General features: G+C 39.7%; 3 protein-coding genes across 7 annotated transcripts in view; 1 reads left to right on the top strand and 2 right to left on the bottom strand.

Annotated features, from left to right (window-relative positions):
* The window catches only part of LOC139445258 (N-alpha-acetyltransferase 10-like), an 8780-nt gene extending 4040 nt beyond the window's left edge, over positions 1-4740 (top strand). For both annotated transcript variants that reach the window (XM_071226400.1, XM_071226399.1), the window contains exons 5-7: positions 1586-1746; positions 2928-3012; positions 4631-4740. In XM_071226400.1, coding sequence (XP_071082501.1) covers positions 1586-1746; positions 2928-3012; positions 4631-4669 — 285 coding nt within the window. In that variant the 3' untranslated portion in view covers positions 4670-4740. The remainder of the gene's footprint in view (positions 1-1585; positions 1747-2927; positions 3013-4630) is intronic.
* Positions 4741-15247: 10507 nt separating this feature from the next.
* Positions 15248-16360, bottom strand: LOC139446507 (mucin-13-like). The gene has a single exon (XM_071227813.1). The coding sequence runs from the start codon at positions 16358-16360 to the stop codon at positions 15248-15250; it is 1113 nt and encodes a 370-aa protein (XP_071083914.1).
* A 177-nt stretch (positions 16361-16537) lies between these two features.
* Positions 16538-69896, bottom strand: LOC139446691 (protein bicaudal D-like). 4 transcript variants are annotated; one of them, XM_071227961.1, is made up of 4 exons: positions 69411-69896; positions 31725-33896; positions 29493-29523; positions 16538-18318 (listed from the first exon to the last, which is right to left on the bottom strand). In XM_071227961.1, the coding sequence occupies exons 1-4, from the start codon at positions 69624-69626 to the stop codon at positions 18227-18229; spliced, it is 2511 nt and encodes an 836-aa protein (XP_071084062.1). In that variant the 5' UTR covers positions 69627-69896; the 3' UTR covers positions 16538-18226. The 4 variants fall into 4 exon arrangements, 3 of the variants coding, with proteins under 3 accessions (XP_071084062.1, XP_071084064.1, XP_071084063.1); XR_011651925.1 differs by having other exon boundaries at positions 18260-18318; positions 31606-33896; positions 69411-69894; XM_071227963.1 differs by lacking the exon at positions 29493-29523 and having other exon boundaries at positions 18226-18318; positions 69411-69894.
* Between the last annotated feature and the right edge of the window lie 2193 nt (positions 69897-72089).

The raw sequence follows: 72089 nt of genomic DNA, 5'->3' as shown, positions 1-72089 counted from the left end.
TTAAGTATTTAACTGACCTGTTGAATCCTACTGCCACCTTGCTGTTGCCTGTGCGGTGCTGTGATTGTGAGTTGGTTAGATTGGTGCAAAGAAGACTATCTTAGTTTTTTAAATTAGCCAATGAGAAGTTAAGAATTAGGGTCAGGTGATAAACAACTTTCATCCTGGATCCAGAATGAGGCAATACTCTTGATCCAGCATTATACTTTACATAACTGACGTCATAACCATTCAGATGAATGAAATTCATAGGAACTAATGATAAACAAAATCAAATGTCAATCTAATTGACATTTCGCTTAAAACCACAAACATTAGAATACTGCCACCAACCATCAATATTTTTAACAACCTTTTTATGACTTATACATTATTTTTATTCATATTTTACCTTTAAACCATAAAATATGAAACACCATGTTACATCCAATACTTGTAAAATAGATATATACAAAGACACCAAATTATGACATTAAAATACCCTCAAAATGTCACTGCTACATGAGGATGTCAACTTCTTTATTATGAGGAACACAATGTTTCAGAGTATATGCTTCATCTGATGAAGGAGTAGGCATATACTTCGAAACGTTGTGTTCCTCATAATAAAGAAGTTGACATCCATAAATTCTTTTCCTTATGTGTATCACTTCTAAATGTCTCCAAGACTTGACCTTATTCCATGACATTAACAGTTGGAAAAAGAAATCTATGGCCTGAGCAGTAAAAATGTGTTCAGTTTCTTTGAGACATGTTTGTATGCAATTTTAATGGTAATATTGCACTTATTTTTTATGAAAATTTATTTTACAAGTACAAGTATCATTTTCACAAACAATTAAGGAATTTTTATTTGGTGATCTTTCTTATAATTCCTGCACAAAAACCTACTGTAAACATGGTAAACATTGCAGTCTGTATTGTTAATATTTGTAACCCATGAAACATATATCATTCTACCACTTCAACATGTTCAAGTACAGTCAAGTCCCGTTAATCCGACATTGTTGGTTGCATATGATTATGTCGGATTAACAAGTATGTCAGATAAACGAAATTGAGATTGAGGTAATCTAGCCATGTGATTAAACCTGTTTTGTTTGTTTAAAGCAGTAACTGTTTATTGTTAAGCAAGTTTATCTCTGCAGCCGGTGAATTATGCAGCTACTTGCCGATTCGTCTCGCATCAACACACGGGGTTGTGTACTCGCGGGCAGATGACCACGGAGTACACTGATCACTGTGTCGGATTAACAAGACTGATTAATGAGTTATTTCAGCATTTTGTTGCAAATTAGGTGTGTCGGAGTCGGAGTGAGACTGTCGGATTAACGGGTCTAAATAGCACTGATTTAATCGGTTCCCATCATTTGTGTCGGATAAAGCTGATTGTTGGATTAACGAGACTTGACTGTATGTCAAATGTATCGTTTGCGATGCAATTACTAGCCAGACTGGGAGTATTTACATGCAAATGCTCACGGTATCATGTCTGAAGTATTTTCAATGAACCCGTATCTTGGAAAGATGTTATACTGTTACCATGGTTACAGCAAGTGGTATTAATGTTCCTGTGTCCCTGTAGGCTGTGAAGCGGTCACACAGACGACTCGGCCTGGCCCAGAAACTGATGGACCAGGCATCCCGTGCAATGGTGGAATGTTTCAATGCTCAGTATGTCTCCCTCCACGTCCGGAAAAGCAACAGAGCTGCTCTACATCTCTACACAAACACTCTCAAGTTTACGTAAGTCAATGGGTTAACACTGTTAGACATCATTTTCAGATTTTGGGGTAATTGTAATTCCAGTTTGAAACAATTGTTTGATTTCAGTCTGGTTTATAACCATCTTCCCAGGGCAAGAGAGTAAACGGACTTTAAAAGTCCAGTTTCCACCCTTGCCGAACTAGGCTGGTATTACAGTTATATGAGTTATATTTTGGCGGGACAAACGAGTCCAATCAAAATCGCGCAAAAAAATTGAAATCTGGTTCGTAAACCATGTAAACTGTCATGCAGATTTCGGTCGATTGCAGGATTTGCAAAGCATGTACCCTGCCAACTTGTCAACAGATATTTTCCAAATCTTTTCCTGTTTATAATCAAGGTTTGATGACTTCACTATGTAAGACCCGTTTTATTGCAATATACATCTTTATAATTGATCATATCGTCTTGACTTGGCACCACCATTTTGTTTGAAGCGAATGCAAGTGATACGAGAGATGGAATCTGATTGGTCAATAGGAGAGGCTTAGAAAAAGAAGGGACATAACTTGAAATAGACACTGGTGGCGCTACGGTCAAGCCCAGTAATTCCAGCCTAGTTCGGCACGGGTGGAAACTGGACTTTTAAAGTCAGTTAACTCTCTTGCCTCGGGAAGATGGTTCATAACATGGTATCTTTGTCTCCATGTTTGGATTATGTAAAAACCTAGGGATCAGTCATTTTTTAATTGGGGGGGGCGGGGAGGATTGATTGGGGTGTCAGAAGATTTTGTACTGCAAATAATGTCTCTCCTCTAATGCTTGTATTCAAAATAATGTTTGTATTCATTTTTACGGTCTAGCTTTAGTCAATATGTTTGACATTGGAGTATATTGAGCATGTTGAGACCAGTTTTCTTATGGGACTGTGTAACACCCTACTTACTCACTGGCCCCATGAAGATTCTGGGGTAAAATAGGTCTTTAGCAACCCATGCTTGCCGTAAGAAGCAACTGTGCAACGGGATCAGGTGGTCAGGCTCGCTTACTTGGTTGATGGATGTCATCGATCCCAATTGCATTGATCGATGCTCATGATGTCAATCACTGGATTGTCTGGTCCAGACTCGATTATTTACAGACTGCCGTCATATAGATCAAATATTGCTGAGTGGGTGTTAAACAACAAACTTACTGACTGACACTCATGCCTGTTGCAGGATCAGCGAGATCGAGCCCAAATACTATGCAGATGGAGAGGATGCCTATGCCATGAGACGAGATCTGTCAGAGTTTAGAGAAAGAGTAAGTCATCCATGTCTGTCTGGACTTCAGTCTGGACGTAATCCTTGAGTCAATGACTTAAGATTGTGTTGAAAAGCCTTGAAAATGTTTTCAAAGTTAAACTCTCTTGAAGTCTGTAAAAAATATAGTGAAGAAAACCCCTTGTATACAATATGCTTAAAGTCAGTTATCTGCTTGCTAAGGGGACCGATATTCCAGTAAAATTCACAGAGAACATGAAGCATACCATGTTTTCTTTTGCAAATGGCATAATAGTGTTTGCTGGGTGAAGTGTGACAAGATTTGGGGCAGTCAGCATGGTGGGAAGGTTCCTTTACAGGGCCAGTATCATCGCCGCCACCAGTGTGCAAGCAGCCCTTACAAGAATCGGGAGAATTGCCCCTCAACATTTATATTTTTCTATATGTTCTTCAGAATGCCATTCTAGCCATTTGGGAAAAGCTTTATGACTGATTCACCTTGTCTCAGATGAATTTACGTTTGTTTGTTTGTTTGTTTAGTCAGATTGGTTTGGTATTGCAGGCTAAAGAAATAGCTGCCAACTTCTCCCTTAAATGATCACCAAATTAATGACATGGTAGTTGAAATGGAACAGAAATTCAAGTTGACGAACAAACAAAACAATTTTGCTGGGGGAAGAGTATTCAGTGTCACAACATCCCCTGTTTGTAAACGACCGCCTCCGTGGTCCAGTGGTAGTGCGTCCACCCGGAGAGCGAAAGGTCCGGGGTTCGCACCCCAGGCGTCATAGCAAAATATGTTAAAAGAGGGTACTTGTTGTTACCCTGTCTGGCGCTCAGCATTAAGGAGCTAAAACAAGGACTGGTCGGTTCGGAGTCAGTATACTGTGTCTTGGTGCGGCATTCATGTTAAACTGTGGCATGGTATCTCAGTGATCTAGCACTATAAATCGGCATCAGTCCAGAGTAGTATACGCACGCACGCACGCACGCACGCACGCAAACACACACACACACACGCACACACACACACACACACACACGTGCATGCACACGTGCATGCACATTGCTATACAAGTGCATTAATGTTGGACGTGACGTAAAACCCAATTTCACCACACCTCACCTGTTTGTAAACATAACGGTCATGCAGTTGTGAGGTCAACTCCATGCATGGCTGTAAGCCACCTAGCACAGTAGGGTTTCACCGAAGCTCGTGGGTTTCACCGAAGTGGTAAACGTCTGAGACCTGCATCGCTTCGGGCTTTCCTCCCACATTAAGCTGACACGCCGTGATATAACTGGAATACTGTTAAAAGCGGCGTTAAACTCACTCACCCACTCACTCCAAAGGCATAAACAAAAATAAAAAACTTTACATTTGGGGTTAGAGGGGCAGATTTCAAGAGTCTTGTTATGGCCGCTTCCACACTGATGGCAGTGGTGAGTGTAACGAAGGTGTCATGCTGAGAAGGAGCTTGGTTTAATTCATGGGAAGGAGCCTTGAACTTTCTATACATACCCTGTGTTCAAAGCAATGTTAACTTTAACCCACTCATTATAACAAAGTATAAGGGCACGCCTAGGTATTTCCCAATGTTATTGAACAGCTTGGAGTATTTATGTCATTTCTATATATTTGTATATTTATTTTTCAGTATGGAGTCAAACAAGAAATAGAAGGAAACACATCATAGAATTTCTGCGTCATCTAGAATATGTGTTTGTGTGTGTATGTAAAAACGAAAAACCATCAAAATAAACTGTATATAGATCTGTATGTGTTTTGTTGTCTGTGTACACGAGGGGAAGTTAAGGATGTCACCGTGAATAACACTAGAGTTGTCTCCCCCTGGACCATGTTGCACTTTGTCAATTATGCCTTGTACATATTGTCAGAAATGTGTGCAACACAAGAATTATCTCCCCTTGAACATTGTAGCCAGCCATTCATGCCTCATACATATTTTTACATATGCCCAGATGCGATGATGGAAATGAGAAGTCTCTGGACTTGCAAGTTACTGATGGTTAGGTTCTATCCCCTTCACATCTAGTGGTAGAGCGTCTGAGGAGAGCGGAAGGTTGGGGTTGACGTTAAAAGATGATACTTGTTGATACCCTGTCTGGCGCTCAGCATTATGGGGCTAAAGCAAGGACTGGTCAGGTCGGAGTCAGTATACTGTGTCTGAGTGGCGTATTCGTGTTAAACTGCGGCATGGTATCTCAGTGGGCTAGCACTATAAAATCGGCATCAGTCCAGAATAGTACAAGTAGCCACACACACACGTGCATGCACATTGCTATAATCTTGAACGTGACCGACATTAAACCCTATTTCACCTCACCTCTGTCCCTTTCACATGGCGCCTTGAACCAAGTTTATGTCAAAAACTAGAAGCATCATCCATCATTGCCCACATTCTCAATGTAAATGCAGAAAATATATTATGACATCTTGGGCATAAACAATGACATATGACCACATGAAAAAGATGTGTGATTTACCATTTGTACCAAGAAGACGTCTAGGTTTTCTTACAGGAGAGCATGGTTTCCATCTGTTGAACAATATTATTCAATGTGCTGATGATTTACTGCAAATATATCACATTGCGGGACATGCAGTATATTTGTGGTGCAATATTCAAATTATCAAATCAGTATCAATATTATAAACATGGTAAAAGAAGCGCAAATACTGTAAACAGATGGTTCAAGGAGTATCGCTACTGTAAACAGGTGGTACAAGGAGTAGTGCTACTGTAAACAGATGGTACAAGGAGTACCGCTACCGTAAACAGATGGTAAAAGGAGTATTGCCACTGTAAACATATGGTACAAGGAGTATCGCTACTGTAAACAGATGGTACAAGGAGTATCGCTACTGTAAACAGATGGTTCAAGGAGTATTGCTACTGTAAACAGATGGTTCAAGGTGTATCGCTACCGTAAACAGATGGTACAAGGAGTATTGCTGCTGTAAACAGATGGTACAAGGAGTATCGCTACTGTAAACAGATGGTACAAGGAGCTGCTTCTGTAAACAGACGGTACAAGGAGTATTGCCACTGTAAACAGATGGTACAAGGAGTATCGCTACTGTAAACAGATGGTACAAGGAGTATTGCCACTGTAAACATATGGTACAAGGAGTATTGCTACTGTAAACAGATGGTACAAGGAGTATTGCTACTGTAAACAGATGGTACAAGGAGTATCGCTACTGTAAACAGATGGTTCAAGGTGTATCACTACCGTAAACAGATGGTACAAGGAGTATTGCTGCTGTTAACAGATGGTACAAGGAGTATCGCTACTGTAAACAGATGGTACAAGGAGTATCGCTACTGTAAACAGATGGTACAAGGAGTATTGCCACTGTAAACAGATGGTTCAAGGAGTATCGCTACTGCAAAAAGATGGTACAAGGAGTATCGCTACTGTAAACAGATGGTTCAAGGAGTATCGCTACTGTAAACATGTTACAAGGAGTATCGTTCTTGTAAACAGATAGTTCAAGGTGTATCGCTACCGCAAACAGATGGTACAAGGAGTATCGCTACCATAAACAGATGGTACAAGGAGTATCGCTATCCTGACAGGCAATATCTCGGCATCTGATATTTGATGATATGCAAAGATCTAAAACATCCATCTTTTGGGTGATAGGTTCCAGACAGCAGCATCAGATGTCTTTGCATGCCCCTGCCTCATCACTTCCATTGCCCCCGTGGACACACATGATTGTGTTCAAGTCATCAATGATCAGTGATGTCCACCATTGTTACATGTGGCATCATGGTTCCAACTGAAGACCGCCTCCGTGGTCTAGTGGTAGAGCGTCCGCCCGGAGAGTAAATGGTCTGGGGTTCGATCCACGGCCACGTCATACCAAAAGATGTTAAAAGATGGTACTTGTTGTTACCCTGTCTTGCGCTCGGCATTTAGGGGCTTAAACAAGGACTGGTCGGCTCGGAGTCAGTATACTGTGTCTGAGTGGGGTATTCATGTTAAACTGTGGCATGGTATCTCAGTGGGGTAGAATTATAAATCGGGATCAGTCCGGACTAGGACAAGCAGATGCACACACGTTGCTATATAAGTGCTATAATCTTGAACGCGATGGTTAAAACCTATTTCACCTAACCTCACCTTCTTGTTTTGATAATGTATTTATCATCTGTATTGCCATTTTATCCAAATAGTTAAAAAAAGGAGATTTATTAGAAATATGGAATACATCTTAATGGTTTTACAGACTCAACAGTACCGACAGATGTCATTGTGGTCCTGGTATTTAATGATGTCGCAGCGAACACAAAATTTAAATAATGGAACAACAACTGCATGACTACAGCTGATCCTAAAGTCAGTATACTATACAGTATATTACATGTGTGTGCCTAGCATACTAATTCTAAGACCCGTGAAAATCCAGGGTAAAACAGGTCTTCGGCAACCCATGCTTGCCGTAAAAGACGACTATGCTTGTCGTAAAAGGCGACTATGCTTGTCGTAAAAGGCGACTAACGGGATCGGGTGGTCAGGCTCGCTGACTTGGTTGATGCATGTCATCGTATCCAAATTGCGTGGATCGATGCAGACGATGTCAATCACTGGATTGTCTGATCCAGACTCGATTATTTACAGACTGCCGTCCTATAGTTGGAATATTGCTGAGTGCAGCGTTAAACAACAAACAAACAAACAACTAGTCCAGACTAATGCTCGCCCACTGAGATGTGTAACACGACTGTCCCACTCAGACACAGTATTCTGACTCCGAGCCAACCAGTCCCATTTACCCCAATAATACTGGGCGCCAAGCAGGGTAAAAACAAGCGCCATCTTTTAACATCTTTAGGCAACGAACCACCGACCTTCCACCCTCCAGACAGATGCTCCCATCAACTAGACCATAGAGAAAAGATGACAAGACAGGAGTACCAGTAACGGGATGTCATCTCGTCATCTAGAGATCACCCCGGTATATTAAATGCAATCAAACACAAAAACGAGTGCACTATATTTATGAGTTAATTTATTTATAAATCTGTCGCCTTTGAAAGCTGAATAAACTGACATTCTCTGGACTTCACACTCCTGTCATGTTCATTGACGCGTTCACTGCATGTACCTGCACAAAGCTGACATTCCGAGGTACCCCCTTGTATTTACACTCCGTTTTAATGGGATTCAGAGTTCAAATTGCTTTCTGACGGTTTTTTTCTCTCCTTCAACAGGAGGTTCCTTCATTTGAAATTACTTATAGCAGAAAACTGCTGATTTAATTTTGAGTTTGTTATATACAGCAGCCTCTGTCTAGTCATTGTGTGTACCTGTGTACTGGTTTGTTATATACAGCAGCCTCGGTCTAGTCATTGTGTCTACCTGTGTACTGGTTTGTTATATACAGCAGCCTCTGTCTTGTCATTGTGTCTACCTGTGTACTGGTTTGTTATATACAACAGCCACTGTCTAGTCATTGTGTCTACCCGTGTACTGGTTTGTTATATACAGCAGCCTCTGTCTAGTCACTGTGTCTAACTGTGTACTGGTTTGTTATATACCGCATCCTCGGTCTAGTCACTGTGTCTACATGTGTACTGGTTTGTTACATACAACAGCCTCGGTCTAGTCACTGTGTCTACCTGTGTACTGGTTTGTTATATACAACAGCCACTGTCTAGTCATTGTGTCTACCTGTGTACTGGTTTGTTATATACAGCAGTCACTGTGTCTACCTGTGTACTGGTTTGTTATATACAACAGCCTCTGTCTAGTCATTGTGTCTACCTGTGTACTGGTTTGTTACATACAGCAGTCACTGTGTCTACATGTGTACTGGTTTGTTATATACAACAGCCACTGTCTAGTCATTGTGTCTACCTGTGTACTGGTTTGTTACATACAGCAGTCACTGTGTCTACATGTGTACTGGTTTGTTATATACAGCAGCCACTGTCTAGTCATTGTGTCTACCTGTGTACTGGTTTGTTACATACAGCAGTCACTGTGTCTACCTGTGTACTGGTTTGTTATATACAACAGCCACTGTCTAGTCATTGTGTCTACCTGTGTACTGGTTTGTTATATACAGCAGTCACTGTGTCTAACTGTGTACTGGTTTGTTATATACAACAGCCTCTGTCTAGTTATTGTGTCTACCTGTGTACTGGTTTGTTATATACAGCAGTCACTGTGTCTAACTGTGTACTGGTTTGTTATATACAACAGCCTCTGTCTAGTTATTGTGTCTACCTGTGTACTGGTTTGTTATATACAACAGCCTCTGTCTAGTCATTGTGTCTACCTGTGTACTGATTTGTTATATACAACAGCCACTGTCTAGTCATTGTGTCTACCTGTGTACTGGTTTGTTATATACAGCAGTCACTGTGTCTACCTGTGTACTGGTTTGTTGTGTACAGCAGCCTCTGTCTAGTCATTGTGTCTACCTGTGTACTGGTTTGTTATATACAGCAGTCATTGTGTCTAACTGTGTACTGGTTTGTTATATACAGCAGTCATTGTGTCTACCTGTGTACTGGTTTGTTATATACAACAGCCTCTGTCTAGTCATTGTGTCTACCTGTGTACTGATTTGTTATATACAGCAGTCACTGTGTCTACCTGTGTACTGTTTTGTTATATACAGCAGCCACTGTCTAGTCATTGTGTCTACCTGTGTACTGGTTTGTTACATACAGCAGTCACTGTGTCTACATGTGTACTGGTTTGTTATATACAACAGCCACTGTCTAGTCATTGTGTCTACCTGTGTACTGGTTTGTTATATACAGCAGCCTCTGTCTAGTCATTGTGTCTACCTGTGTACTGGTTTGTTATATACAGCAGTCACTGTGTCTAACTGTGTACTGGTTTGTTATATACAGCAGTCATTGTGTCTAACTGTGTACTGGTTTGTTATATACCGCAGTCATTGTGTCTACCTGTGTACTGGTTTGTTATATACAACAGCCTCTGTCTAGTCATTGTGTCTACCTGTGTACTGATTTGTTATATACAACAGCCACTGTCTAGTCATTGTGTCTACCTGTGTACTGGTTTGTTATATACAGCAGTCACTGTGTCTACCTGTGTACTGGTTTGTTATATACAACAGCCTCTGTCTAGTTATTGTGTCTACCTGTGTACTGGTTTGTTATATACAACAGCCACTGTCTAGTCATTGTGTCTACCTGTGTACTGGTTTGTTATATACAGCAGTCACTGTGTCTACCTGTGTACTGTTTTGTTATATACAACAGCCTCTGTCTAGTCATTGTGTCTACCTGTGTACTGGTTTGTTATATACAGCAGTCATTGTGTCTACCTGTGTACTGGTTTGTTATATACAGCAGTCATTGTGTCTACCTGTGTACTGGTTTGTTATATACAACAGCCTCTGTCTAGTCATTGTGTCTACCTGTGTACTGATTTGTTATATACAACAGCCACTGTCTAGTCATTGTGTCTACCTGTGTACTGGTTTGTTATATACAGCAGTCACTGTGTCTACCTGTGTACTGTTTTGTTATATACAACAGCCTCTGTCTAGTTATTGTGTCTACCTGTGTACTGGTTTGTTATATACAACAGCCTCTGTCTAGTCATTGTGTCTACCTGTGTACTGGTTTGTTATATACAGCAGCCACTGTCTAGTCATTGTGTCTACCTGTGTACTGGTTTGTTACATACAGCAGTCACTGTGTCTACATGTGTACTGGTTTGTTATATACAACAGCCACTGTCTAGTCATTGTGTCTACCTGTGTACTGGTTTGTTATATACAGCAGTCACTGTGTCTAACTGTGTACTGGTTTGTTATATACAACAGCCTCTGTCTAGTTATTGTGTCTACCCGTGTACTGGTTTGTTATATACAACAGTCACTGTCTAGTCACTGTGTCTACCTGTGTACTGGTTTGTTATATACAGCAGCCTCTGTCTAGTCATTGTGTCTACCTGTGTACTGATTTGTTACATACAACAGCCACTATCTAGTCATTGTGTCTACCTGTGTACTGGTTTGTTATATACAGCAGTCACTGTGTCTAACTGTGTACTGGTTTGTTATATACAACAGCCTCTGTCTAGTTATTGTGTCTACCTGTGTACTGGTTTGTTATATACAACAGCCTCTGTCTAGTCATTGTGTCTACATGTGTACTGGTTTGTTATATACAGCAGTCACTGTCTAGTTATTGTGTCTACCTGTGTACTGGTTTGTTATATACAACAGCCTCTGTCTAGTCATTGTGTCTACATGTGTACTGGTTTGTTATATACAGCAGCCACTGTCTAGTTATTGTGTCTACCTGTGTACTGGTTTGTTATATACAGCAGCCACTGTCTAGTTATTGTGTCTACCTGTGTACTGGTTTGTTATATACAGCAGTCACTGTGTCTACCTGTGTACTGGTTTGTTATATACAACAGTCACTGTCTAGTCACTGTGTCTACCTGTGTACTGGTTTGTTATGTACAGCAGCCTCTGTCTAGTCATTGTGTCTACCTGTGTACTGGTTTGTTATATACAGCAGCCACTGTCTAGTTATTGTGTCTACCTGTGTACTGGTTTGTTATATACAACAGCCTCTGTCTAGTCATTGTGTCTACCTGTGTACTGGTTTGTTATATACAACAGCCACTGTCTAGTCATTGTGTCTACCTGTGTACTGGTTTGTTCTATACAGCAGTCACTGTGTCTACCTGTGTACTGTTTTGTTATATACAGCAGTCACTGTCTAGTCATTGTGTCTACCTGTGTACTGTTTTGTTATATACAGCAGTCACTGTCTAGTCATTGTGTCTACCTGTGTACTGTTTTGTTATATACAGCAGTCACTGTCTAGTCATTGTGTCTACCTGTGTACTGGTTTGTTATATACAGCAGTCACTGTGTCTAACTGTGTACTGGTTTGTTATATACAGCAGTCACTGTGTCTACCTGTGTACTGGTTTGTTATATACAGCAGTCACTGTGTCTAACTGTGTACTGGTTTGTTATATACAGCAGTCACTGTGTCTACCTGTGTACTGGTTTGTTATATACAGCAGTCACTGTGTCTACCTGTGTACTGGTTTGTTATATACAGCAGTCACTGTCTAGTCACTGTGTCTACCTGTGTACTGGTTTGTTATATACAGCAGTCACTGTCTAGTCATTGTGTCTACCTGTGTACTGGTTTGTTATATACAGCAGCCACTGTCTAGTCATTGTGTCTACCTGTGTACTGGTTTGTTATATACAGCAGCCACTATCTAGTCATTGTGTCTACCTGTGTACTGGTTTGTTATATACAGCAGTCACTGTGTCTACCTGTGTACTGGTTTGTTATATACAACAGCCTCTGTCTAGTCACTGTGTCTACCTGTGTACTGGTTTGTTATATACAACAGCCACTGTCTAGTCATTGTGTCTACCTGTGTACTGGTTTGTTATATACAGCAGTCACTGTCTACCTGTGTACTGGTTTGTTATATACAGCAGCCACTGTCTAGTCATTGTGTCTACCTGTGTACTGGTTTGTTATATACAGCAGCCACTGTCTAGTTATTGTGTCTACCTGTGTACTGGTTTGTTATGTACAACAGTAACTGTTTAGTCATGTGACACTCAATTACGTTGGCCCATTTAGTTACACATTCTATTCCACTGTTTAAATTAGAGGTGGTTATGGTGAATTGAAACCCCTGATTGACCTGTCAGCATTGTGTACTTTCCAAATTCATGGAAAAAGTCCTGTTCAGCAGGCCTTGTGACCAGTATCACTGTGGCAGGTTCTCACTCAGCATCCAAGCTGTGTGACGGAGTAATCTGGATGCAGACACTGGAGTGTGGTGACATTATAAATAACACTCAACCCTTCACATAACTGTTTCTACTTAGATGCACCCATGAAGATCTGGTTTAGAATTAGTATCAGCAACCCATGCTTATCGTAAGAGGCGACAATGCTTGTCATATAAGGCGACTAACGGGATCGGATGATCAGGCTCATGGACTTGGTTGATACATGTCATATCCCAAAAGATTGATGCTCATGATGTCAATCACTAGATTGTCTGGTCAAGACTATTTACAGGCTGCCATCATGGCGCTGGAATATTGCTGTGCGAGGCCTGCAACACACTTAGATGCCTGCTTATATCCCCAGGTCGCAGAAACCTGTTGTTCCTGAAATACCCCAGTAACCGGTGAGATGGGCAGTCATCGCACCAGTGTGCGCCTCCGTTGCACTGCCAGTGATCTACCTACCGGTGTTATTCCTACCTTGTTTCACACACTCTTAGCAGGGAATATACTCCAGTAAAAACAGAGGACAGGCAGTCATCACGCCACCACTGAATGAGTCTGGCTTAGCATCGCTTTCTACAGTATTTCATTTACATACCAGCATGTAGTCTCTCTCCCAGACCCCAGAGAATAGATTTAAAAAGGAGTCCAAATCAAGTCTAGAATGATTTGGCAAGTCTAGATTTCCTCAGCTACTGAAATTTAAGGATTGTTCTGGGCTTCATTTGGATTTGATTTGATTTTTTGTAGAATACTAGATATATATTTCTAAAAAGATAACTTCTGGGACTAAATGTCAGTCTACCCAGTGTGTGAGGGATAGCTTCAAGTGATGCAGGTTTCAGACATTTCCAACTTTGTCAGGAGCATGATGTTGACAACCTGGTGTCAGAATCTGTCTGAAGTAGAATTTCCAGCATGTCTAGCAGAAGCAACTGTGAACAGCTACTTGCTGACTAGCCTCTTGTTCCCTGCTGTACCATTGAGTGAGTGAGTGAGTGGGGTTTAAGTCACTCTGAACAGGGTTTTAAAACATATTTGTTTCAGTTTCAGTGATATAGGTCACAGTATTGACATGTGGACCTGCCATTGGTGGTCATGAGTATAAAACATTATAATACATCCAGTAAAATAATCTTATCACTACTATAGATTTGAGTAACTACAGATAGGTTGAACAGAATACACATTTCACAGTGTGTCAAAATGTGTTTTAACAAGACATAGGCATTATGTCTGTCCTGAAACAAGCCATCTAAACTTCAAATTAAACTGAAAAGAAAATTTTCACCATGTCTCCTTTCTTATTGAAGGACAGGTTTAAATAAACTTTCGAGTGAATCATTTGGGAATGACCTTCACCTTGACAGAGAGAGATGTCATCTGAAAAACAGATCCCTTGACTCATCATGGAGATAAAAATAACGAAACTCTGGCCTATTTTATGATCAGTAACATCGTGTATGAGCCTACGGATTCAGTGTTCCATGTCATCAACCACAGCAATCTGTCCCGTATCTTTCACTGTATCTGTAGCACACTGGCATGAATAGGGTCACTAGACCAGCACAAGGTCAAACACCACCAGCACCACTGCTCCCTGATACTGAGAACCAAAGAGTTTCACAAACTGTGTGCAGAGATGGAATCTTTGTCCAGGGTCACTGTACTGACACAGGCTCAACCATCAGCACCAGTGCCCCCTTCTCCTCCCTGATATGGAAAACCCATGAGTTTCACAAACTGTGTGCAGAGATGGAATCTTTGTCCAGGGTCACTGTACTGACACAAGCTCAACCATCAGCACCAGTGCCCCCTTCTCCTCCCTGATATGGAAAACCCATGAGTTTCACAAACTGTGTGCAGAGATGGAATCTTTGTCCAGGGTCACTGTACTGACACAAGCTCAACCATCAGCACCAGTGCCCCCTTCTCCTCCCTGATACTGAAAACCCATGAGTTTCACAGACTGTGTGCAGAGAACTGGATTGGGTCCTGGGTGACAGGTGGACATCTTCACCACCAGGCTACCCCATCACATCAACAAGTGGACAAGGAATGCAAGGATGATATCACAAACTGTGCCCAGAGTCAGACTTCCTGTGTTTTTGCCTCCAGAACATACAAACATACACATATTGTACTGTTGACTCCGGAATCTCATCATTTAAACCATTATGACAAGCGTGGATCCAGCACTTTTAAAATAGAGGGATCCAAAATATCAAAATCCTCTCCCAGATAATTTGATTGGCTGTGTGTGTCTGGCCCCCCCCATCTGGAATCTGGATCCGCCTATGTCTGGTGACGTCACACTATTTTTGTTGCTGTTGATCCCGCGTTACTCAGGAATTCACTGATCATTACCGAACATGCATTTTAAACAAGTTAAACTTACCATAGGTCATTATGCAATTATCAAGAAATTATATATCAAGTCCTTTAGGACTCATTGATTCAAATTCTAGAATTAACAGATTCTCATGATATCTCCATTACTGAAACCACCAGGGTGTACTGTGGAGCCAGGCATTTCAACACCGAAACCACCAGGGTGTACTGGAGAGCCAGGCCTTTCAACACTGAAGCCACCAGGGTGTACTGTGGAGCCAGGCATTTCTACACTGAAACTACTGGGATGTAGTGTGGAGCCAGGCATTTCAACACTGAAGCCACCAGGGTGTGCTGTGGAGCCAGGCATTTCAACACTGAAACCACCAGGGTGTACTGTGGAGCCAGGCATTTCAACACTGAAACTACTGGGGTGTACTGTGGAGCCAGGCATTTCAACACTGAAGCCACCAGGGTGTACTGTGGAGCCAGGCATTTCAACACTGAAACCACTGGGGTGTACTGTGGAGCCAGGCACTTCAACGCTGAAACTACTGGGGTGTACTGTGGAGCCAGGCATTTCAACACTGAAACTACTGGGGTGTACTGTGGAGCCAGGCATTTCAACACTGAAACTACTGGGGTGTACTGTGGAGCCAGGCATTTCAACACTGAAACTACTGGGGTGTACTGTGGAGCCAGGCATTTCAACACTGAAACTACCAGGGTGTACTGTGGAGCCAGGCATTTCAACACTGAAACTACTGGGGTGTACTGTGGAGCCAGGCATTTCAACACTGAAACCACCAGGGTGTACTGTGGAGCCAGGCCTTTCAACACTGAAACTACCAGGGTGTACTGTGGAGCCAGGCATTTCAACAGTGAAACCACTGGGGTGTACTGTGGAGCCAGGCATTTCAACACTGAAGCCACCAGGGTGTACTGTGGAGCCAGGCATTTCAACACTGAAACCACCAGGGTGTACTGTGGAGCCAGGCATTTCAACACTGAAACCACCAGGGTGTACTGTGGAGCCAGGCATTTCAACACTGAAGCCACCAGGGTGTACTGTGGCGCCAGGCATTTCAACACTGAAACCACCAGGGTGTACTGTGGAGCCAGGCATTTCAACACTGAAAGCACCAGGGTGTACTGTGGAGCCAGGCCTTTCAACACTGAAACCACCGGGGTGTACTGTGGAGCCAGGCATTTCTACACTGAAACTACTGGGGTGTACTGTGGAGCCAGGCATTTCTACACTGAAACTACTGGGGTGTACTGTGGCACCAGGCATTTCAACACAGAAGCCACCAGGGTGTACTGTGGAGCCAGGCCTTTCAACACTGAAACCACCAGGGTGTACTGGAAACCTTGGCAGACTATTACCCTGGGGTTTCATACTTTAAAAAACAACAAACAACTGATCGCATACTGTCAAATGTTTATGCAGTGGCTATCATTTTCAGTTTACTGTTGGAGGACCACACTGGTGTGTTTCTGGTACCATCTGTTTCCTACACAGACAAGACACATACACAGTGCACAAGCATGCTACTCATGATCTGTACAAAACTCATTAAAAACAGCAGGCCCGTGAAGCAGCCAGTAAATACGTAACACAATTTCATTTTTCCCTAAGTTAAAATCCTCATATGTCTTTGATTTTTATTATGCTACAAAAAGTGAATTTTATTTTCGTAATAACTAGACAATGCGCACTTCCTAACAATAACATTGCATAAATATCACAAGCTTGCTCAACAAGATTTAACACAGGCAGCGCGGAAGTTGCATAATTCATTTGTATGTTTCAGCAACAATTTGTCTACTTCTAAATTTTGTTTCATTAAAATGTAGAAAATACAAGACAACAAAAACAAATAATGATCTTGTAACAAAACACCACACACATGGTACCAAGTGTCCAGTCTCGTTCTTGACTAGTTGAATATCGGTGTAGTGGCTGCAGAGAGATTGAATTAAATATCGTTGAGATTTACAATTTAAAATTCTGTCTATAACAATCCACAAATACATAAAATCATCCAACTAAGTTCCATTATATAATTTAAATTTGACCAACATAAATTAAGATGATTCACTTTAGCATGTTGTCTAATTAAATATATATATATATATGTTTGTACATGAACGTGAGTAAGTCAAGAGTTAAATAGAAGGGATCCACCACCTTTACGTGTATCACAGTGTTTTGATTCCAGGCTTTGTGTTACACAAGCGTATCAGATCATAAGCCAAACACTGAATATATGATATATCTTTACCGACTGCTAAATAACTTTACACAATAAATTTGTCAGCCACAAAACTATAAACAATGGAATTATTTGGGGAAGAACACCAGTTTTTCCCAAATCATTAAGAGCAACTTCAACGTCAATGCTATCCATTTCATAATGAACAACAAAACACACAAAACTTGCTAATGGCAGTTTGCAATGGAATATCATATGTTGGTAGCATGGTGTCCGAAATGGACGAAGGGTTATTTCTGCGTGACCTAGCATCATTGCGTTGATCAGCGACAACTTTTGCCATCGGTCGTGAACCGATTATGTCAGAATGACCATCAGCTCCGATTGAAAGTACATGGTAAGATTGTGTGTTATCTCCATAAGTCTTATCGCTTTGGTTGGCCTGGAGTGGTCACATTGTAGTGTGTCCCTGTCTTGTGATTAATGTGGAAGTCTCATGTTCAGAAAGTCTTTTCTCTTGAGACAGAAATGGAATTTTCTCTTGTCCAAGTTTTCGTGGAAACTCGTCCTCAGAAAGGATACCCATATCACATCCATCATCCCTGTACTCCATCAACAGTGAATATGTTCCATTGGAACACCGGAATTTCAAATACAGGGACAAGGGGCCATTCCATCTCTCGAAGTGACATTCATATCATGACACCCCTTAATATCAAGGATGGCACAACCCAATCCATCGTTGAGATCAGTCTATGTTCCATTTCAGGTCGAAAGGACAGTTCCACACGAAAAGTCACTGGTTAATGAGGATGAGGTCAGCACCCCTGTATATAGTGAATGGCAGGGCTTCGTCCCAGCAGGGGACTAGTCCATATGAGCATACAGGGGGGACAGGTGGCTCACATCTTGTGATCCTCCAGCATCTTGTCCTCCATGAGACTAGTGGTCATCACCTCGCTGCTGCAGCTGCCGGGGCTGCAGGACATCAGCTCTGAGAAACACAAACAAACAGTAAATCATTACACTTTCAACATATTTTGAGTACAATTATTGTATTATTACAAAATAATTAGATCACTTGTTAATAGAGCAAAGCAGAAAAACAATGTTAATATTTATGATTATTATGAAAATGTATTAGTAACCACAGTAACAGTAACAACTGTTGTTGTTTTTGTCTTTTCATGAATTGTTGTCTTTAAAAAATTCAACCATTTAAAATAAATATGTTCACATAAACATTTTAAAAGGCTAACACATACTGTTCGCTAAGTAGAAACAAAATGAATGCAGTCTATAAAAGCAATGCAAGACAAAATGTTCAACAGAACGTCCGTCTTCTGTGAGTGCCTATCATACAGGTGTGAGGCACATGTGTAAATATGCAGCATAGCATCACGCAACACGGAGAATGTCCCCTCTATCTGGTACATGGGAACTACAGCAACTCCTGACTCTACTTGCTTACAAGCATCTCATAACCTGTGAACTACCTCAAACGAATAACAGCCTAAATACCTATGTATACACCTTGAAAGAGTGAGTGAGTATGATTTTACACCGCTTTTAGCAATATTCCAGCAATATCTTGGCGAATGCTTTAACCACTAGGCTACCCGACCGCCCTACACCTTGAAAGAAGTCAAGCACCATCCCTTCTTACTTTCATATATACTACTCAAAAGAAGTTTAAGAACACCCGATTCTTCTGTATTGCTTTAGTTAATGTCATGCCAGATAAGCTATAGCATTATGAAAGAATCAGGTGTTCTTAACTTCTTTTCAACATGTTCAAGAGTGCCTGATTCTTTCCTGTTAGTATATGTCATGCTGGACAGATTAACTATAGCATTATGAAAGGATTGGGTGTTCTGTAACTTCTTTTGAGTAGCATATTATGAATTTCCATGTATATTTTTGAAGTTATTACACATTATAGCAATCTCACTTTGACAAATGGCCCTGATATGACTGATACCTCATCGGAAATTGGTACCATGTGGTATAGATTGCTACAACATGTACAAGTACTGGTTATATCATATGACATATGATGAAACTGAGGAATGAATGAAAGGATAATGAAATCACTATTGAGTGAGTGAGTGAGTGAGTGAGTGAGTGAGTGGTTTTACACCGCTTTTAGCAATATTCCAGCAATATCACGGCGGGGGACACTAGAAATGTACTTCACACATTGTACCCATGTCGGGAACCGAACCCGGGTCTTTGGCGTGACGAGCTAACGCTTTAACCACTAGGCTATCCGACCGCCCCGAAATCACTATTGACATGGGGCACTTAAATTAGTTAACGATTTCAGTTTCTGTATTTCAATGTGAATGCCACTTTGTAAACAAAAATAAATGTGTTTTGACATAAAATTTCATATGAAAAACCTTTTTACAAATGACTTTACAAGGAAATATATCAAAAGCGGTGCTTACATTTTTCAAGGTGTATAAATTGGTGCTTTTACATAAACTCTTCACCTAAGACACAAGGTGCTCAGACTGTACCAGTAACTCTCTATGCATGTGGGGTGATATGCCCCTTGCTTGAAAACACTTCAGTTTATCCACTGACATTTTCAAGTCTTGCATCCCGTGCAAGGGAGGTAACCCATGGTGCATGATGGGAATTAAGCATATAGGTCAATAATCCACTAAAGCATATGGCACTACACAGTGCATGCACAGACAAGACACACTGGGTCCACACCCAGCATTTTGAATATCAAAGGAACACCACAAGATGATGGTGGTCTCTTGTCTGTAAATCAATTTACATTTTCCCTTTGAACACAGTCAGAAATTTATGTGGAGCATGTAATCACATGGTAGAAAAACAAAGTCATAAGATTTACTTAATGAGTAACGCAGAATCTTATGAAGAACAAGCCTACAAATTCATGTTTTATCAACTTTACAAAGTTTAAGTGTTGGATAAAACACATCCAAGTTTGATTTTTTGAGAATCGAAAACCAAATCCGAGGGTTTATAACCTGATAAAAACATGAGCTAAAGTGTTTTATCTAAACGTATATACATCAAAATAATCTGTTACATGTCTCAACAACTTCATGTTTCAAACATACTTTCAACGAACCTTAGAAAAACGGGTTCAAAATATCTCATGCTTGCATACATACACTTGAAAAACTGATTTCTTATCTGGTACTATCTCACAGTGGTTCACTCAATAGGTGAGGTGAGGTGAGGTGTAATGGGGTTTAATGTCGCGTCCAAGATTATTGCACTTATATAGCGACGTGCATGCACGTGTGTGTGTGTGTGTGTGTGTGTGTGTGTGTGTGTGTGTGTGTGTGTGTGTGTGTGTGCGTGCGTGCGGCTGCTTGTACTAGTTTAGACTGATGCCGATTTATAGTGCTAGCACACTGAGATACCATGCTGTAGTTTAACATGAATACCCCACTCAGACACAGTATACTGACCGAGCCGAACAGTCCTTGTTTTAGCCCCTTAATGCTGAGCACCAGACAGGATAACAACAAGTACCATCTTTTAACGTCTTTTGGTATGACGCGGCTGGGGATCGAACCCCAGACCTTCCACTCTCCGGGCGGACGCTCTACCATTAGACCAAGGAGGTGGTCTTCACTCAATAGGAAGGGGCACGGGTGGCCCAGTCGTCTGAGGTGCAGCAATTTGCTGTGCAGAATTGCGTCCCTTGGGCACGCCAGAAACCTATGATGTGGGTTCGAATCCCGGTTCGCCCCGATTATGTTTCTAGGTTTGTCAGCACCATACCCCTGCTCGTGGGTTTCACCGAAGTGGTAAACATCTGAGACCTGCATCACTTCGGGCTTTCCTCCCACATTAAGCTGACATGCTGTGATATAACTGTAATACTGTTAAAAGCGGCTTAAACCCAACTCACTCACTCACTCACTCACTAGGCTACAGATGTGAAGATTGTGGATTGATTCAGTATAATATAAAGAAACAATTTTTCGTTTGATGTTCCATCATTCCTCAAATTTCCTTGTGTACATTGTTTTCAAATGCAAAATAAACCTCTCGCGGGGGAAATTTACACTACAATATTACAAGAACTTGTATATATAACAAGCCCATATATGAGATATAACCTGAATGGAGAACAATAGGATGACATCACTGGAGGTTCGTAATCTGAGTTTAATACTGCTTGTAGCATGAGTTACCGCAGGGGACCCTAAGGAAAGGTTTGGCGCCAGAGTAACTGAAGAGCAAGCACTACTCCTTCCTCCTAAAGGTAGACCACAACTCATGCGATGAACCCGTAAAGTACAAAAAACATATGAAGTTGTCTTGAGACAGCTGGTAAATGAAGAATACCTTCAAGCTTAGTTTAAAGTACTCGAAACAAACAAATGGTATCTGAGCCAAAGTATTTAATTTTTTGTGAGCATTTTCTGCTTTGAAGTTCACAATGTGCCACTTATCACTTCGTCTTCACACATGTTAAAGATAGAGTCCTGCTCTGGGCGCATGAAAGGCACCAGGTACCAGGTATTGGCTGCGGGGAATGTGAGTGGCAGTGACCTTTCCCTTGTCTCCCTCACACGGAGTAACACAACTCGTAACAGCATTTCACAGCATGTCAGCTTAACGTGGGAGGAAATCCCAGTCAGCTGCAGGTCGCAGATATTTACCACATTCAGGCATAACCAACGAGCATGGATAACAGCAGTGGAAGAATGGGACCATCTCGAATTCGAACGCCAGCTAGGAGAACCTGGCATACAACACTACACTGCATGGCCAATTTCTGCACCTTATACTGAATGGGAGTGGTGCTATAACAGGTTCAGGTCAAGGTGTGTGAGGGTTTGGTTTGTCGCTTTGAACAGGATCTTCGTTATATCATAATAATAAGTCTATTAATAAAGCACCAGATTTCATTCACCACGTGAATGATCAAAGCACAAAACCATTATTTCTCTGGTCAATGGAACAGTGCAAGCTCGATTTTCATTCTCAGCTCCCTGGAGAGTATACAACAACCCAAACTGCCTGTGAGGTGCTAAAAGGTTAACAGCCACAGGAACATCTCACCCTACCACATTCATTAGTCAAGATGAATGCCACCCATACGACCCAAGTGATAAAAGGTTGACAGTACACTATTGATTGGGACTTAATTGGACCAGGTTTTTAAGCTCATGATGACATGTCATTGTACTCCGACTACATGGGACTTTGTTCATAATATCAACCACTGGTCTGCCTGAACATGCCTCAAGTGGTCAGATTTGACGACTTATTTTGTGTGTCACACTCAGACAGCATGGATAGATGTTCACACAAAAAAAAAATCACTGAATTTTCTGGTTCAGAGTGAATTATTTACAGGCCACTGTGACAGACTATGACAAAATTGTTATGGATGAGCAACTTCTTTATTACAATTGGGCGATGTTTCGGTGTAGAATATTCTACATCGAAACGTCGCCCAATTGTAATAAAGAAGTTGTTCATCCATAACAATTTTGTCTTAGTTACCATTCCAACTTCTGAATGCCACTCAAAGAAGTCACTGTGACAGAGCTTGAAGATAGCTGACTGCGGTGTCATCAAAAGCCCAGATGAAATTGTTTCACAGCATGAAGCCCCAATAGTTAGTACACCCTACAGCATCAGCACATGGCATTGTCACTGACAAAAGAACAGCCTCCTCACACATTCTGCTCCGCCTATCTTTCATACAGGCATATTTCTAATACCTGGCACCCACTGACACAGGCGGAAAGCCCTACCTGTGACCCACATCCAGTCTCACTATTTATGCTGGACAAATTTATTCACTGACAGAGTTCACTTCAAATATGCACTTACAACAGTTTCAACACACCCTGTTATGTCTACCTGAAGGGTGTTGGAGAACTGATATATGGAGATTCTTATGATACAAGAATTTCCACTCTGATAAATAAGGACAGTTTTATGTGGTCTGTTCAGTTAGGCAAATGTCATACCCTTTTAATAAATAGTTGTTAGGGTGGTAGTATTTAGCAATATTTGGTTGTTGGGATAGTATAACACAACAATAATTATTTTGAAAAGTATGATTTAGACATTAGTAGTTAGGATAGTATAATGTAGAAATATTAAGTGTTTGGAAACTATCATGTGGCAAACAGGTGTTCGGGTGATATGAAATAGCAATAATTAATAAGAATAGTATGATTTAGCAATATTGAGTGAGTGAGTGAGTGAGTGAGTGAGAGTGAGAGAGTGAGTTTGGTTTTACGCCACTTTTAGCAATATTCCAGCAATATCATGGCGGGGGACACCAGAAATGGGCTTCACACATTGTACCCATGTCGGGATTCGAACCCGGGTCTTCTGCGTGACGAGTGAACACTTAAACCACTAGGCTGACCGACCGTCCCAGCAATATTTAATAGTTTGGACGGTATAACATAGAAATATTTGGCTGTTAGTTTTATAAGTAACAATGCTTAGTTTGGGTAAAATAAAACACAGGCTATTTGTCAGCATAAAGCAGTGTGTTACAATCTTGCTTGGTTATTACCCTGTATTATTTCTCAGTATTCAGTTAAGTCGTAAGGATAGTAGCACAGACCAGTCATTAGGATGATAACATTTATTGATTGTACTACATACATACATGGGTGATAATACTTGTTATAATAATGTTTATCGATTCAAAATATTTCCTATATTATGATACAATAACTTAACTGAAAGTAAATATTTATTGCAAGTATTTAGCACAAAATTTCAGAACTGTGTTGACAAGATTCAAGGTTGTGATTTCAGGAAAAATATCCCGTGTAAAAAGTGGATTTTAAGTGGGTAATAGCTCGAAAAACCAGAAAAGTCACATAATGTACCTCATGACAGAGTAAATTATAACAGGACTCATTACATTACATGCCTAGTAAATTGTCTTGTGTTTTTTAAGAAGCCCTAATTCAGTACTTGACATAAACATGTTTGTTTACATCAGCTACTTCCTTGTCCCTGGCCTACTAATTAGAGATCGGCAATGACCGAGGTTGTGACACGAGAATGTTCTCCTCCCACCATTTGTCCAACTTCCTGTGTATGCATCATGGGATACTGGGTCAAGCCGAGTTGGGAATGTAACCGAAACAGTTGCCTGGAAACTGTATCATGTAGTGTTCTTAAAATCAACGGAAAATATTTCTGATTTAGCGACAAAATAAACTTATGACAGCAGAGGAATACCACTTGGTGAGATTGGTATAAGACTCAAATATAATATATTTTGTTTGTTTGTTAATTAACGGCACACACAGCAATATTTCAGGTATATGATGGTAGCCTGTAAATAGACTGGATCAGACAATCCAGTGATCGATACTGTGAGCAAGGAACGACACTGTCGGGGTGTGAGGCGTGTTATCAACCAAGTCACTGAGTCGGACACCCAATCCATTTGGTCACCTCTCACGACCAGGCAGCACAGGTTGCTGGGGGCATATTCTAACCTGGAACCCCCACTACATACATACAGTTGTAAACTCCTTTTGACCTGTAGTTGTTTCATGATTATTGTTTTAAATACGTAGCCATCTGTTTATAAGTCCATGTGGTCAAGCATAGAACATCAAACAAGAGAATGACACCATCAGCTGTTAGCGCTGTCTCGATGGGCTTTCATCACGGCACTCAAGGACAGCAGGCTATCTGGACAGACTGCCCACACGTCCGAATGCTCAGATTTGGCTAGTTGTCATCATGGTGGTTTATAGAGAGTTGAGTGAGATGAAGGTGAGAAGAAAAAGAGTGAGAGAAGGATGTAAGGAGGAGATGAAGCTTTACACATACAGCTTTAGTAAAATAACAGGGACATCCTAAACTGGAACAAAACAGTGTGAGATTTACTGCTATTTGTAATAAAGTGAAATAGTGAGGGCTTAAAGTTTTAATAATTACCATACTTGGGTTTAAAGGATTCTCAAGATGTCTACTGTTGATCAGTTCATGTCGTAAAACATGGAACATCTTCACAAAGACAAGAGAAGGGATGACACCATCAGCTGTTAACGCTGTCTCGATGGGCTTTCATCACAGCACTCAAGGACAGCAGGCTATCTAAGCAGACTGCCCACACATCCGAATGCTCAGATTTGGCTAGTTGTCATCATGGTGGGAGGAGAGGGAGGAGGAAGAGAGAAGAGAGAAGAGAGAAGAAAGAGATAGAGATACAAGATGGAGGGGAGGTAGTTTGTCTCCCAGACCCTTGAGAATAAATTAAAAAAATAATCAAACTCAAGTCTACAATGTTATGGCAAGATTAGATTGCTCTGACATTAAGCATTATTCTAGGCTCCATTTGGATTTTATTTTCATTTTGTAGGTATTCCACACCAGGCTGCCTGTGACCCAAGTGGTGACCAATGATGACGACAAGGTACATACAGACGGTTATCCCACACCAGGCTACATGTGACCCAAGTGGTGACCAATGATGACGACAATGTACATACAGATGGTTATCCCACACCAGGCTGCCTGTGACCCAAGTGGTGACCAATGATGACGACAAGGTAAATACAGACGGTTATCCCACACCAGGATGCCTGTGACCCAAGTGGTGACCAATGATGACGACAAGGTACATACAGATGGTATCCCACACCAGGCTACATGTGACCCAAGTGGTGACCAATGATGACGACAAGGTACATACAGACGGTTATCCCACACCAGGCTACATGTGACCCAAGTGGTGACCACTGGTAGAGAGTAGCTACATCCAGGCAGTTAGCCCAGACACCTGTGTACCTAGGTGTAGTCAGTGTATAGAGCACTGTATGATTCACTCTACTGCAGTGCAGCACGGTGGCTGCTGGCAGTGTATGACGATGAGTCATACTCCTCATTATACATGATGCAAACAGTAACACTGCTGCACTTCTTCATAACACATAGCATGTCACTTTAGTCATTGTAAAACTATGTACATCACTTCATCACTGTCATATCCTGCAGCCACTAACAATCAAATGAGCACCTGTATTTTTTTTTGAATAGAATATCAATATAAGTTTGCATATCCTAGCAAGTGAATATAGCTTCATATATACCCAACCTATGGCTTTGTCACAGTAGGTAGATATGACTATGTAATATTCCTCTGACTCATGTTGGAAATATTGATATACTTGCAATATCCTTAGATATGGAAATTAACAATGTACCATAACATATGAATGTTTTTATCTTGTATAATCTTACCTAATCTTTTTACTTAACAGTTATTTTGGCTATCATCAGCTGTCTCGGTAAGTTCACAGACAACAACATTACACATGATCTTATTGCAGTCACCCTGTGTTCCTGGAAGGAAATCATTACAGTACATCAGATAGAGGAATGGTCACTAAACTTCATGCACAACTCATTGCCCATACAACTTATACAATCTAATAACCAGAAGCACAGACTTTTCACAAAATCACAAATAGCATATCACTTTTGCACACAGAAAGGTACAATGTCACAAAAATCATTACACAGCTTCAGGGCCAATTCATTTCCTTGACATGCTCTGATGATGGATATGATTTCTTCATTCCGCGGCAGCTTTTGTTTATTTTCTGAATCTAACTATGCCTGTCTACTGCCTGTCAGGGTGAAGGCAGTGGCTGATCTACTTGCTGAATGTGCTAGATGGTATCCTCACAGATACTTGTTACCAGGCAACTGCACCACAATAAACAGTTACCATGGTTACCCTGCTGGAGTTGGACATTCATTACCAAACAAACTTACTTAATGAAGCAATTACCTTTGCAAGTGTACATACAGTAAGTAAACAGTTTGTCTCAAAAGCCAGAAATAACCATGTCTGCAATTTGAACTATCTAACAATGAGCCAGTAAACTTCAATCCGTTTGACTCAAATGTATCTGTAAAAGTAACACAAGCTTCGAATGTTAACCCATCTATCCATAATGGTATCTTTATTCACTGTTAGACCATAACTACAATTCAGTTAGACCATGATTAAAAGTCACTGTTAGACCATGGCTACAACCAATTCAGCTAGACCATGGCTATAATTCACTGTCAGACCATGTCTACAACCAATTCAGCTAGACCATGGCTACAATTCACTGTTTGACCATGGCAACAATTCAGTTAGACCATGATTACAAGTCACTATTAGACCATAGCTACAATTAAGCTAGACTATGTTAACTATGTTAACTGTTAGACCATGGCGCAATTACTGTTAGACCATAATTACAATTCAGTTAGACCACAGCTACAATTCACGGTTAGACCATGATTACATTTCACTGTGGGGCCATGTCTACAATTAACTGTTAGACCATACATGAGACTATTACTTATGTCACTGATAACATACACCTGGAAATAAATTAAGCACCACCCTATTCTATATTTTCATACATCCAGAAATTCAATGTCTTTTGGAAACATGTACATATGACAACTATATCATATTGATAATGTCCAAAATACCTATCGATATAACTTCTGAAAGTTGGAACATTAGATGGGAGTCATATGCATTATGAAGTTTGTTGCTTAACGCTGCACTCATCAATATTCCAGCTATATACAGGTGGTTTGTAAACAATTGAGTCTGGACCAGGAAACCCAGTGATTGAAATCACGAGCATCGATCTACCCAATTGGGATGCGAAGACATACATCAACCAAGCCAGCGAGCCTGACCAACCAATCCCTTAGTCGCCTCTTACAACAAGCATAGTAGCCTTTTATATCAAGCATGGGTTGCTGAAGACCTATTCTACCCCGGATGTTCACAGGTTCTATAACTTCTGAAAAGTTGGAACATTTGACGGGAGTAATATGCGTTATAGAGAAGCAGGGGAAACAATTTAAAGAGTAGTCAAATAATTATAATGGAACAGTTACAAAACATTTCATTACATTATCGATTTCAGTTTCAGAACGTCAATATGAGGACGTCATATAATAAAAGATATAAATATATTTGGTCAGAAAACTTGAACATGAAAAACTGGCTATTTCACATGGAAATATATAACAAGGATACTTCCAGGTGTATATTTGAAGATAATGCTGAGTGCTGGAATAACTGACTGAAATGTCTTGAACACACACAGTGATATAAGGAACCAATCAACATGAAGCTGTTGTAACCAAATAAAAACAGGGAATGTGTCACACTTCTAAAAACCAATGGGGATAATCTGAAGAAGCCTTTGGGTCATAACAAGTTTGTGCCAGAAGTGATGTTTGCGCTAGACACTAAGAACGATTTTCATCAAACTGGCAAAACAACACTATCGTACGTCTAACATCGACAGTGGAATAATGCAAATAAAAGTGAAGAGCACCCAGAGTTGGAGGAATATCATTGGTCAAGAGGTGACCAATCAGTGTCAACAAACTTATGGTTTAGGAGCAGGATATGCTCCAGAGTTACATAATCAAAATAATATTATTTTTCATACACATATATTCACACGTCACAAGGCTGATCACAGGACATACTTCACCACAAACTACATAGTAATCTTTTTAGTTTGAAGATGCAAATTCTTCTATGACAAATAAAATAATTATAAGTTTCGAGAAAAACAATTTACATAATTGTTTCAAAATTTTCAAAACAATTTTGAGAAGTACTTTAAAATTTTGAAGATATCTATATCAGAAAAACAGACTAGTAAAAGAAACCACAAGTAAATAAGAACACCTCTAAACAAGAACCTGTATCCTTGGATCATGACTTTTGAATTTCCATTGGTAGAGTCTACTTCCTGTCATTGATACAGAGTCTCGTGAATCATGTAACAAATGATTCAGTAGACATTTACAATTTGAAGATTGATATTTTCCTCACAACTACCCTAAAACTAATTCATGAATTAATACAAATCATACCAAATACATCCAACCATGCAATAAGATCAACACAATAAAATAAATACAAACTGTAAAAGCAAAATATTGGTCATATAACTAAACACATTTCAACCACCCCCAGCCAAAGAGTGACAGATGTTATGAGAAGTTTGTTCAAAACAGTCAGGTTATGTATCAAGCCTGCAAAACACTGTATAACATCTCTAGAGGATACAGGTGCTTGAAAAGGTGCTGCACAGACTTAAGCGGAATCATGCAAAGAAGCGGGGTAAAAACCTGTCGGTAGCAGACGCTTACTGGTTAAACCCTGCAAAATTGAAAGTTTGAAATTTAAACATGGCATACAAAGTTCAAACTCACAACCTGACCTTGGCAACTTACCATGTTCGTATGTCTGTGATCAATCCTTGATTTGTCAGTTCAAAGAGACCAACTATCAACCACAAAAATGTTGCATAGCGAGCTTGTTTTCAAAAGACCACAACTTAAACTTTTACTGAAATATGGATCAGGAAGTATGAAATTACGAAAAGAGAATCTTAAATAAAATGTTTCTGATACATGAAAGGATTTCTTTAATTTTACAAAATTCTGATATAACATGTGTCAAATAAATTCTTTTACTGATACACAAATTGGCAGTACTTTGTCTAAACTTGTTTAAACATTAAAGTCCAAAAGTAATGAAAGCTATAAATTCTAATAAATGAAGGACACATTTTTTCAAGTACTTGTAGTCCTGATAATGAAATTAGAAAAAAATCCTACAAAATACCAACTGTGAACTGACAGGCAAACTACTGATTGTTGTCAACATGAGTCGATCCAGATTCCGCACACGTCCAACATATCACTTTAAACACTAGCTGGGAAAGTGTGCGTTTTCAATTCTCAGCATATCTTTGAGACATGAGGTTCAATTAGTAAAGAGATAGAGAATCCGTCAGCAAGTGTGCTGACGTGGGGAGATTAAAGAGTCAACACAGACACATAGCACAGTGTTAGTATATTATCAAACCGGTCCTCTGATAGTGGCCGTGGTGCTCTCCTTGGACAGGCAATCGGCTCGCCGGTCGAACAATTGTAATGCAAGCGTGTACACCACTGACAAGGCAGGTGCATATGATCTGTTAATTTACCAAAAATCTGGCCCTGTTCTAAGTGTTACATATGATATGATCAGGTCAGATGAACTTTTCCATGTTGTTAATTAAATCACCTTAGAGAGAGAGAGAGACAACTATCGACTGTATAGCCTCCAATTAACATCGTGATATGCATCATCAATGAAGTCGTAAATGTGGTATCCAGAATCTCCATAACTTTATGAAGTTAATCCAATGAGAGAATGTTTCAAAAGTTAATCTAAATTCATTCTTTCCCAGCATGCTTTATTTTTACGACCATAAAAATGCTAATACTTTTCACTGCACAAATAGATCCAAATTTTTAGATATAACTTATCTCCCAATTTCATGTAGTTATCCAATGATTTCAGTCTCATTTTTAAAACGTTTTCAAAGATTATACATTATTCATGAGTAACATCAATATAATTAATATCACTTTTGGTATATATTAATCCAAATTCTAAAGAAAGGTATGAAACTATACAATTCACAAATAATTAAATTAAATTGAAATATACTTCATCATGTAACAAAACATGTACAGTTTTCACTTGCACCAAAAACATTCAAAAGCCGTACATAATTAACTAAAAAGACAATGCTCACTGACCTGTTTCAAATTAACATGCTTTATGATGTTTCTTCCTGAAGGGATTTGCTTGTGTCTGGAATTTGTAACAGACCCCTCACATAACATATTATTGTTAATAATATTATTATTGATTTAATAACTACTCCTGTATCTACCACCATGCCTTGTCAGCAGTGTACTCCAAAATGCCAGTCATCACACACACAAATCATCCACAATGCAAGGAACAAACTCAATACCAAAACTTCATTCAGATTCTGCCTACCTGTCTACACTAATATTTATCTGCCAGAGATGTTTCCACATGATTCCATCACTGTGTGACAAGTGAACAAAGACAGTGTTGGGAATAGCCATTTTTCTAAAAGTGAGGCCATTTCATTTCCAAAAATTCAGCTAAATGTATCTGAGACTTAACGTGCAATAGTCCTTTGTGAAATTTGGTGTATGGCTTTGTTTCCAATTTAGTGAAAGTGAAAGTGAATTAGCAAGGTAAGAAACTTCGAAAGATTTTGTGTTAAAATAGAAGTTCAGAAAGTCATGGCATGTCAACTAGGTTCTACCTAAACTAACACTCGAGGAGGATATAAGAATGATATGAATCCCCATCCAATGATGCATCAAGCAATTTCCGTATATGTGCTATCGTTCTCAAATTTGGACTTACCCTCACTTGGGCAGCCACAATCAACCATCCCTACTCTAATAGTCTCGATCTCTCCTGAAGTTTTGGTACGCTCTTCGGTTTTGACCATACTCTTCACTGGGATTGTAGTTGTGACTTACTTTGGGTGTCCCCATTTTGCTGCGGCCTTGTCGCCTGCTTGTCATATTCCTGCGCTCACGGTCAAACTCTAGGTCTTCGAGTCTCTGTGTCAGAGCCAGCTTCTGCTGGATTGCCATACGTAATAAAGAGTTCAACGTCTTCTTTTCCTCCTCCGCAGCAGCCAGTTGGCGCTGCTGCTCGTCCAGCTGTGTCACGTACTCGTCACACCGCTGGGCAAACATTGCACGCAGGGAGGCGAAGGTGGCGGCATCCTCCTTCAGCGCCTTCAACTCATTTCGCAACTTCATCATTGTCTCTGTCACAATAACTTTCTCATTTTCGTACTTTTGTTTAAGATTGGCTAGCGCCACCTCTGCAGTGGACTTGTTGGCTTTGAGAACACTTCGGAGTGTGGCAATCTGTTCCCGTTTGGTGGAAAGCATAGCTTTCAACTTGACCACCTGTTCCTGAAGTTCCTGCATGTCATCATTTTCACCGCCCTGTTGTTGCTGACTTGACATGTTGTCCACCAAGTGGTCAACAGCGACCTTGAGGAACTTCACCTGGTCAACTATTGTCTCAGACAGTCCTGTACATGAGGTAGGGTCGCCCTTCATATCACCATTAACCATGGCTGTATTTGCGGCATCTTTGTTTCTCCTGGAACGCTTTTTCTTTGTTTCTTGAACACCGTTTTCTCCCTTGCCATTTTTGTCGTCTGGCTCCTCGCTGCTCTCTCGACTGATGTCCTTGCGACTTGTGACTGTTCCCTTAGCATGGTCCAGCATGACCCGACTCGGCGTCTCCTTGCTCACTTCACACACAAGGTGGTACAACTGAGCAAGGTCTTCTGTGACCTTCACAAGGTCGTCCTGGGTGGCAGTGAGGCTGCCGTGAGCATCACCAGCAAGAGAGGTCATGGACTTCAAGTCCCTTTCCAGGTCCTTGATGTTCTCTTCATATTGCATGCACTTCTGCTGAAGTTCGGCCAAAGCAGCCTCAATATTTGGATCTCCATGGATCTGGTTTTTGTCCTGAAGGCGGTTAATCTCAGCCTGAAGGGCACTTATCTCACTCAAAGCAGTACTGTACTTCCTTTCATTCTGAGTAAGGTTCTTCTTCAGCATCAGAACCGCCCGCTTGTCAGGATCAGTCTCGTTCTCAATCTCTGCTTCCAGTTCAGGATCTTTGATAGAGTCTGTGCTTGCCTGCATAATCTTGATGTTAGCTACAGCACTGATATGTTCTTTCAACTGGTCTGCTCTCTCCTTCTGTTCCATGAGGTCACGTTGTGTATCCTCTATCAACTTCCTGGCTTCTTCCAGAGCCTTCTGGACCTCCATCTTCTCAGTGTCGCTCTGCTCCAGCAGTTGTTCCAACTTGCGAACCTCTGTCACCTGAATCTCACTGAGAATGTCATTCACCACACCTGGCCGAGGTTTAGTAGGTCTGTTAACTCCCTCTCTCTTAGCAAAATCAGCTTCTATCCTCTTGAGTGCAGGGTGATCATGGACCTCTCCATCCTCCTCTGCCCCAGAATCTTGGGACTCTGAATGCATGCTGTTAGTGAGCTTTAGACCATCACTCAGACCACCAAAGTGTGCCAGATTGCTGAGGTTGAACATGGACTCTTGATTAATCCTTTGATCAAGCTCTTTCTTCAAGGCATGTTTCTGTTCCCGTTCCTGTTGCAAGGAATTCAAAGCTTCCTCGAGATTTTTCTCAATGATCCTTTTCAAATTCATCGTTTCCATGAGCTGCATGTTGAGATCCTCCGCTTCTTCCTGAAGCCTCTTTGTTTCATGTTTCATCCCTTCAAACTCCACCTGGCTCTGCTTCAGCTGAGAAACAGTCTTCTGCAACACAATGTTCTCGTCCTCAAGCTCAGCGTAATCCGTGAGATTCCGATTCTCCCGAACCTTGTACTCTCTGATCTCGTGCCTGAGCTGGTTGCGTTGAACTTCCAGGGTTTCAATCTGGTTCTGATGTTCGTTTGTCTGAGTGTTGAGGTTCTTGTTTTCCACAGCCAGACGGTCCATTGTCTGCTTGCAGGACTTGAGGTCGGCCTCCAGCTCGTGGATGGATGCTCGGTAGCCCTCTTCACGGGTAACCGTCTCCTGTAGGAATGCCTCCTCATGGTGGATGCCGCTCTCGTGGTGTTTCTTGTAAGTGATCTGATGCTTGCTCAGTGCCTGAAACATACAGTTAAAACATAAGTTTCATGGAAATCATTTCATGCACATTATGTTATTTGGAGGGAAATACAAAATATTCTTAATCAGGATTTCTATGAATCTCCTGAACATTGGGAACAAGTCTGTGCCCATGCCTCTAGAATCATTTTCTGAGTTTCTATTATTTACTAATAAATCGAACAAGATTCAGGCTTAGGACTACTGTCTTAAGTCACAGAGGCGATAACTGATTAGGTTTGCATCCATTTCATGTATTTCAACAAACAGTACTTGAAAATCAATTATCCTGGTTGGTTGGTTTGTTGTTTAATGCCGCATTCAGCAATATTCCAGCTATAAGACAGCAGTCTGTAAATAATCCCGTCTGGACCAGACAATCCAGTGATTGATATCAAGATCATCGGTCCACGCAATTAGGATCGATGACATGCATGAACAAAGTCAGCAAGCCTGACCACCCGATCCTGTTAGTCGCCTCTTACGACAAGCATAGTCGCATTTTACGGCAAGCATGGGTTGCTGAAGACCTATTCTACCCCGGATCTTCACGGGTCCAATTCTCCTGGCTTCTGGTGGTTAGGCTTGTTGACTTATCAAATCACATGCATAAAACTGTAAGACAACTACAAGTATGCCTTGCTGATATTGTCAACAATTCATACAGTTAACACACTGTGAAAGGATTAAACCAGAAAACTTCCTGTTTGTGACTGGATGACTGAAAGAACTATGCCGCTGTTATAACCAAGAATGGCTAATATCACCTATCATTACACAACTAAAAAGAAGTTGTCTAAATAATGGAAATAATTCTGAAAATGATGATCTTTTTGATACGTAACCTTGTTCTATGTACGTGACATTCCTGCTTACTTAGGAAGAACAAGGCAAATTTGTTATTGACAGAACTCAACAAAATCGAAATGTCCCAAAACTTGAGGGAGCCCCTGAAGCTGGGGCAAGCAGTTTACCCAGAGCTCAGCTATATTGATTGGACATAAATATACATAGCAAGAATTCTGTGTCAGTAGCCAGCAGGTTAAACAAACCAGGCTGGGCAGCCATGATTGATGCTGAAGAAATTGACGGATAAATTGAAAAATATGACAGAATTTTCTGAAAATATCATGTTTTATAAATCCATTCTTTGAATTAATTACTGTATCAATCAAATCTGTTTTTGTTTCCTGTTTTACGTCTCACTCAGCAATTATCATGCTATATGACGGAGGTCTGTAAATAATCAAGTCTGGACCAGACAATCCAGTGATCAACATCATGAGCACTGATCTACGCAATTGGGATCAGATGACATGCATCAACCAAGTCAGTTAGCATGGACAAGCATAGTCGCCTTTCACGGCAAGCATAGGTTGACCAATTCTAACCCCGGATCTTCACAGGTAACAGAATTACAGAGGCTAAGTCTATAATATAAAGTCTAGTCCATGTCCTATTTATCCTGACAAAATTACAGCCGTTAGCAAGTCTATGTCTTCAGTGTCTGACTCCCACACAGACCAACGGTTCACCATGGCAATCACATGTATTGATTGGGGTTGGATCTCATGTTGGGAAAACAACTCGCAAATTAATATTTGAACTGTTGGCAAGAGTCCGACACTTGTATGATCGTATATAAAATGTCTACAAATTAAGTCACCTTTAAAGCTGCTCAAAAGTCATATATGGCATTAAATAACCTCAAGAAACTTCAGAAAATCGATCATTGAAACCTAAGAGTTATACGATTTCAGGCTATGCTATGTGATTCAACCGAGCTTGTGAGGTGAAGTGAAATGGGGTTTAACATCTCTGCAGCTGACATTTTGAATTAAGAGGTGACAACCCACCTTGAAGAAGGGGGCACTGCCATTTTCATAAAATAGGTATAGTTAAAAGGCTTCATTGAAGATCTGATTACATTTTTTATTAAGCTGACACACCATATCAGAAAAGAAAACTTTTTGATAAATCATCAAATCTTACTGTCAATAACTTCCAACAATTTTCAGACTAAAATTACAAATACTACATTTTCTTGAGTATAGTGTGTACCCCCATTTAGGTGATTCAGTAAAATGAATTCCAAGTATTATGCGCCGAAAACAAACAAACATTGTATCCCTTCAGCGAAATCAGGTAAACGAAGAGGCGATTAAACTTGGTCAATAGAAATTTGAAAATTTGAGATAAAACATCACTAGACATGATGATTAACCGTTTATATTGTATTTCTTGTTCTGCTAGGCATTATTTCATAAGCAAAGATTAAAATCACCATGGGTAATATCTCGCAAACTAAACCAGAACAGCTATCACTGTACATAGGTTTTCTCCCAATCTACCAGTGATTCAGTTAGAAATTACCCGATAATATCACTTTAAAGAATTTTGATGTCATGATCGGAAGTATTATTTTTACGCAATAATATATTCCGATATCATGTTATTTTAGCTGCAGATTTACCATATATATCTTAAATAATATGAACCATAAGCGTAGCACTTTCGAAAAGCTGATCACTATTGCAAGATATATTTAACATACTGAACAATTTGACCAGTCAAGGCAAAGGCTCACACGCTCATGATCACGAAAACTTTATGTTGACATATAATACCGGTAGTCAAACTCGAAAAATAAGAGTCAAAGTATGACATTTGTGATATATGTATCCATTTTCTGTCAACTAAAGTTTGTTTGAAGGCATGAATAGTGGTAATCTGACTGTGGTTGCTGTAAATAACAGAGGCCTGTACGATCTTGTGAGCATTTCAAACACGATTTCGCCGAAATTAATGTAAACAATATTAAATAAAATTTGAATAAAATTAATATAATACGTCCAGATATACAATGAACACTTTTCATAATCAGACACTGTAATAACATGATTAATTTGAGGACTTCAGCATGTTCAGTACTTCTTGACATGGTATTTTTGGTGCTATGTGTTCACGGTGATGTCTTTGTTTTGGGGAAAACTACTATAAAAACTCATTATGGCATGTATAATGTGCACCCTCCTCTACACAGCTGTGTTCCTTTAATAAAAAAATGTGTGCACTATACTAAAGAAAAAATGGAATACAGAAAATCAAAATGATATTATAGAATCAGTGACTTTCCTTATCTTTTGTTCAGGTAGAGTGAAAACAATTAGCAAGGTCACAAATTGTAATTACCAAGTCACCATCTTAGTTCGATCTTACGTCAAGCATATATTGCTCAAGAAACACCATAGCAATACAAGCATGAGGTACTAAGCCCGACTCAGAATCACAAAATCAGATACCACAGTAAAATACAACTATATCAAATCGACGGACAATCGGTCTCAGGAAAGCCATCTTTCAACCCAACCTTCAACAATTTGGACCAAACCCACAATGGTGTTCATCCCCCCCCCCCCCCCAAATCAAACTAATCATGCACCACAATTAGCATAAGCAGTGTTAAGTAGACAAATACTGTCCTTCCCTGGATGATCAGGACCCAGCCTCAAACACCTAACACTTGAGGACAAATCCGTTCATGACCTCAACTCAGTATCTGATGCGTCTGGGCAAGTCCGAGGACCCCTTCTGGTCGGGGTGAAATCAATATGTACATTTTAATTCCTGTGAACCTATGTGCATGACTGGCCATCATAATGCTAACAGTTGTCCTGAGACGGGGAAGTCCTTCACACAGATCAATGGTGGAGTGCTTGCAGCCCTGCTGTGTGCTGTGCTGTGCCGTTTGCTGTGTTTCCTTGCTATATTGTGATCCAACGTCATGCTGGAGCTCTGCAGGGGATGTTTCCAGCTTATTGGTGGTCAACACGTATAGCCAGGTAATGACACATCAAGAACAGCCTCAGATATAAAGCCGAGAGTGAACCTTAGGGTGTTTCCATGAATTGTGGGCGGTTCACGGTATCTGAGTTCTGACAGGGTTGCAGGTCTTGTTTATGTCAAGTTTTAAAGAACATGCATGTGTGAGTCTGTAAGTTTTATGTCAAAGCCTGTTAAAGCTTGGAGTCAGAGATTTATTCAAGCATTCTCTGAAGGTGTTATTGTGCCGCAGCATATGTAAGAAAAAATTCCCACACTGGATTAAAATTTCCCAATTCAAGTTATCATAAAGATAAATTAAATTTTAGTTCACTTGTATTTCATTGATAACAAGTTCAATAGTGAAGTGAGCGAATGAGTGAGGTGCGTTTTAACACCACAGTTTTCCAGTTATATCAGAGCATGGCAGCTTGATGTGGGAGGAAAGCCTGAAGTGAAGCAGGTCTCTGACATTTACCACTTTGATGAAACCCACGTGCAGAGGAATGGTGCTGACAAAGTAAGAAAATAATCAGGGCAAACCGGAATTCAAACACACAACCACACAAGCTTCTGGCAAGGGACACAACTCTGCACAGCGAATTGCGAGGCCTTTGACAACTGGGCCACCGAATAAGTCCAATAAACATGATAGTGAGTGAGTGAGTATGGTTTTACGCCGCTTTTAGCAATATTCCAGCAATATCACGGCGGGGACACCAGAAATGGGCTTCACACATTGTGCCCATGTTGGGAATCGAACCCGGGTCTTTGGCGTGACGAGCGAACGCTTAAACCACTAGGCTACCCGACCGCCAATAAAAATGATCAGGAGAATGGGGCTTTAACACTTTATTTTACAAAAAGTCATTGAATGCAATCTATTAATATCTGTGCAATCTCCGAAAATAGGACTTTTTAACAAAATCTCAATTTAGTATAAAAATACTAGATATATCCTAGTCTTCCTTGATTCGGATTCCCACTCTACAGCACTGTTAGTCTCCGACATGTGGCCAACTCCTACCTACAACCACATGCTGTGTGTGTGCCTGGCATCAGCCAAATTAGTCTTTCCTTCACACTTTGTTAGACCTGTAATGCTGTACCATATTTCCTCTAAGAATAACCTGTGAGAGATCACTGTCAAGCCATTGAGAACCTCAGCATTATTGGGGGCAGCCTTCATCTTTGTTGTAGGCCAACACGAATGCATCAGTTTTGAGAACACACAGTCTTAGCTACTAGGACATGTTGTGAGGCAGAAATATTTTTTGCTTTTGTATCAATAATGAATATGAATCCACCATTGTCTTTCCACCTGTCCATGCAATAACAGGCCAAATCATTGCAAACCTAACAGCCAAACAGACATCAATATAATTCAATGACTGAGTAAGTTGGGTTTAATGTCGCCTTAAACTGTATTTCAGTTATATCCCAGTGTGTCAGACTGATGTTGGAAAAATAACCATACAATGCAAGTCTTAGATGTTTACTTAGGAGAAACCTACAAGCACAGGCATGGTTCTGCCAAACCTAGGAAGAAAACATGTCTTCGATACTGCCACTTGTGGCACCTGAGACAATTTTGGCACTTTTGTCCCTTTCATAAACTAAACACAATGTTCATAACAGGTCCATACAAAGGAAACCAAGTAGCATCTACATCATTGCTCAGCATTGTCTGCTTGTTGTGTAACGCCACACTCAGCAATATTCCAGCTATATGACAGTAGTCTGTAAATAATCAAGTCTGGACCAGACAATCCAGTGACTGACATCATGAGCACTGATCTACGTAATTGGGATGTGATGACATGCATTTACCAAGTCAACAAGCCTGACTATCCAATCTCATAAGTTGCCTCTAAAGGCAAGCATAAAGACCTGTTCCAACCCAGATCTTCACAGGTCTCATTGTTCAGCATTCTTATTTGCAGTGACATTTATTAGAGGAAGTATGGTACTGATCCAACAACGTCTGACTCATGGAGCGTATACCAATCACCTGACCTGACTATAGGGACAACATAACCATTCTTTAATCAATCTGTCAACAGCTGTGCCTTCAAAATTCTTAACCTAACATGATTTATTCAAGCAGCAGCATTCTCAAAAGTGTTGTCATTGTCCCTATGTAGCACTGAAGTGATATGTCCGGTGAAGAATACACAAGATTGATCTCCTATCAATATCAGATCAGGCATGCTAAGGTGCCCCCTTTATCGTGTATAGGAACAGTAAAACCGACCATAAACAGACTTCAAATGAATTTGATTTTCATGTGAATATCTATCCTATTTAGACACATAGTGAGTGACTGAGTATGGTTTAATGCCACATTTAGCAATATTCCAGCAATATCATGGTGGGCACACCAGAAATGGGCTTTAAACATATAGGGTTTTGTGTGGTTTATACAACAGATAGCTACGCGATAAATCGCAAAGAACAAAGTAGGGTTTATTTCACAATAAAACATCGTTCTATCATGACGACATATCTGGGAATTTGAACATGTGCTCGTAAATTGAAGACGTCATATATTGGACAAGGTTATTTTTGAGAGGGGAGTGTCTAGTGAGTTGTAAATGTAGCTGGGCAATGTACATCAATGCGATAAATATTGAAAACATGTGACTAACAAACTCTTGCAAAGGGAACAGAACCTGGACCATGCTCATAATGAGCAAATACAGAGACCACTTGGCCACTTTAGTGTCTTCTCCAATCTGAACACACGGGCCGTTGATATCCTTGAAATATATCATGATCAATTATCACATAGTACCATTACTCTGGTTGCAGTACCACAATATAATCTGAATGCACCAGATAACAGAGTCATAGAAATTTTTACAGATCTACTTTAGTTGAAGCATAGATTTACGTTGGTCTTAACAGACACTGGTCATACTTAATTACGATAGTCGTACCAGACACACAGGTGCAGCACACATTTACACTGGGTGTCACATGAATAAAGACATTTGTTAACTGACAACCGGGACGAGTTCCTACCATCATGAAAACTATTACCATTTATATCAAAACGGAAATAAGATGGTTAACCTACATATCTTAGATAGGCTACATTCAAAAACTAGGTACAAGGAAACTGTTATTTATCTTTCACTATGTATTGGAAATAGAATATGAAAATGAGACATAATGTGAGCATTTCTCTTTAAAATTACCACCTAATTGACAGGGAATCAGGATACTACATCCTTATGAACAAATTTTGGGCTATCAGGCTGACTGCTCAGTCTCTTAGTGTAACAGTATATGTTTCATATCCTTGAGATATATTTCACATCTTCAGATATGCCATATATTAGGATGACATAATCAAACAGGTATATCATCGTCAGTGAAAATTAAGTACATTTTTACTATTTCAAACCAGATTCTTGTATACATGGATCCGAGACTGGGGAAAGATGATAAAACAATGAACATATTATAAACGTGCGAGTCAGAATACAGGTTAATAACCATCAAGTAAGCTCTTTCATTATCAACTATTTAGATATTGACTGAATACACTGACGCTACACACCCAGCTTACAGACCCGGCTTCTGGTAGCATGATATATACAGTCATATGAGCAAACACTGTCAAACCACCGAGAGAAAATATCCTGTCTTGAAACATCAGGTGAGAATCAATGACTCCCATCAGCTTGTAATAATACACCTCTGACAAACAATATTGATGCGTATACCACGCCAATGCATCACAGCGCGAGATATGAGGCCTGATACATGGTCTATACAGCACATACACATTATTGGGAGATAAATGTGCTGGATGCATGCTGTTACACACGTGCAGTGCACACAAATAGCATCATCAGTGTGTCTCTCAACAGATGGTTTGTCTGGATACATTTGGGAATATTTGGAGAGTAAACGAAGATGAGACCGATACAGATGTATATACAGCTGAGTTATGTAAAGAGCAGGTTGCACTAATAAACATCAGGTAAATCAGTTGGGGGAATTACTCACCATTCACCTATTTAACATTACTAATATAAATTCTATAATAAAAAACAAAAGACTATGAAGACTGCACACATCTATCACATAGCAGGTCAGTAGATTCCGACATTCCATAGAAAATTGTGTTAATTTAGCAGCAGTGTCAGGAATCATGTCAATGAGCCTGAACAAGCACCTGCTCCAAACAAATCTGGTTTACTTGCACTTGGCACCCTTCACTACTAATTTGCCATCATAAATTCTGTGTGTGTCTGGAAATGCTGTACTCTAAAACCTTAACGACCAGGGCCCCTTTCCTCAAACCGACCAAAACGCTATACCTGTGGTAAGTCCATGTTCAAGTATGGGAGTTATGATCAAAGACGATCATCTTAGCGCAAAGATCACTTTGTGGAACGAGGCCCAGGTACCCAGCAGGATTCTGTGGCAGAATAGGTCCCAGCAAGCATGGTCATTGTAAGAGGAAGTGTGTGACCTGATCTTACCCCAATTGTGTGGATCGTTGCTCATGCTGTCAACCACTGGTTTCCAAGGCTTAGATTAGATTATTTACAGGCAGGCATGATATAGCTGGAATATTGATGACTATGTACATCACACAGCTTTCACTTACTGAGATAACAGTATGACATCTTTCTTGTCACATCAAATTTCATTTTCCTATTATGGTTAATATTTTGAAATGTTTGAAGGGAATGCTGTGACCCTAGCGATACACACAAGAAACCTGCTGTGACCCTAGCGATACACACAACAAGTAACCTGCTGTGACCCTAGCGATACACACAACAAGTAACCTGCTGTGACCCTAGCGATACACACAACTTGAAGCTAGGCATGGCCTCAGTAATACAGACAACATGAAATAAGCTTGTGCTTTGGAAGTAGGCAATATTACAGCCAGATCACTGCAACCTGTAAATATATATATATAGGTAACGAAGCCCGGAATAGACATGATGCGAGCTGTGGGGTACATTGTGAGAGTTGGTCTTCCCGAAAACAAGTGAGGTTCGCAAGCCACCGATACATGGTATCATTTCTAAGCCTTTCTCCAAGTAGGTACTGGGCACACATTGTGCTGGGACTCTTCACAGGCTGAATCCTTACTGACATGAGTACAACCTGTACCTGATGGAGGACAAGACACTGGTCAGGACTGCTATACAAGAGTCACAACCCATAAAAAAATGTATTTTGCTGGTTTAATGGAACCATTTTGTTCTTGTTAATGTATTTTTATCACTTACAATCACGTATGATCATTAGATTTCTTATCAACATCCCCTACCCAATTTTATCACTCCCAGGAAAACTCCAGTTCATTGTTAGTACATTTGAAATTATATTTCTTGAAGCAGTGACCGAAATGGTACTCTGTCTCTGAACAGAGAAAAAGCCAAAGAATATGAAATGGTAAGTCCTTTTGATTGACATAAATCATGCCACACAATCCCTGCACTAGGAATAGCAGCAGTCAATGTTCCTCCACAAAAACAGCCTTATCCACGAAAAGTCAGATGCTTCCGGACATAATATTTACCAACAAATCTAAATAGCACATCTCTGTGAGCGTATCAGTATATTTTAATTCCCTGAGTACATCCGCATCAGATGTTGGCCAACAGGTGGCGCCACGATACCTCCACACAGCCACCTTGCTACATGAACCCTGCTACCTGCTTCCAACACTTCTCTGCTTTGTTATAGCCTGCTGTGATAGCATTATGTAGGCAAGTTCTGCCTCCCAGGTTCCACGGGCACAGAGAGCATGGAGCAGAGCAGCCCTATTACTCAATTACAGTTCCAATTATATCAACAATTCCTGAAGCATGAGGACGGTAGGCAAAAAAGACACATACAAATAGCCAGGTTTACAAAGTAACTGCCAGATACCAGATATTTCAGCCATGACACGCTAATGTCATGCAAGGGCGCTGGGGGTCTATTCTCTCCTGGAATCCCAACAGGAAGACAAGTGTTGGGTATTGGGATCTATTCAGTCCTGGTATCCCAACAAAGAGACAAGCAAGGGGTATTCGGGGCATAACCGCTTTTAGGTATCCCAACAGAGAGACAAGTGTGGCATATTTGGGGCACATTCTGTTCTAGCATCCCAACAGAGAGGCAAGCATGAGGTACAGGGGACCTATTCTGTCCTGGAATTCCAACAGAAGACAAGCATGGGGTATTGGGGGTATTGGAGATATAGTCTGTTCTAGAATCCCAACAGAGACAAGCATGGGGTATGAGGATCTTGTCTATCCTGGAATCCCAACAGAAGACAAGCATGGGGTTTGAGGATCTTGTCTATCCTGGAATCCCAACAGAAGACAAGCATGGGGTATTGAGGATCTTGTCTATCCTGGAATCCCAGCAGAGACAAGCATGGGGTATTGAGGATCTTGTCTATCCTGGAATCCCAGCAGAGACAAGCATGGGGTATTGAGGATCTTGTCTATCCTGGAATCCCAACAGAGACAAGCATGGGGTATTGAGGATCTTGTCTATCCTGGAATCCCAACAGAAGACAAGCATGGGGTATTGAGGATCTTGTCTATCCTGGAATCCCAACAGAGACAAGCATGGGGTATTGAGGATCTTGTCTATCCTGGAATCCCAACAGAGACAAGCATGGGGTATTGAGGATCTTGTCTATCCTGGAATCCCAGCAGAGACAAGCATGGGGTATTGAGGATCTTGTCTATCCTGGAATCCCAACAGAGACAAGCATGGGGTATTGAGGATCTCGTCTATCCTGGAATCCCAACAGAGACAAGCATGGGGTATTGAGGATCTTGTCTATCCTGGAATCCCAACAGAAGACAAGCATGGGGTATTGAGGATCTTGTCTATCCTGGAATCCCAACAGAGACAAGCATGGGGTATTGAGGATCTTGTCTATCCTGGAATCCCAACAGAGACAAGCATGGGGTATTGAGGATCTTGTCTATCCTGGAATCCCAACAGAAGACAAGCATGGGGTATTGAGGATCTTGTCTATCCTGGAATCCCAACAGAGACAAGCATGGGGTATTGAGGATCTTGTCTATCCTGGAATCCCAGCAGAGACAAGCATGGGGTATTGAGGATCTTGTCTATCCTGGAATCCCAACAGAGACAAGCATGGGGTATTGAGGATCTCGTCTATCCTGGAATCCCAACAGAGACAAGCATGGGGTATTGAGGATCTTGTCTATCCTGGAATCCCAGCAGAGACAAGCATGGGGTATTGAGGATCTTGTCTATCCTGGAATCCCAACAGAGACAAGCATGGGGTATTGAGGATCTTGTCTATCCTGGAATCCCAGCAGAGACAAGCATGGGGTATTGAGGATCTCGTCTATACTGGAATCCCAACAGAGACCTAAGTCACAAATCAGATCAACAGAGCAGTTAATCAGATTACTTAAGTGTACCCTTGACTCAAACCACACACCCAAGTAATAGAATCTTAATTCCACAGAAACTGTTTCTGTTTCTGCTGCAATACATCTCAACTCACCTCACCCCCAACAAGGTGTAGATATTTTTGCCACTTTACCTGATTCAATTACACACCTTATCATTTAATAAAAATGGTTCTATTCCCATCAAAGACAGTGTAAACCAACAACTGTTCAGCAAAGACATGAAATAGTGAATTATACTACGTATGTGACATATCGTCTCTCTGTTCGGCCATTACGGATCTGCATGACGGTAGTCCTGGCATGCAGCCATATCTTGACAGACCTGTCTGCTCTTTGCAAAATAGCCCTCCTATAGGATGAGGAAGGATTATCACTAAGCCCGGGCCACAACAAATATATACCTGCTATCTGATTCACCTAGCTCTGAATACACACTGAGTTCAAACATAACTGTGCAAGAAATGGTGCCAAAATATCATCCCAGAATAGGAAGTGCCCAGCAGGCTAGATTCCATTGGCTGTGTGTGATAACGGCAACATATCCTCGTGCAAAATGTAACAATTAAATCAAAATTGTATGATCCAACAGAAGGATAAAACTAAGCATGCTAAGTGAAACAACAGTCATGTGACATTTAACCACACACAGGCAGAGAATTACATGACAGGTTAACAATAGTAACATGCAAGAAAGGTGTTCTTTAACTTCTTTTGAGAAGTATATTTTCATGGTTTGAAGATACTAGCAAATCTGTATCTTTTCATTCCTGTTTTGAACAATTTAAAAAAAATATAACATCTTTTTTCAAACTTAACAAGATAACCTTCCCCCATCAGATAGATACAAGATAGCCTTCCCTTTTAAACAACTGTTATCAATATTTCAGCCGAATAAAATATACTTCACTTCACTAAATGTGTCACAGATACTGATTTTTTTTTGTTTCTTATCCTTCACAGCAGTTGCCTTGTCCAACATGTGCCCATCATGTTAGGGTGCTGTGAGATATGTGTAAGCCCTGAGGTCCCTGTAGAGACTATGACAGGCATGTACTCCACAGCAGGGCCAGGAAATAAGCTGGTAAAAGCTTTGACTTTAGCAATGACAATCTGAAATCACATGAGCCTCATAGGACCAGGAATAAACAAAGCTGTCGCTATTGGTCACCCTCCTCCACACTGCACAGACCATTCACTACGTTCCTCTGAACATGTGCCACGAAACACACACACAAACGACATGGACTCAAACTGCCAGTTTGATCATAAAAAGCCAACCATGTACTTTTTTGTGTGAATTCCTCACAGGATGAGAAGGAACGTAAAACAGGGTTAAGAATGTCTATCTTCCAGCTTGTGGAACGGGAAATAAATATGGCATGTTTTGTGACATGTATGATGTCACTATATCATAAAATTGTGCACAGGTGTTCTAGCCATGTCATAAGCCAGATCACTTCAGTATCATCAAAACATAAATTTGGTTGGTAATTAATTGTCACCACATCACAATGTCTGATTGTTCAACATCAGTTTAAGGCCACATCAGTTTATGTCTCTATTTTTGAAATTATGTCTTCAAGAGGTCAGAAATCAAGATCACCTTTAAAGGATTGTCACCTTGTCTGAATGGGAGTACTGGTTGTATTGAGAATCAACACTGCCTTCTTATCTACACTTGACCTTCATATCAGGAGGCAAGACATCGACACTCCCACCAATGTACACAATGTATACAATCTCATAGAAATTCTTGCTAATAATAAACAATGATATTTCTTAATAGACTAGAGTTGACATGGACTATAACATCACAAGCCTGCTCGACTTTGCTAGTCTGTCTTACAGACCCTGATACAAAAATATATCAAATACAGCCCATGCAAGTCTATAATGTTTGGCAAGTCTAGATTACTGCAGTATCAGGAAAATGAAGAGAGTCACTGGGCTCCCTTTTATTATATTTTTATTAAGATAACTGAAGAACTGTTTTTTCTGTACGATATGTTCATTTCAGAGACTAGATGTTTGTCTACGACTTTGCTGACAGTGTGTCATATTATCCTACTGGTGTGGATAGTTGCTCATGCTATCAACCACTGGTTTGCCTGTACCACACTTGAATAAATACAAGTTGTTCTGTAATGACATAGCTAGACAATTGCTTATTGCCAGATATAACATTAACTAGATCACAGCCCATAACATGCACACAAATACATCACTGTTCTCAATTTAAAGCAAATACTTTGGGAGTATAGCATGGCTGGCTTCATATTCCCATTATACCTGTGAAGATCTAGGTTAGAATTGGTCTTCAGCAACCCATGCTTGTCGCAAGAGGTGACTAACGGGATCGGGTGACTTGGTTGATGCATGTCATCATATCCCAATTGCATAGATCGATGCTCATGATATTAATCTTTGGATGAACATGATATTATCGGGTCCAGACTCGATTATCATATATCGCAAACAAAATCATACTCCCATTAAAAACATGGGACAGGTTTATACAAAAATCAGACACAAACCAATGAATCATTCATCATGCTCTGACACACGTTTCATTACTGATAATAATAGAAAGGCATTTAACATGTACAAAACATTCTTATTACTGTAATTGTTCTAATAAATTAACATTTTTAATTAATAAATTTTGTTTTGAAGCTGTAAGCATATCCTGTCTTGATGTCATTTTGTCATATGGTACTGGAAGCACATCTGAAGTAATAAAAAACAAACAAACTGTTTATAATTTGACATATTTCTATTGAGACGTTAATGTGGTTCCAATACACTTAGATTTTACTGCTGTCCAACAAATCAACATTTCCCCTCCATCCATGAGTTGAATAAGTGCTTCCCCATATCGTATTATTAGAATAACTATGGTACAAGAAATAGCCCCAGGACAAACATGACATGATAAATGACCTTCTTTGACAGCTCCTACTTAACAGCCTGTTCTATGAACATGATGAACCAAAGACATGCAAACAAGTCACTTGATGCTCACATACGTTAAACAAATTAACTTATCACTCCTTTCACAAACATCACTCCGGCTTATCATAACATCCATCTGAAGAAAGCAATGACATAATAATTTTCAAAATTACTGGAAGAATCCTATCTCAGCAATAAGCTATCATAACATACAAATATACCAGTAATGTTTTACAAAGAACTCTATAACAAGTAGACACAATTTATGGGAAAACAACTTCTTTATTTCCTGTAATCATGGTAATAGTGACGTTTCTTTTATAGAACCTTATACCGTTGTCAAGCAATTATACCGAAAGACAAAGTAGACACAATTAATGGATAACAACTTCTTTAATACTGTAAAGGCAACTTATACCGTTGTCAAGCAAGACAACAATTCAATTCTTTACAGTAAGCTTACTTAGTCATCCATCAACATCTAAAATATGCCAACCACACAGCACATATACTGTTTTCCTGAAAACATGCTATGAGCAAACAACTGGGATTTGGTTTCCATGTAGTTTTCATGTCAGTGTCTCGCAACAAGTACCTGCAGAGCTCCAGACATGACACAGAAGCTGAACAAATGCACCTCTGCCACTTGTTGGCACAATAGGAAGGAAATTATGGACTCAAACTGCAGATATTGTCTCCGTTAAATGTTTGTGATTTCAATACCAGATTGCCTCGTTTAGTAGGAAACTTGAGTTAAGGTGGAGCAGACTCTGAGCAAACCAAGCCAACAATCCAATGAGTTTACCATCTGTCAAACCTACTCCTTCTGGGATCCTTTACCTTTCAGTGCTTACACATTATCTTCTTTTTAAAAGACAATGTACTTTTTTCTGAACTGTATATCCTGTGCCATTTTGCATTTCTTCAAAACACCATTCCAGACATGTTTGTTTGTTTGTTGTTAACGCCGCACTCAGAGCAATATTCCAGCTATATAATGGCGGTCTGTAAATAATCGTGTCTGGATCAGACAATCCAGTCATTGACATTATGAACATCGATCTACACAATCAGAATACGATGACTAAGTCAGCGAGTCTGACCATCTGATCCCGGTAGTCACCTTTTGCGGCAAGCATTGGTTGCTGAAGACCTATTCTAACGGATCTTCACGGGTGCCAGACATGAATTAGTATGTACAAATAGGTTATATGAGTATCTAAACTTACATAAACTTGAATAATTATTTATCAGTTCACTAACTCACAGAAACAATCCAAGTCACGAACACCTCTCTCAGCCTGTCATTAGGTGAACAAGAAGACAGATGTACCACAAATGAACACACTGGTTGCTTAGAAACAAAGGAAATGATCCCACTAATCCTCTTCATTGTCATCTAAAAGAAATACCTCAGCTAATGGGTCTATTTATCAAGCATCTTTAACCACCAATGGAAATATTAATGGCAAATGGTTTTCTAACATCTGTCTATTTTCGATAATGCTTTAATCAATCACTCTGTGTTAGACCGTTGAGAACCACATTATTCTCACCATACACAATGACCATACTTATGTCTAAAACTAAACACTTCGTCCAACAGTCAGAAAGTGAGCTTCATTTAATGCTTTGAACAGTATTCGAGTTTTATCATGGTGCTTCACCTTGACATGGGAGGAAAGCCCAAAGTGGTGCAAGTCTCAGACTTCTATGGAGCAGACAAACCCCAAAATATATTTAGGACAAACCAGGATTCAAACCCACAAGCATAGGTTTCTGAGACACCTTAGAATGCAACTCTGCACAGTGAATTGCAGCACCTTAAGACAACTGGGCCACCAGTGCCCACCACTTCTAACAACTGCCCAGAACTACCTCTTAGAAACAGCATTTATTGACACCCTAAGCATGGTACTTTCAAGGTGAATGAGCTCACCAGTATATTCATCACATCAGTTTGAGGAATATACAGGGTAACCAACACACTTACAAACACAACAGTCATGAAATCTATACAAAACTGAACACTCATCAGTCTGTTTACAAAACCCTCCAAAAACCCTTCCAAAGACAATCTTAAATCAACATTCCTCAGGTCCTGAAAGGCGATGAACATCACAGATGCAACAATTGGTGGGGATTGAATTCTTCATTACGTTGAAGCCCAAAAAACTTAAGGATGATGCAAGATCAATTTTTCACAAATGGCTGACTCAGCTCAGCAAAACACAATTGACACTGCTCTCACTTCCCTCGGCAGAGTATATCAACAAATCAATGATGCGAAGAAATGGATGTAGACACTCAGACAGATTCTGGGGAAAAAAATTCCACAGCACTGGCACATATCGATAACGGCAGCTAAATTATTCATCAGTCAGTGCCTAGTACAATGTAGTGCCCTGTACTTGTCCTATTAGGACTGATGACAAGGGTGGTGACAATGTGTGACCTGGCTGTGTGTGAGTCATCTAAGTTGACTGAAGTTGACATATATCAAACATGTGAATCAAAATAAACTTTGTTTTTCTTCTTAAATAAGAATTTGATAGAAAGCACAAACGATTCATCAGCTTAGCATTGCTTAAAGCAACAGCTGTGTTGCAGGCTCTCCTACTACATTAAACCATTTCTATTTTTTCAAACCAACTGACAAGTAGGGGAGCAGGAAAATAAAAAAGAAATTGATTTTTTTTTAATTTCCACCATATGTCACATACAAACATGAGCAATATGCATGTCCAATTAACGATAAATAAGATGTAAAGCCTTTTTCATGCATTATTGACGTAGAGTTCATGTAGGTGTGATGCCTGCACTCGATCAACAAATGAAGAACTACAGGTACACCAGTTGAAAAGGATACATTGGATAATTAAGCAGAGTATTGTTATACTTTAATGTATTTTAAAAAGTTAATGGATATTTGTTTTTGTTTTGTTTTCTTTGTTGTTTAACATGGCACTTAGCAATATTCCAGCTATATGACAGCAGTCTGTAAATAAACAAGTCTTGACCAGACAATCCAGTGTTTGACATCATGAGCATCAATCCTCGCAATTAGGATACGATGATATGCATCAACAAAGTCAGCGAGCCGACCACCCAATCCAGGCATATTTGTAAGCAACTCAAAATTAATTGGGTAATGACAATTTATAGTGCATATTTTAGGCAAATACCCAGCTTCTCTGGAGCTCTGCGAAACACACAATGTTTCAAGAGATTTAAACCAATCAACAAATAAATGGCTCAAATAAACATAATAGCTTCAAATCTGAGCCAACCACCAAATGTCGGTGTGACCTATCCTCTCTCGGCACCTGACATTTGCCTGTATCCTGTGTCCCAGCACATAACACAGCCTCCCAATGCATAATTAACTCACCTCAATTCTTGTCTCCTCTGTTCATGTTACCAAGGTAATCAGTCAAATGATGCCATTCTTGCATTTTTCATGATAACAAGAGCAGCACAGTCAAAGCTAATTCCACACTTCACCAAAGAACATTTTGGGGAGAGATTTAATCATCGTAACACAGGTCATCTTATCAATGTTAATCAATGGCATTCCATTAATCTGTGGGGTGCCTTGTCCATTAAAACCTGCCTCTTCTCACTTCATGAGGGGAATGCTTTCATCGCTTTGCCATGCTGACAGAGGGTTTCATATTATTGGAGAAAGAACAATTCCTACAAAATTCTAATCTTTTAGGAAGAAAACAAATCAATGCTTTGGTTCAGATTACTTAAGAAAGGGATGGTCAGAGATAAGGTGCAAAATCCAATAAATATATCTGTAAAAGTTGAAACTGTAACCATGGTAACCATAATATATGTCGAAATATTTACAAAAAAAAGAGAGAAAAATAATCAATTTTGGACAAAATAAGAATTTTCAAACATAGAGCATTTAGCTCAGATAAAACATTTCTTGCAATTTTATCGCAAATATTGTAAGTATAACTCTAGAGTAGTAAACACATGATTCACCATGTCTGAAATCCATGTGATATGTGATATGTGATAGGTGAACACACTATGTACTGGGCTAACCTGCACCTCCACTATTATACACAGCTACTGTCTTCCTCCTCCACACAGTGACACTGATATGCAGTATGGTGCACCAATACTTACATCATTGTGTCAAGTCACGACTGAAGTTACAAATGTTAACACATGGGTACAACGTCAGGAACATCATTATATCCCTGTAGAGCAGCAGAAGGGTCGTGTGCCTCATAATTACCCAGTAATCTGTCACTAAAGCACAGCAAGCACGAACATAACCCCATTTAGCAAGGTGAAACATGTTTTTTGAAGTGAGTAGAACACCTGTTGGGATTCCAGGTAAGAATATAGGTCCCCACCAATGTATGATAGTTGTAAGAGGTATCTAAATGGAAGGGTGTCAGGTTTTGTGACTTGCTTGATGCATGTCATCATATCCCAGTTGTGTGGGTTTATGCTGATGATACCAATCACTGAATTGTCTGGACATGATCAGATTATTTACAGACCATCGTCATAAAGCTGGAATATTGTTGAGTGAGGCATTAAACAACAAACGAACAAGTAGAGTCGTAAGGGGTTTTACATGGAAATTAAATTCCAATCTTTAGTGTATTTGGCAACACAGTTACCAGTAGATTCCAGAAAAAGACTTTATACTAAAATCTATATTCTGAAGATTGTAAAACAGTATCGTCAAATACTTGTGTGAAAACATAACATGAAAACATATACCCCCTATCATCAGGATGATACTAATTCATCAATGATGAATAGCAATACCAGGAACCATATGAATATTTCAGCAGAACACAATGACTACCTGCCATGACAACAGCAATGTAAGGAAGAAACCACTGGCATGTCCTTGCACCTGTGTCAAGAATTCATGAAATATGTGGGGACAAGCAGGAGGCATGGTTCACCGAGTCACACGGAGTATGTCCTGACTAGCATTCTTGCAAACAAACAAACAAACAAACAAACAAACAAACAAACAAAAATGGACTCGAGCAACTCCATGTCCAAATGACTTCTAGGGAGGCTCGCAAAGTGTTTTTCAGACCTTGACTGAAGGTACATACTGGTCTGAACATGAAAAGAACGAGAACAAATAGATTCCCCACATGTAATAAAGCTGACATAACTTGCTCAAGACCTTCCTAGAGGGTATGGCTTTGATAAAATTAGGGATGAAACAAGCACCTGCTGAGACCCACTGGCCCCAGCCCATACTCCATGCATCAGATAGCAATTACCTTCCACACCTACACATCAGCAGTGTCTTGCACACATATGGCCTTGGGCACAATCAATAACTGTGACGAGGCAATCAAGTGGATTTTCTCTACAAATAGTTGAGTCAGAGAAGACATATGTGGCTATTCATTGGGGATTTCCTGCTGTGTCTTGGTAGAACCTTCACAGAACTAACAGTAAGTTTGAAAGGACAGATCGATGAATCATGAATCTGGCTTTCTAACTATGCTTTCTCTGAAAAGTGAACTTCTTTAAAAAATAATCATTTATATAAAATTTGTCTGATGCATCTTCTGCCATCATACCATGGCGACACATCAATGCTTCATATCACCATGGTAACTACATCACTAATACATATTTCAATACACTCTTTAATTTCCAAAAAGTATAGCATTTGATAAAGCAAATGACCCATCATACCTTATACATGTTATATAGGTGTGGTATGTATATAACATTTCACCTAAGTAATAAAAATGTGATACTTTGCGCCATGTTTTTGGAATAATGATATACACACACTGAACAATGAATGTTCAGAGATTTATCTGTGCCTGTTAAGAGGCCGAGTCTGCAGCAAATGTCAATAAAGATTTCTAAATTGGAACCTTCCCAATTAATGATAATATAGTGATACTAATAATATGACCTTGTCTGCTTGTAGAGACCAAGAAAATGATAAAGAGGAAGACTGCTTAGTTAAACATTGAATGCAATGTTAAATACATCTGAAGTTTAGAAAATACCCCTGGTAAATTTCTGATGATATAGTGAATGAGCAAACAGTGATACTTGGCTTTCAGGTTAATGTATTCAAGGTCTTATTTGGAAACAGTATCAGGAGGAAAGCCTGAAGTGATGCAGGTCTCAGACGTTTACCACTTCGGTAAAACCCATGGGCACGGGTATGGTGCTGACAAACCTAGAAACATAATCGGGGCGAACCGGGGTTTCGGGATTCGAACCCACAATCATAGGTTTCTGGCGTGCCCAAGGGATGCAACTCTGCACAGCGAATCGCGGCGCCTGGGCCACCCGTATCCCCACTGAAGGAAATGAATAAGGGAACATTTGTATTTATTACAAATATAAATTATTATAAATTATATGCTATAATGGGTGTACCAAATACCTGTTGGAAACAATGCAAACAAACACATCAAAATTTTATTCTGACAGTAATGTATTGACAGTAAAGCTTATTTCCCTATATTTTTCATAGTTCCTTTATTCATTTACATCAGTACATTATACATGATATGAATATGAACCAGTAAAAAACGTGTTAAATATAGATACATCTTTTTTTAGCATGTGAAAATCTTTGATATTGTCCATGTGGTCTATAATATCATGTCCTTGGTCACATCTCCCATACAACAATGTATTTATGACCTCAGTCTTGATGTAGGGCAACATAGTTCATGTGCTGCCACAATGTGGCCAGTATCTCTCACTGACATATTCATTACATACCAGCACAGGGAGAATAACACACATATGTACCAGCTACACATGCCATGTTTCTCCATGATGCTAAGCATGCTAAGTAGCCAGTTGTGATCATCTACTCAGCTATGGAAATCAACGCTTGCCTGGAGGTCTCAGGCTAGTAGTAATTACCCTGGGCTAAAGAAATTATAATTTTACTAGACCACTGGGCCTGTATATTTTTTTACAAGAGCTGTAAATTATATAATCCTTTTCCTGACCGCCCCTGTCTAATCACCATGCTAGACATTTCGCAAAACCTCTCGAGTCTTTAACAATTGAAATTTGAAAGTCTTCTTATTTTATAAGGACTAGTACCCTATTCCTGAGCTAGCAGAAGAAAACATTCCCACCAGCCCTGTGGGCTTTCTTTGTTATTTCAGTTAATTTCCATCACTGCCACATACTCAAAACACGTCAGTGTGACAATGACTCTTAACATCACCCCCTGGGGACAAGTATAGGCTACAAATCACAAACTGCATTAAAAAGGCTGGATAAACCAAGAATAAATATTATTTGTGGGATTGGACAGCATTGAAAATCTATACTGATCCCATTGGTCAACATAACATATCTTCTACATACATGTATATACGACAACACATACCGTATTTTCTTGAGTATAGTGCGCACCCATGTATAATGCGCACCCCCCTCTAGCGGGTTCAATATTTTGGAAAAAAAGAAATTTGAATATTATGCGCAGAAAAAATTTACACCGTACCCTTTCAGCGAAGTCCGGCAAACGAACGAGTGCTGAGAAACTTCCGTCAGTACAAATTCGAAATTTGAGATAAAAAATCACCAGACATGTTTATTTACCGTTTAAATAGTATTGATTGTTCTGCTAGGCATTGTTTTATATCTAGGGATTAAGATTACCTTGTGTATTTTCTCGTAAACTAAGCCGGAAACAGCAATCAGCTGTACACACGTTTTCTTGGAAACGACCGGTGATTCGGTCAAGACACACCCAATGATATAACTTTATAGGATTTTTAATGCAAGGATCGGCAACAATTGTATCTGAAACTATTTTATTTATCAGGAATAATATATTCCATTATTTTCTTAATTAAATGCAGCCTTTACTAAACATATTTAAAATAATAATAACCCTAAGCGAAACAGCTGATCGCTATTCCCGGGTATTATTTTTTTACATGGAACATGTCTGACCAGTCACCGTCAAGGCTCACGCGCACGGGATCACGTGAGCGCGAGAATTTCATGTTGACATAGAATCGTCAAACAAAAACAAATATGACTTTTAACGAGTCAAAGTATGTCATTTATGATATATGTATCCATTCTCTGTCAACTAAAGTTCGTTTCAAGGCCTCAATAGCGGTATTCTGACCGTGGTTGCTGTTAATAACGGTGAGTTGTGCGATCTTCCGATCGCTTCACACACGATTTCGCCGAAATTAATAAAAACAATATTATAAGGAATTTTGAATAAAATTAATAAAGTAAGTTACAAACATAAGTCCAGAAATACAAAGAACACTTTTTATAGACAGACAGTGTAATTACATAATTATTTTGCGTACTTCAGTATGGATTTGTTGACATGGTATTTCCGGTGTTTCGTGCTCACGGTAATGTCTTTCCATGGGGGAAAAAAACATCCAAACTCATAATTCGTGTATAATGCGCACCCCCTTCTACACAGCTGTGTTTTTTGGAAAAAAAGTGCGCACTATACTCAAGAAAATACGGTAGTTGTATACTACTCAAAATAAGTTAAGGACTACCTGATTCTTTCATATTACTATAGCTAATCTGCCATGCCATGTCAAGCAACTCCATGTTATGAATGGGAAAGCTCTTAATTCCAATCAGGGAATGCTTATTGAGATTTGCTGCAGACTTTGGGCTGAAAATCAGCCTCTGAGCAGGTCCAAATAAACGCCTGACACTATATGGTTTATTTTTTATTAGGTTGCGATACCATAGATAAGATCAGTACACTGAAAGGGAGGTTTATCCCAAGCACAATTAGACAGGATATGAAAGTTTATCTTGGATAAGCATTAGTCATCAGTGCAGCCTCCATGCAATGTAAATCTAAAGGAAGTGGAAATAGAAACTCATGTGACATATCCCTTATTCAATTAATGGCTGGGTCTGACTGAGAGCATTTTTTATATTTAGCCTCGTAACATCACAGGAAGTGTATACAGGAATGAATCCAGTGAGTGGACATCAGAGCTGTTGATACGAGCCATAACCCTTTTTGGATAATCTGCGTGATAACTGTCATTGAGTCATATATATCCTCATGTAAGTTCAACATCTATTGCTGATAGACACAGCAATGAGTCGAAAGCAATGGAACTGGACACCATAGAAAATTAAGATTCCTAATATGACGGATTCACGTCGGCAGAGGAAGAAACCAGTATCGAGTGAGTGAATGAGTATGGTTTTACGCCACTTTTAGCAATATTCCAGCAATATCACGGCAGGGGACACCAGAAATGGGCTTCACACATTGTACCCATGTCGGGAATCGACCCGGGTCTTCGTTGTGACGAGCTAACGCTTTGACCACTAGGCTACCCGACCGCCCCAAACCAGTATCGAAAGACCTGAATGTTGAATAATTGTTAAATGATTTTTCCCAAATTCAAGAAGTTCCTTGTGTCAAGACTCTGAATCTGAAGTGGGGAAGTGTGAAAATATTCAGGATTTTATTAACTCTGGCAAATTGTGGTTGATGGCGCGGAGTCCTACCACAGATCTGAGTCCAACATAATATATGTTGCATAATATGGCTCCATATGTCTGAATGCACCCCAATAACTGGATCTTTTAAAAGCTGGACAGAAACAGTGGCCTTTATCTCTATCTCATCTACCTGTCATTTTAACGCTGTTGTACCGTATCACCCAGGTGTTATATAAGATCATCTTGTATCTGCTACTAACTGGTCAGATAACCCTGTACTGACCCTGTAACTAAACACCATCAGGACCCTTGGTCCGAGCTCTGCCTTACATGTGTGGGTGATACGCTCACAACATCACAGTTGTCATTGTAATGCTGTCACAATCTAAAGGTCCCATCCTAGTTTGACACTGTAAGGACCTCAACAGGTTTAACAGGTCTGATTAGAGATACACTTGTGGCCTCCATGAGCTATGTAAGATCTTGTTGACATTGACAGGTAGATACGTCTTCATATCAAACACTGCCCTACAATCCCAAGGTACCAATGGTTACATCATGCATGGACAATATCCACCATATTTAATGTATACATCAACAAAAATGTTGCATAAGAACTGCACAATGAATGGCTTGTGTGTTGCGTTGAAGTAATATTTCACAGATTTAGAACTGTGATGCACACATCATTAGACAAAAGTACAGTACAAAATATATCTAACATGTAATAATGACTCATGATGCATAGAAGTTAAAAAATGTTGAATCAATGTATGTGCACTGCATTAAGTCATAACACTCACTTATAGTGTTTTCAGATCAAATAAGTATTTTGATGTCACTCCATTATTCTAACCCTGTATTATTTCCCACAAACAATTTCAGCCATTACCTGAAAACACCCAGCAACATTAACTTTTAAATTGTCAAATCTTTGAAAGGCATTTAGAAGTGATACACATAAGGAAGTGAATTTATGGATGTCAACTTGTTTATTATGAGGAACACAACGTTTCTGAGTGTGTGTTTACTCCTTCATCAGGTGATGAAGGAGTAAGCATATTCTCCAAAACATTGTGTTCCTCATAATAAAGAAGTTGACATCCATAAATTCACTTCCTTATTGGCATCGCACATCTTCAATTGATTCGTTCACCACGTGCATCAAATCTTGTACACACAACATCTTGAACTGCACATGCAACCTCAACGAAGTGTGTTTGCTGGTTGGCCCCTCATTAGCATTGAATTATTTATTATGTCAAAGAAAGACCTAGAGAGCATGTATTCATTTTTTTCCCCCATGACATCTACACCAAGAATCAGCCTATTTTTAGCAATACAAACAGCTCATAACCAGACCTAACACTCCTTCAACAGAAAGGCCCACACCTACTCAACAGCTGCCCATAGTAGTGACATTACACCATATATGGACATGGCCACTACAGTTTAAAGATTCTCCTGATAAATATTTTCAAAACATGTTGATAATGTTGCTGTTGCTGTTGCTGCTGATGTTGTCCATGTTGATGATGCTTATGACGATATTCAAAATGGTGTTGATGTTCATGACAATGTTCATTGTTGATGATGTTTTCCTAATGATGTCGATAAACATTTCATCATCAAGGTAAAGAATCACACTGAGATAGTGAGAAGTGCTCTATCCAGACGACACGCCAGATGTTCCTTACTACATATGTACCTGATTTAGCTGGCTCCATGGACTGCCAGTCAGATAGCCCAACATGACAAGACAGACTTTTCAATAAGACATTTCCTCCGCCATGTTAGTAGGCCAACCTTAATCAATCTCAGAGTTACAATGGCGCCATTCCCTCATAAACTGATGTTTATATTACATATTATTACTTCCACAAATACATAGCTTGGTATTAAATTTGTCAGGAAGTGTATATAAAAAACAAATGACATAATACTGCCATTGAAAACAAATAAACTGAATCAATTAATTCAAAGTTTGAACTTGAAACGTTTTTGACATTTGTTTGGCTGTTTTTAATTTCAAATGCCAAATTTCATCACCCATCCTCACCTCCTACCTTTCTAAACATCCTAGCTATCAATCATTTTATTAGGGTGATCAAATCTTAATGGGAACTTTACTCATAATGAGAACTACCCGTTTACCATGTTTAGTACGTTCATGAATTGTTTATGTCGGCACTTATCTGTAAATCACATGCAGATGACGCAGTGCTCATGGTGACGTGTGTTACATCCTTAAGCATGGTGAAGTTTATTGCCATGCTATTGAAATCTACGGACCCCTAAATCTTTAATTGTTCATATTAGGGCATCCGTGAAGATCTGGGATAGAATAGGTCTTCAGCAACCCTTGCTTGCCATATAGGTGACTACGCTTGTTGTAAGAGCGACTAACGGGATCTAGTGGTCAGGCTAACTGACTTGTATGAAGCATGTCGTCGTGAACCAATTCTGTGGATTGATGCTTAACATGTCAATCACTGGATTGTCTGGTGCAGACTTGATTATTTACCGACCATCGTCATATAGCTGGAATATTGCTGAGTGTGGCGTTAAACATTTAAACAACAAACAAACAAAATCATATTAGGGTTTAACATGGACCCTTGACTTCCATGTAACTTTCAAACATTATCAGGCCGTCATCAGGCTTCTAGAGCAGAATATACCCTGTCAGGACTCAAACTTGGATGTTCTGGACCTCTAATTACAGAATTACATGGTGGCATGGTGGAAGGGAAAAAAATATGGTTTAGGGATTGCGGGACAAAGACTACATTGGGACCAACCATCTAGTTTCCATGCCTGATTGTCCACAGCCTGATGTGCCGATGACTCCCATAACAAAAGCCAATCAGATGGCAGCCCATGTTGTTCCAGAACATACACTGTGTATGTTAGTGATCTAGCAAGGAGCTACACAACATACCCTTCTACAACCTTTCAAGCAGTACACACCACTCAGTAGACAAAATACATTCCTCATCCAAACTATTTTCATGGTGCTGATTTAATTAACAGAGCTGGCTAGACTAGCCCATATATAACTAAGATTTGCTTACGTTTTATAACATACATATACTCCACAGTCCTGGTGCAAGACTAACCCTCCCAGTCCTGATTCAAATGACTCCACAGACCTGTTCACGTAGATTGTGCTAATCATATTAATTACATGCAAGTTATCACAACAGTAGCAGTGAAAGGAACTTGTCTATGTCAGTATTGCTGGACTACATCACAAGCACACAGAGGGAAGGATGCCCTTAACCATATTAACATGTGGCAGACCACTTCAGGTGAGGACAATGCTAATTTCATTCTCTATAAGACCCAAACAAACTATTTTATTTCTGGTACCATTACCTTAAAAATATTAGTGTAGAATGGTGAAAAAAATAAAGTTACGTTTGACCACTTTCTAAAAGACATTGTGTGTTGATATAATAATTATTTTACACATGACAAACATCTTTGTTGCAAGTGAAATGTGGGGTTGGTCTGGTTACCAGAGATTTTTTGCTCTTTTTTTCACAACTCTATGGAGAACCATACCAGCTTACCTGAATTAATGAATACGTAATGGTTTAATTCAATTCCCTTAGACAAAGAAAGTAATTAGACTTTCTAAAACAACAAATTTCTGTTCCTTTAATGAAAATAATCACTGGATGTATCCAATGACAGTGTAGTGAAACAAGAGACCCCCACACTCCCTGGTTGTGAGGAGAACAATGCACCTTCTGTATTAGTTCAGGTATCATTAAAGGTAGACACTCAGCATGACCACACACCTTTTACTTGTGGAGGTGTTATGTTCACCTGTGCTAAAGAGATCATGATGTAATTTGATCATAATGTAATTAGATCACCTTTATAATCACCTGTGCAAACAAGGTCCTAACGTAATGTGATCACATTTATCATATTTATAAACTCATTTTGAATCTGATTTAATTTAATTCCACATTGATAGACTTTTAATAATTAATCTTACAAAATAAATTATTTCTGAAAAGTTTATATTATATTGTAACCATGGTAACAGATGCAACGGATGTGTCAGGTATCACGCAGAAAGCATTTCCCATACAGAATCAGGCTAGCACTTAACTATGGAATATGACACTCTGACATTAGCCATTAATAAACCATATTAAAGATTTACAAGAGTCACGCTAGATATTGGACAAACAGGCAGCGTGGAGGCGGTCTCCTGTCAGGCTTGATGTTCAAACACTTTCAAGGAACAGTGTCCAGTGTTGACGAACATGAAAGCCATTATAAGCTATAAACGGCAAAGGTTTGAAGCTTTACAATGACCCCTCTGAACCTACTTAGGAAGACCGGGTCCTACCTTCCCAGCAGGTACACATTAAAGAGACATACCAACAAGTGAGAGTCTATCTTAATTCGTAATCCCTGAAGAACACTACTACCTGGGCAACCACAAACTTAGTATTAACCCCTTCACTGGTGAGTTGTGACTTACAGTACATCAAGGTCAGCGGGCAGACAAGCTTCCAGCCAAAACTAATGGAGAACTGTAATGTGTGTAAGGACTGGTATTCCTTATGAAACATATAGGGTATTTGGATTTTCTTGTCAAATGTTTTTTTCCCTTGAGTGACCTGACAAATTTGATATTTTTGTGAGGGGTGCATGAAAAATAACAGTTTAAAGCTTTCCAATTTAAGGTAGCTCTTGTCATTTCACAAATATGCAAAAACACCCAGAACGGTACATCTAGCCTACATAGTGCATCAAGCATGGTGCTTCCTCAACATGTTGCCGACCTTAAACAGTACATACATATTCCATGGTTATCTCAATGGCTGTCATAAATCATTGCTGTTTCTATAGAGCAACAGACTTACACATGACCAGTTTTAGGGATCACCTGTAGAAAAATATACACACTGATTGAGGGCACATGAAAATCATATTAAGGTAACCATGTGGGAGACTTTCTGTTAGTCAACATATGCCTTAAAAGGCAGGAATCTGTATGTAGAGTAAATATGGAAAAAGCTGAACATTTCTCTCATAAAGAATGGTTGGTTGGTTTGTTGTTTAACATTGCACTAAGCAATATTCCAGCTATATGACGACGGTCTGTAAATAATCGAGTCTGGATCAGGCAATCCAGTGATTGACATCACGTGCATCGATCCACACCATTGGGATACGATGACATGCATCAACCAAGTCAACCACCCCATCCCGTTAGTCGCCTCTTACGACAAGCATGGGTTGCTGAAGACCTATTCTACCCCGGATCTTCACAGGTCCTCTCATACAGAAGTAAATAAAAAGTTAAGACAGTATTACAAATATGAAACATTTTCTTATGCCTTAATGTTTGTTAAATTGTATGTCAATGATTGATAATCAACCAGATTGGAACTGTCTTACAATTTAATTCATCTGCAACTTTATCCCAAAAATATATAACATTACCATCAGTAGACTGAGCAATACTTATCAACATGATCAATATAAAATAATACCCTAAATATACAAATAACACTCGCCTATATACAAGTACCACACGGCTACATACCCATCTATTTACCAACATATCTGTAATATCTGAATACCCATCAATATACATAAAATACCAGTAACGAATATCTATCCTTTAAGATTTGTAATTTATTCATGGCAGTGTCAAGGACGTCTCAAGGAAATGCAGAAAGGGTTAATAATATAAAATATATCATAATGTGAAATCGGTAACGCTGTACAATCGGTAACCGAGATTCCCGTCACGCTTTACTGAGGCCAGGTTGGTTAAATTCCTGTCACTGATAGTTCTTCAGTACAAGAGGATTATGGGATTGCTTTGGGTCTCGAACTGTCACTTTATGATGATTACATTGAAAGTAGCCTTGAATAAGTGACTAGCCAAGCACAGCAAGGGTTAAAGTTATGAGTATTGTCCTGTTGCTAAGGTAACAATGCATAGTGTTTCAACGAAATAAAAAAAATGCTGTACTATTAACATGATTAACAAATTGTTGGAATCTTTTTAAAACACCTTAAGTCTTTTTTTAGCTTTTCACATTTACACATACCACACCAGAATAAATTCTTTGAATAGATCAGGCATTTTAACAAAATAATATCATCACAAATCAATACATTGACACTTCCATACTAACCAGATAGTGGATAAAGCTGACATTTATTATAGTCATTACAGAATTATTCTCATATATCAGTATCTTCTGCTGACAAATTACACTTAACAATATTTGGCTTAAGTTCAGAAATATTTTCATTGTAACAATCATGCATCAATATTCTTATGTTGTGCAACAATACAGTATTGACGACAAACATTCTACATATATTTCTTAATCACACCTTCAATGGTTTTAAGCGCTCATGTGTCTCTGTGTGTATTTTTGTCTTATCGTCTTTCAGCAAAATCCCAACAATAACTTGCACATGGTGTGACTGCATTAAGCAAATGACATAAATAATTATTCCAGTTGTAGAGCTCTAGTGAATCCACACCTAAAAGCATGTCCATTTTAATTAATTTGATTCTGCTTTTTCATTCTTTGCAATCAACTTCTTTGAGCCTCTCAGCACCTAAGAGAGTAATAAAGCCCCGCAAGTCTCCTGCTTGCCGCCTCACAAGTTATTCAGGTCCGAAGTGTAGTGTTGACCTAAGCAAAATGCCATACAAGACTTTTTGTAGCAGTGTTTGCCAAGTCTTGAACAATCCTGGAGAATATCCCACCACTCTGTAAATTTAGAATTGTGACATTCCAGTGTGAAGTAATTAAAAACTTCAGGAAATACACGTTTCCACGTTGTTGTGGAACTAGCCATCAGCTTCACAAAAGTAAGTCCAACTTTCCCATTACCATGATTACCGCAGCATGTAGCTTCGCAGCTTAATCTTACTCCAGTAGACTAACACCCAGTTTCTGAAAACTGAAAATTGTGATGGAAACAAATAATTCCTTTCAAATTTAGCAACATTCCAGCAATATCATGGCAGAGGACACTAGAAATGGGCTTCACACATTGTACCCATGTTGGGAATCGAAACCCGGGGTCTTTAGTGTGACGAACAAACGCTTTAACCACTGGGCTACCCGACCATCCCCAAGTGTATTTTTAGATAGACTGACATATCTGATTATCCTGATCAGAAGTTGAGTAGTATAGACCAGGGTGATGTTGTACACAACAACCTCAGCACTACGACTGTCGTAAATCTGTGTTAATGTATGGGAGTTACGATCATCTTAGCGCTAATATCACTTTGAACAACGGCAGCTAGGAGTATACTCCTTATGAAAATAAAGTGTGTAAAAATCAAGAAATCTAATTCCTCTGCCTCAGCTCTTCCACAGCATAGCTCTGTCCTGTCTACAGCTGGTGCCTGTCACAGTCCACTGAACATCAGGTTAAGCTGGAGCAGATTGTAGATTCTTAAAGGGAATGCAATGTTTGTGATGCAACTCATATTGGCACCAGATTTGTTTGTTCATATGATCCAACCTTGTGTCAAGCTGGGCAGTGGAGGAGGAACTGTGTGACGTCTGCTGACCACCTGACCGTACTCTTACAAAACAAGATCCATCTGGATGCAGACATTTTCTGGAAAAGTTACTGAGTATGTGGAGATCAACTGGTCATCTCTCTCTTACAAGAGCCTCCACCTGTGTCATAAGTAGCAGACAGAAACACCATAACCGAGATGAGGTGAAATGGGATTTAACGTCACATTCAAGTTTATTGCACTGTGTGTCTGCGTCTGCTTGTGCCAGTCCGGAGTTACGCCATTTTCATAGTCAGGCCTCAAAGTTTAAATTTTTACCAAGTACCATATCATGATATGGCTACAAGTATTTTTTTCCAGGTAGGCAGTGTTAAAATCAGGATGTCAAGCCAATACTGTAGGTAGCCAAAAGCATTTGAAATGATCTTTTATCAAATAACTATTACAATATGTACAGCACTAGTCCTGGAATTGTACATTAGTGGAAACTGTACTTGTTTTTTGTTACTTTTGACTCGAAGAATGATACAATTTGTGTTAATACATGTATATTATAGGCATTGTCATCTATAGTAAAGTACTAATTACATTAATATTTATGTATTTGGGTTTATTGTCGACTTTAAGGGGAATTATTTGCGAGTACAATTATTAGCAGACATGTTTTCCAATACTTAGGAAGACCGGGTCCTACCTTCCCTTTCCAATATCAGCTGTTATTTATTTTTGTGTCTACAGATGTGTAGCAATAGAATTTAGTCGCCACAAGATATTTTTAAGGTAGTCATTTGGCTACCTCTGAATTTGAGACAGAAGACATGGTAGACAAACTCAAATTTAGGTCGCATTGGCGACCGTTTTAGTCGCAACTTTGAGGCCTTATAGTGCTAGCTCAGGGAAACAAATACATTTTAACGTTTTTGGTATGATTGGACCACCAGGGGGTGAAACCATAGACCTTTTTCTACCCTCTACACCATAGAAGTGACCAGAGCAAGTTATTGCTTGACATGTCCCTTGTGTCCACTTACAAGATTACACTAAACAAACATAAACGTAACAAAATTGTTTAGGTCAGTCAAATCAAACTAGTCAAAGGAGTGATCTGAAGCATTACACCTTTCACGAATTAGTGGGTTTGGAATGAAGCAACGGGTGAATGAGTATGAAGCTTGGAAACACGAGGGTTTCACATCACACATGGGAATCAAACCCAGAGCTTTGGCGTGACAAACACCACTGCACCACTTCAGTAAGGAAGTCTTATCTCTTCTATCCAATCATCTTGGCTAGCCACCAAATTCAGTCACGCCACAAATAAACAGACTCACTTGTGCTGACTCTATGATAATCACGTATGGTACAATATTGATCAAGCTGATTACTAGGGCTGTGTATTAGAGAAATATTGTACTGCAATATACATGTATTGTGATACAGTTATGGGTTTTGTGCTACCTCTTGGGATATATCGGGTGTTGAAATGTTTGACAGTGAATCACACTGTTTGTACATGCAGATCCAGTTTTCTCCATACAAAAAGTAAATATTACTCAGCACGGTCAGTGGCTGCCATTTGGTATTGTCACGGATTCAGGGGAGATAACAATGTGAGAGCAAAATCACTTTCACCTCTGCGCCATTTTGTCCATCAATGTCCAAGGGAAACATCCTTCGTGAATGAATTTGTGTAGGTATTAAGGCTAACGATACAAAATAATTACGCAACTTGTTACATATTTTTTACCCAATATACCAGAACACAGAACAAATATTCTAATCTGCATTGTTTGTTTGGTTGGTTATTTTACGCCGCGCTCAGCAATATTCCCGCTATATGACGGCGGTCTTTAAATAATCGAGTCTGGACCAGTGATTAATATCATGAGCATCGATCCAAGCAATTGGGATCGATGACATGCTTCAACCAAGTCAGCGAGCCTGACCACCCGATACTGATAGTCGCCTTTTACGCATTGTTTGGAAAGTGTAAAGCAGTGTACTGGTTATACTGTACACTCCTGCTGATTACCTCGCCTTTGTCGCCTCCAATATTTGTCTCACATGGTCTCAGATAAGAATATAAGGAAATGGCAGTTCCATTAATATGAGCAGAGCAGTTTGTATATTTTGAATATTATCATGACAAAGGCCATAGACATTTACCACTTTGGTTGGTTTGTTGTTTAATGTTGCACTATAAGACAGCAGCCTTTAAATAATGGAGTCTGGACCAGACAATCCAGTGATGAATATTGTGAGCAGCGATCTACACCATCTGGGTATGATGACAATCAACCAAATCACGTAGCCCTACCACCAGAACCATTTGGAGAAAAAGCGACCAGTCATCCAAACATCACTGTTCTGTGGTAGGATGTACACAATGGAAAGAGTGTTACGTCTTACTGAATTTTAAGAAATCTTTTCCTACCTACCAAATATGAAATGACCAACCATAAAGACCAACAGTATGATAAAAGTGTCTACAACGTAAGATAATAAAGCCTTATAACTAGTAAGCCACATGTGAAGGAATTGAATTAAGTTGTAGTGAGTGAGTGAGTATGGTTTTACGCCGCTTTTAGCAATATTCCAGCAATATCACGGCAGGGGACACCAGAAATGGGCTTCACACATTGTACCCATGTCGGGAATCGAACCCTGGTCTTCGGCGTGATGAGCGAACGCTTTAACCACTCGGCTACCTGACCGCCCCGAATTAAGTTGTAACATGTTAAATGTGAAGATGACCCTAGTCTGTCACTCAGACCCTTGAGAATTTATAAAAATGAGTCCAACTCAAGTCTAAATTGATTTGACAAGTCTAGATTCCTTCAGCTCTGGATTGTTCCCGGCTCCTTTTGTCTTTTATTATTTTTATTTTGAAGAAATATATTAATAAACAAGATACTTATTACTAGGACTAAATGTCAGTGTCAGCTAACCCTGTAGTCTACTGTAAGTGTAACCTGAAACCATGAATGACTTTTACAATTTTCATCTGACTCCAGAAGGAAACAGGTTACCACGTTCATGAGTTCTGTGACCCATTTCCTGTCACGCTCAGTTGAACACTCCTTTCGTGGTAACTGACAATAACATGACACACTTTGAGGGGAAAATGCCCCTCCACCATTTCACATTTCAAAGCCTGGCTAACTTAAGGCCTGAATTATTAGACATATAAAAAACACTTTGAACTTGCAGTTTCCAGTTTTAAGTAATAAGGTCATGCGATGATCCTGATGATTAAAGTTATGTTACACCAGACAATATTCAAGCTATATGATGGCAGTCTGTAAATAGTCTAATTTAGACCAGACAATACAGTGATTGACATGATGAGCATCGATCAGTGCAATTGGGTTACGACAGTTGGTGCCTGAACACCAGCTCCTGTTAGTAGCCTCTTACGACAAGCAAGGGTGTCTGAAGACCAATATTAACAAGATTCTTCAGTTAGAAGTTCTGAATGTATTTGATCCACACACACAAGAACAACAAAACCCTATTTCTAACACTGGTCATATTTGAACATCATCATACATGAGAAAACTCAAGATATTCATCACGACTAGTAGTGACGGCTCTATGTTCACTACAGCTGACATGTTTTAGTGTTACATAGTTTTGGAGTTGACTCACTTCACCTCATGCATACTTAGCATTATTGATAAGGCACAGTGTAGTTCAACAGGTGTTGCTAAAGACTGGTGCTATTTACACACGGATGACACCCTCTAGACAAATAATAAGTACCATTTCTCATATGAAATAAGGTTCGGTTTTGTTTTTTTCCCTTAAAACAAGCTTCCTGTGATTAAACATGACAGAAAATGATTTTTGTTTCAAGAGGAAGAATGATTATTTAACTGTTTACATAAACGCCAAATTGCAAGAACATAATTGGAGATTAATGAACAAGAGAGTAAAACAATCTAAAAGAAACACAATTTTACATTTTCGATCCTTATCGCCACTTACAACAGATGTAACGTACTTGGCCAATTCACAAATGTTGAAATGTCAATTCTGACGTCTGACACAGTGAAGAAGCATGGTTCACAGGCCATATATAGGGCCTCCATACGTAAAGAAATTGCCCGTACGATAAACTTGAATTTCAAGAAATAAATCTCCGTGTAAACACGCAACCAACGGATTCTGTGACCGACCGGGTCCAACTTCAGAACTTGCACTGCCACAGGAAGAGAATCTCGAGGCCCATGATAAACCGTGAGACAATTTCAGGGCATCACCGCACCCAATGGTCGGCCAGCGTTCTTCACACATAGCTTTACGTAGGGAATAAATATCTTATATCACACTTACCTCTTTGGCACAGTCTAATTCCGCTTTTACTCCTTCATAAATAGATTCGAGTTCTTCAAACTGTTGTTGAATCTGTTGTTTCTCCTCGAGAACAGCCAAGCCATATTCCGCAGCCTGCAACTTCTCCTGGGTCGTTTCAGCGAGATCAGCTTGTAGCCGCTCAACCTCTCGTCTCAGGTCTTCCAAACTCATGTCTGGGCTAACAGGCGTCGTCATTTTGGCTGCCCAGGTATGGAAGACCTTTGAAACGCGAAAACTTGATTAAAATTTGGAGATTCATAGAACCTGGAGTATCCTTTCACCGTCCGCCATGTCGTCTCTTAATTATGCAGCTATGCTTTGGTCACGTGACCTGCCAGGTCGGATCGTCTGCTCTAAACTCCCACCGGTCCGATTAATTAACTTTATTACTGGGATTGACCACTGTTGTATGACCAGTATTTCAAGCGTGTGTTTGATATACTGAAAGTAGGGGCTTGGTAAAACAAAGCTGCTCCATGTAACCACAAACCCGCATGGCTTGATTATCAAAGGGAAATAACTCCCATATTATACCGGTTTTCCATGATATCATTACCAGATATTCTATAACGTTCTACAATTAGAACAGTGTTTATGACACATACATTACATATTTCACATTGTAAGACATATTTTTCAAGATATGTTGCAAATAGGTCGAATTCTGAATAAGCAATATACTGATTAGTATACAGTTTCGTATTATTTATCTAATTTTCAGTTCATTGATTGAGTTATGGCTCGTAAAAGCTGTATACCCGTGGGAATATTTTTACAAACACACAGGACTTGTCTAAAACTCTTACATCTAAATCTGTATGTCTAAACAGATAAATATCCAGTATTACGTGTACCATTTATTACTTTGCCATTAACCAGGGTGTAAGTGAGACTTACATGTAATATGATGTCATCACACACATTACTCATAGAAAGCGGTCGCCATGGGAGTAGACGTGCACCACGTACTCGGAGAATATGTAGAAAATGAAACAAAAATGATGTTGAAGATGAATTCCTCTTTGTTTGATGGGTCCAGCACTAGACCTAAGGACAAATTATTTACCCAAATATAGATATAAACATCCATCTGTGTATACATTTATTGAATTATTGGTTTGTAAGAAAAAGAAAATCATTAAGTTGTCAGGGAGGTTTATGTATGAATCATAAACATTTAAAAAATGTGCTACCTCGTCTTCTTGATTTTAACAAACTATGAACTGACCAGAGGCCTTTCGTGGCTTGTGTTGATAAAGGAATCTGTCTGTCCGTATTGACCTCCTGGCTTAAATATAATCCTTGTGTGTCGATAGAATGGTCACTAGAAAACATATCACACTTCGTTTTACACCCTTAATTATCAGGGTAACATTCCACAATGCATTTTGTGCTATCCAATATGGTATCACGATACAGAAGGCGCCTGATATATAAAGACTAGCTGTTTTTTTATTATATCACGATTGGACGTAAAACAAAATAGACCCCTCTTACACCTCTAAAACACTGGTACAACGTGAGAATTCATTTCTTAGACATTAAAAAGTGTGTAATATCTACGCACAAAATATTATCTTACCGTCCGCGAGACTTACTAAGCGTGCTTACCATGACCCGTGTACTGTTTACTATTTTAATAGCCTAAAGGTAGTGGACAGCCCTGACCCTCTAATGAGGTATAAGACGACGAGTCACTTACAATATTGCGTAACATCTCGTTGGGTTAGATTAACCGTCTTAATTAGCCCCAAGCTTATTGCAGGTAATGCCTATTTCTATAGACTAACGCCGATATAGTTGTTTAATTGGAGGGGTGGCGATTGCCCATACGATAAATCACTGGCGAGGTGCTGTATGCTTGATATAATGTTCAAATTTGGATGAGATTTGTCTAATAAAATTTCGCATCGGTAACTTTTGTCTTGGGAATGTGTTAACACATAAATCACCCGCTGTACGCTATGGATTAACGTACTCAACGTCCCGTGAAGATCCGGGGTAGAATAGGTCTTCAGGAACCCATGCTTGCGACTATGCTTGTCGTAAGAGGCGACTAACGGGATCGGGTGGTCAGGCTCGCTGACTTGGATGAAGCATGTCATCGATCCCAATTGCGTGGACTCATGCTCATGATGTTAATCACTGGCTTGTTTGGTCCAGACTTGATTATTTGCAGACTGCCGTCACATAGCTGGAATATCGCTGAGAGCGGCGTTAAACAACAAACAAACATTCATCAATAGTAACGTACTGCGGTATACAAAGATCATGTTATGAGGAAAACAGGGGACGACTGTTTGCGATATATTGTTTTTTTTAAAAGTACTCTGGCTGCATGCTTCTATTTTTGTTTGTTTTTTAACGCCGCAGATATATATTTTTAGATAAGATAACGCTTTTTCTGGGACTAAATGAACGAGTGAACGAACGGACGAGTGAGATAAATACGGTATTCAAATGTAATTTCGTGACAACAAGATCATATGTTATAATTCATATATTAATGCTTTTGTTTTGTATTCTTTATGAAAATGTCTTGGTGGTTGATTACACCACAACCGTCATCTAGACTGCCAGTCCTGTGACATGGCAGAGAACTGAAGCGTATCTCGGTGTTACGTTTAGATGAGTGACCTTCACCTACCTGTGACCTTC

This window comes from Haliotis cracherodii, unplaced genomic scaffold, assembly GCF_022045235.1.
Source record: "Haliotis cracherodii isolate W230 unplaced genomic scaffold, xgHalCrac1.p SCAF_6, whole genome shotgun sequence".
In the NCBI taxonomy this organism is placed as follows: Eukaryota; Metazoa; Mollusca; class Gastropoda; order Lepetellida; family Haliotidae; genus Haliotis; species Haliotis cracherodii.
The sequence above is the reverse complement of the archived record's forward strand: the minus strand, read 5'-3'. Positions and strand labels throughout refer to the sequence as shown.

Coding starts and splice junctions, on each gene's coding strand:
- LOC139446507 (XM_071227813.1), bottom strand. CDS start 16,360: ATGCCTGGCTCCACAGTACACCCCAGTAGTTTCAGTGTAGAAATGCCT.
- LOC139446691 (XM_071227961.1), bottom strand. CDS start 69,626: ATGACGACGCCTGTTAGCCCAGACATGAGTTTGGAAGACCTGAGACGA. Junction 33,897..69,410: donor AATTAGACTGTGCCAAAGAG/GTAAGTGTGATA, acceptor TGTATGTTTCAG/GCACTGAGCAAGCATCAGAT. Junction 29,524..31,724: donor GCAAAATGGGGACACCCAAA/GTAAGTCACAAC, acceptor TCAATTTTGCAG/GGTTTAACCAGTAAGCGTCT.